The 72,089-nt window shown below is 33.0% G+C and overlaps 4 protein-coding genes across 4 annotated transcripts; 1 reads left to right on the forward strand and 3 right to left on the reverse strand.

The window, feature by feature from the left end:
- The first annotated feature begins 9,917 nt into the window (after positions 1-9,917).
- On the forward strand, positions 9,918-10,495 carry LOC124944001 (heavy metal-associated isoprenylated plant protein 16-like). The gene is made up of 2 exons (XM_047484460.1): positions 9,918-9,999; positions 10,090-10,495. The coding sequence occupies exons 1-2, from the start codon at positions 9,994-9,996 to the stop codon at positions 10,450-10,452; spliced, it is 369 nt and encodes a 122-aa protein (XP_047340416.1). The 5' UTR covers positions 9,918-9,993; the 3' UTR covers positions 10,453-10,495.
- Positions 10,496-22,594: 12,099 nt separating this feature from the next.
- Positions 22,595-23,336, reverse strand: LOC124944014 (heavy metal-associated isoprenylated plant protein 16-like). The gene is made up of 2 exons (XM_047484474.1): positions 23,251-23,336; positions 22,595-23,160 (listed from the first exon to the last, which is right to left on the reverse strand). The coding sequence occupies exons 1-2, from the start codon at positions 23,254-23,256 to the stop codon at positions 22,795-22,797; spliced, it is 372 nt and encodes a 123-aa protein (XP_047340430.1). The 5' UTR covers positions 23,257-23,336; the 3' UTR covers positions 22,595-22,794.
- Positions 23,337-33,053: 9,717 nt separating this feature from the next.
- Positions 33,054-33,728, reverse strand: LOC124941114 (disease resistance protein RGA5-like). The gene has a single exon (XM_047481381.1). The coding sequence runs from the start codon at positions 33,644-33,646 to the stop codon at positions 33,272-33,274; it is 375 nt and encodes a 124-aa protein (XP_047337337.1). The 5' UTR covers positions 33,647-33,728; the 3' UTR covers positions 33,054-33,271.
- Positions 33,729-43,977: 10,249 nt separating this feature from the next.
- LOC124942883 (disease resistance protein Pik-1-like) lies at positions 43,978-44,472 on the reverse strand. The gene has a single exon (XM_047483454.1). It carries the CDS (start codon positions 44,414-44,416, stop codon positions 44,042-44,044), a length of 375 nt encoding a protein of 124 aa, XP_047339410.1. The 5' UTR covers positions 44,417-44,472; the 3' UTR covers positions 43,978-44,041.
- Positions 44,473-72,089: the final 27,617 nt, after the last annotated feature.

Below are 72,089 nucleotides of genomic sequence, written 5' to 3' on the forward strand. Positions count from 1 at the left end.
AAATAAATAAGGTGTACAATAATGTTATTTTAAATGGACAAGAGTTTAAAATAGAGACTATTAGCTGATAGACAAATGAGACATAACGCCAATGTAATTTCTCATATTTAACCAAGTATCGAACTGAGAATAGAATCTATAAAAGGCGTTTGAACACGCAAAATAGTTTTTCCTAATTTCTCGAGGAGTAAATTAGGTGACCACTCTAAAAAATGTCAAAGCTAGTCTAAATCAATAATTTTAAATGCACTCTAGTCGCGCTTATCATTTTTGTTACTCATCTCAAGAGACGTGTAAGTTATGAGGCACGACGATTGAGTTCGAAAACCCTTTTTTAGAAAGAGTGGATTTTTGGCATTATAAATATTAAAATTAAAAATAAAACATATAAATATTTTTAAAACTAATTTTAATAAAAAGTAAATAAATGTGAATAGAGAGAAGAGAAAATGATAATAGTATATAACCGTAAGTTAAATAAACTAATTTTTAATATTAGATAATTATTGAAAATTTTTAAATAAATTTTAAGTGTAAATTGTTAGTAATATAAATATATATGTTTAAATAAACTTTTTTGAATAACACTCCCCGACTTTCACTTTTGTTTAAGTTTTATATTTTGATTTCTAATTTGTCTTAGAGTTTAGTTACTCCTAATTATTGTTCCATATTACATTTAATTTGAAACAACTCATCCATACAAGTTATCAATTCTTTAATTTTGCTTCTCTGGTTGACAGTTTTTCAAGGGACTTGCTCTACTAATTATTGGTTTGAATTGGATCTAATGGTCTATGGGATACATTAAGTTATTTACATTTATGATCTTATGAGCATAAAAAAGGATGGTTATTTAAGATGAAAACATGAATTAAAATGATAGTTTGATTTACTACATAATAACCAATTTTAGTCATTAACTTAAATGAGTAATAAAATAAAAAATAATTTTAGTTAATTAAACAAGTTAAAAATATAAATGGATGATAAGTCCATGACGTAGCTTCTTGTGTGTCATCAATATTTTAAGAGGCTTAGAGCCAATAGTTGACCATGACTTGGTATAGTCTTCTCCAATCAGTTTATTCTTGACTTGTTAGATAACTATTCAAACACGGAAGAACTAAATATTATTTTTAATTATTTGAGTATAAATTAAAAAAAAAGAAAAAAAAAGGAAGACTCTGCCTTGTTTGGAAATGCTTAGATCCATTGTTGCAATTCATTTGGGTTTGTAAAAAATATTTTTTTTTATACATTATTATTTTCAAATGTTTTGTTCGATTTTTTTCTTTAGAAAAAATAAAATAATTATTATTAATTTAAATAAGAAGTTACTTATATAAAATTAATTTGTAAAATGTAATCAACAAATAGTCATATGAGAACCTAGATATTATAATATTACATACAAAAAATTAAATTATAATGAAAAATATTCAACAATCTTATAATTATTTAAGACAATTCTAAAGATCTATAACGATAAGCGATGAAGTATAGCCAACCGAATAAACAAATCAAACGGTATTGGAAAATCTCTACCAAATATTTTGTAACACTGAAAATTTGTCATTGACCAATGGTTGGTAATAACGGTAGAAAAAGTTTTATAAATAACTTTAGATATGGTAATTTCATCTCATTTGTTGTTAAAGAGGAATGAACACAGACTCAATAAATGATTATTAAGACAACTAGCATGCACGAGTAATAATATAAAAAACCGTGAAAAAATATTACGCTAAAAATGTGTTAGAATTTTTAAATTTATTTTTAATCGTTTTAAGTTTATGGACGGGTCAACCCACAATCCGACTCAAGTATCTATTTACTCTCACATTGCAGAACAATCTTTAAAACAATTGATACAGTTTTATTCCTCAACTCAATTAATTTGACCTCTAGAGTCTACTTCTTCCCCATACTACGAGTGAAAGGGAAAACATAAAGACTACCATTAAAGTAGCTCAGACGAGACTTACTATATATATATGAATTATGTCACATATCTCTATAAATATGACGAAATTCTTCTATTATTGCTCAATAATAATAGTGAAATCTATAGCACAAAGTCAAAAGAGAATTATAACCGATTAAAAACTATTGATGAACCACTGTGTTCATCAAATTTGGTGTTGCATTTAAAATATAAAGTGTTATTAGCCTAATTGGTTAAAATATTGTACTTATTTTGTTATGTTGCAAGTTCGAACCATACCTATAGAATTTTTAATTTTATTTTTAACCGTTTTAAGTGTATAGACGGGTCAACCCACAATTCGACCTAAGTATCCATTTACTCTCACATATATATCCAAATTAACCACAGCTCTCGACCTGACAATCCGGACACTTTAAAAATTAAGCATCATTATATATATATATATATATATTAGTTAATTAAAAAGTTGAACTTATATTGTTAAAATATCCCGCGTTCATCAATTTTGGTATTGAATTTAAAATATAAAGTGTTATTAGTCTAGTTGGTTAAAGAGGTTAAATATTGTACTTGTTTTGTTATGTTGCAAGTTCGAACCATATCTATAGCATTTTTAATTTTATTTTTAACCGTTTTAAGTGTATGGACGGGTCAACCCACAATCCGACTCAAGTATCCATTTACTCTCTCATATATATCCAAATTTACCACAGCTCTCGACTCGACAATTCGGACACTTTAAAAATTAAGTATCATTATATATATATATATATATATATATATATATTAGTTAGTTAAAAAGTTGAACTTATATTGTTAAAATGTCTCACGTTCATCAGATTTGGTGTAAAATTTAAAATATAAAGTGTTATTAGTCTAGTTGGTTAAAGAGTTGTACTTGTTTTTGTTAGGTTGCAAGTTTGAACCATACTTATAACATTTTTAATTTTATTTTTAACCATTTTAAGTTTTAGGCGGGGTTAACCCACAATCTGACCCAAGTATCCATTTACTCTCACATATATATCCAAATTAACCACAGTTTTTGACCCGACAATCTAGACACTTTAAAAATTAAGCACGTTATTATTATATATATATATAGATAAGAGAGTATGAGTAGTAATTAATTCATCAACGGTTAAGAATATTATTTGAATTATAAAAATATAAAATGAAAAATTACATCCAACTAACAAGATATACCACATCCAACAAAATAAACACCAATTTAAATTTGATTAGTTGAAAAAGAACGAAACACCTCTCGATATTAAAGAATTCATTGGAAAAGGGGACAAGAATAAATAACTTTTTAACATTATTAATATATTCATTTAAATAAAATAATATTCGGCCATATACATTAATTATATATATTAACAAATTTAAATTTTAAGTTTTAAGTGACAAAAATGGTTGATAAGAGACAAAATATTACGAGTTTAATATTCATTTATAACAATTTAACTTAAAAGTAAAATTTAGAATGGTTTGGATTAGGTTAATTTTGAAAAATAAATAAATAAATATAATTATTAACACTAAATTATAATAAGAATGTATTAAAATAAAGAAAGAAAGGGTGAAACATACATGATTAAATTATTAAAGCTAATTAATCAAATTTGAACTTATTAAAGACTTTTCTAATGTACATTCCAATTTTGGCCTAACTTTTCTTACTCAATGACATATACATATGGTTGCAACTTGCAAAAAATGAAATATTGTGATTGTGATTGTGAAAGTCCCAATACAATTTGTAAGTACAAAAGATGTACTATCTTGTTTGGTTGATTTAAAAAATAATATAATTAAATATTACGTTATTCTTTCTTTATAATTAGGCAATACAATTCATTAATAATTAAAATATATTTTTTTTAAAAGTTATTTATTAATATATAATAATACCTTTTAAAAAAATTATCAGAAATTAATTTTTATCAAAATTAGCAATAGTCTAACATTTTTTTAAATCTTAAATTTATTTAAATAAACACACACCTAACAAGCTCTAAAGAAATTCCTATCACAAACTTAACCATAAGGCCTTGTTCTCCTTAGGTTATTTAAAAAACCCAACCCAAATCAATTTTCCAATTAATTACTTCTCAACAATCACATCACTTATTTCATTAACCAAAATACTAAAATACCCTCTAATTTAAATTATTATTTTATATTTTATTTATATATATCAATACCCTTTAAGTTTTTTTACCAAAAATAATCATTATTTTCTTAAAATCATCACCCATCAATCAATTTTTCTCTCTCTTGGTTTTTAAAATAACCCATAACCAACAAGGCCTAACTAAAGAAAAAGTATTTGTTTTTTTTAAATTTCATTTCACTAGCCCTCTATATTTTTATGTGAGGTCATTGGATAAAAAATGTATATATGTATCAATATTTATGGACATCTGCCTAAGTGCAAGATAAAGATTTAATTAATAAATAATTGAATTAATATTGACAGTCCTCATACGATCAATTATATCTAGATTTGATATTACTCATTAATCAATATTTGTTGATTTATTTAATGTTATAATAAAAGTAAGATTTGTTTAAGCAAATTCATTTAATTTTGGACAAACATGAAATGATGAATTTAAAGGTAAGTGCATAAAATTTAGATATTTTTGTTGGTGCAAAATCTAGTAAGGCTTGTTTGACTAGTGTTTGTGCTTTTATAAAATGTTGTCAATAACTTTTGTTTACCATTAATTGATTTTGGCATTTCATTTTGATTTATTTGAATAGAAAATTTTGGGTATTTTACATATATATATATATATATATATATATATATTGTACTTGTTCATTTTGTAATTACTTAGTTTATGTGTAAACATATCTATTTTTAACTTTTTAAAGATAATAAATCACGTTTTATTTTAATTTTTTTTTATTAAAATCACATCTTTAGTGGTTGGTTTAGCGACCATTTGAAGTGTGAGGTCACAAGATGGAGGTCGAGTGATGGGTGGTTTGTCGGGTGTGAGGTCGGAATTAGTGGTTGGTTTGACGAATATTTGAAAGTGTGGGGTCACGAGATGAAGGTCGGATGGTGGTTAGTGGTTGATTTGACGTTGAATAAGAGGTTTGTGATCAATTGGGATTGGTTGTTGATTTGTTAAAGTGAAATTAAAAGAGAGGTCGACTAAGATTGATGAGTGATTTTTCGAGCGATAAAGAGACATATGAAAAAGTGTTAGTCACAAGATTATGGTCAGTGGTCAATTGGGGGTTAGTGATTGAGTTTGACGATAGATAAGAGATGTGTCATCAATTGAGGTCGACTAAAATTGGTGGATGGTTTACTGAGGGATAAAAAACATATGAAAAAGAGTAACAAGATGACGATTAATTGAGAGGTTAAGTGGGGTGCCGAGAAGATAAAATATATGTTAATATTAAGTTTATGATTAAACTTAATTTTGACAAACTAAAATTAATTTTAAATTTATTAGATTTGAATAATATTATTTTTATTTAATATATTTATAGATAAATAATATTTTATATATATTCTTATCACGAGATTCATTCTAATAAAAGTAATCAATTTGAGGTATCATTTTAATATTATTATAATTTATAATATTAATTTTATAAATTTAGATCTTACACAAATAAGACAATGATTATATATATATATATATATATATATATATATATATATATATAAGCTTTCTATTTTGAATTTTTGTATGTAGTCATTGTTGATAAATGTTTCTTAATAGAAGTAGACATAAAAAAAAGGACCTTTTAAAATAAAAAAATTTACACAAAATGATAAAAGAGGGAGTGAGAGGTGTAAAGTCACACCCTCAAAATAGTTATTAGAGGCATACCTCCAATGCACCCACTATTCCATAGGAATATTGTTTTTTGTTGAGCATTTGGGTCGTGCAGTTCGATTAGTGGACGAACAACTTCAGGTGAGTTTCAGGGGTAAAAAAAGTAGAACATTGTGAAAGGGATATAGTGAGTCGATGGGTCACATCGGCCATCAATCTTCAATTGAATTTCTCAACACCCCTTAAGGGTGCCTCATGCGTCCAGACCCAAGGAGGATACGTGTTTTAATGTGAATGTTATTGGTGATAGAGGGAGGGCTCTGGAAAGAGGTTGATTCTTAACTAGACTCTATTTCCAAAACCAAATAAGGGAGAGGTCTTAGGTTGGCACATAACTTAGGCAACAAACTCGGCCCAACACGATACAACTAATACGTTGTGCGGTTAAAACTCAGACCTTTGCACTAGTGGTAGGTGTCAAGAGGCGGACTGTTAAGGTAGACTAGACTAAGGTGGTTCATGTTGAACCTAAACATTTTGAATTTCAAACGTTGAAGGCGCGCCTTAGAGTTGTAGCCATCTTAAAAATAAAGAACGGAAAAGGAAGATCGATTGAGGTACTTGATCCAATTAAAGTTATTACACTAGACTCTTCAGCCGCCAACTTAGAACAAAGGGCGTCTTTTGGTATGGCTTCAATTCTCGAGGAAGATATGTTGCTCTACGTAACAAATTTAAAATACCATTTATCATACCAATAAATAAGTGTATTAGACTGTTAGTCCATGAAGGAATCCGACAACTCGTTGATGATTGGTGGTTAATATTAAGAATCCACATCTTGTTATGCCCAAAAACATCATAAGACCCCACATAGATAAGGAGGGTGCATGAATTCGATTGTTTGGAAAGTTAAGAAATATGTGGAATCATGATGTTCTTAGTCGGGCTGGTAATGATCTATGGGGATTAATTATTGAGCTCGATGAGAACACCTAATTATTTCTGGAGGCCGATTGTGTTATAATGAGGATGTATCACTCTAATTCACATATTCGTCACATAAAATATATCTCTGTTGATTACGAAACACAAATGTATAAGATGAAGGTATGGCATGAACGTCCTATTATCGTGTCTCCTTCATCGGGAATAAACACACCAAATCCACTTGTGTTAGAGTCATCGATTTCGTTGAGGTAAACGAGAGAGAGTCGATGGTAGCCAATTTTACGTTGATCGGATCCGTATGGCTAGCCTTGCGGATATTGAAAGGCTAATTGTTGAGATGACAAATTCAAAGTGATTTAGTATAGATATGAGGGATGTCGTACATACTAAGAAAATATTAAATGAGCTAACATATTTTTGCGAGGCTAAGATCGAGTATCCATTTTCACATCCCTCGGGTTGCGATACCACCCTAGATTTTAAAAAAAGGGAGTGCGGGCAGGCCGTGAAGTATCAAAAGTTGAGGTCATCTACCCCAAATCTTATTTTGGATTTGTTATCCGAATAAGAAGCAATTGATCTTGTAGTAAAGGGATGCTCGACACATGTAGATGGCATAATTCAAGTCACCCTGTTAGAACCATTTATACTAAAATTAAAATTAATGAATGGTTAGTTTTTATTCATGATATGTTAGATGAGGAATTGATAGATTTTAAGTCAGCTTATGATGTCAATGAGTATATCTTAATATATTTATTGACACATAATATGACATTGAATAAAAACAACTCCCCTTAGAGCGAGTTCCTTGAATTAGAGACTAAAGTGTAGGCCAATGTACGTGATATCTCACCCCTTTTGTATATTTTCCACCCAAACCCTTTTTCATCGAATAACTACCAACATTGTCAACTAAAGTAGCTAAATGGTCTACCATAAGGCTATATGCAAGAGGGAAATCGTGTCTCAATGCCGAGAAAAAGTTATTTAAATTTGATGTCATGAAGAATTATTGCTTAAAACTTTTATTAAATTAATGGTGGTGTGAAGAGAGGGGTCATTAAATCACTATTGGGAACTCTTGGTTGTGGCATATATTATTTTAGTGAGATTAAAATTCGAAGGATTAATCAGTAGATTGTAAGTGAACTATGTAATTGACAATTGTGGATTGAGAGCTTCTTGATTTTATAAGGGCGTATTGTGGGATTTTTATGGCATTATAAAAAAACGTTACATTATGGCAAGTCATTATCGTATGTGTCATAAAGAGGTGAAATCGGGGACTTACTTACTTTTGCATTGTGAATGATGACTAATATTTGGAGTCTTTCGTGGAGTATAATTTAGATTCATTAAGTGATGTACAAGTCTTTGAGTAGTTGTTGTGAAGTTTTAGATTAAGGTGGCTTATATGATAATAATACATATTTGGATTACCATTTCAGTTATTTTTTGGTGGACTATCTAGTTGGAGAGAAATTGTCAAATTTTCAATAATTATAGTCGTCCAATGTGTATCATTCATAATGCTATTATAATGAAGCATTCTGATATTCGTTCTAAAAAGTCGATAGAGTAGGTCGGTGATATTAAGTTTTGTCCTCCTAGTTGGAGCGATCCAACTTGGTATGGGTTTTATTTAGGCCAACATTATATAACGTGAAAAACATTATTTTTTATATAGGTTTTCAGTGAGTTTTACATAACAACAAGAGAAAGAGCATAACAAAAACAAATTTAGGGGTTCTTGTAAAGAAAAAATGATAATTGATCAAATATGATGACAAATATATTGTCATGAAATAAGTTTGAGTTTTGTCGCTCGATTGTCGGGTTGACATTGCCCTCCAACTAACCGGTCGTCGTTTATTGGGTTTTTTTTTCTAGTTGGAGACACCCAACTTGGTATGAGCTTTATTTAGGACCACATTATATAATGTGAAAATACATTATTTTTGCATCTATGTTTTCAGTGAGTTTTACAGAACAACAAGAGAGAGTAAAGAAAAAATAGATTTAAGGTTTGAGATAGCAGTTGAAGGAGATTTCCGTTTGTCAAAGTTTGTACTATTTGATCAACTTCAAACGTTGAAAGCTTGTTGGTTATTTTTGGGCAACGATGAATATATATTTTTTTGAGTCTTCTAAGTCAATTCAAGAGAAACCATAATTGCAGAATTAGTAAGGTTGGTTAATCTTTCTCTTTCTTGTCTTTGTTGTTATTTGTCAAGACTGTTGTATGGTCTTGATGTAATTATTAGACTCTAGTTTTGATATATCTAGAGTGAACCTTATTTATAACTTTGTTGATGATAGTGGATTATTAAGTGATGTATTCGGTCTCGTGTTTTTTTACTCTCGATTTGAAGAGAGATTTTTCCATGCTAAAACTTGTTTTACTTTGTTTTTTCAATTTTATTTTGTTTTGCTCATCTTTTATACTCAATTAATTAGGAGAGTATTCTGTTTTGAAGAATACATTTTCTATAAAGAGTTTTTTATTTTTAAGAATTTATGAACTCGATAATATGTTGGGTAATGTGTTTGTATTTATATTTATATTTATATTTATATTTTTGTCATGTTTTGTTCTTGTATTTAAATACTTTTTTTTTATGGACAATTCATTTATCTGGTGTATAATCACACTAATTTGGTAATCATGGAGTAAATATCATTTTATGATTTATAATAAGTTTAATAACTATTCTCTCATTTAAATATTCACATCAATTCAAGAACAAAATAACACGATCTAGTATTTTAGTTATTTTTCTTAAATTTAAACATAATCAAATATATTTTCATCATTTCAATTATTAATCAAATCACTAAATTATTAATTATAATATTTTTTTATTTATTTATTTTTTAATTTATCACTATTTATTAATACCTTTCAAATATTTTTACCAAAATAAATATCTCTTCAAAATCACCTGTCATCAAATTTTTTTAAATAAATCAAGTTTATTTAACTAACTCAAACCAAACCACCTCAATAATGTCTAATTATCGTCAAACAAATCCCTTGAATAATTAAAATGAAACTAGTCAAACTAGTAATTAATTTAAATAAAATAAATAAATAAAATAATACACCTCAATTATAACCTATTAAATATTTAAAATTACTCCAAAAAATTTGTGACCCTCTATAAATCCAGATACTGCCACCATGAGTTCTATCATTAAAAACTTCATCAAAGCTTCTTTCTCTCTCTCCCTTGTTAGAAACAAATATCCATTCAATCTTCTATCACTGCAAGCAAAATGAAGGTACAAAATTAGAAATTTCTTATTACATATTTATTTATGTTTAAATTGAATACTAAGAGTAAATTGATTAATTTTTTTTAATGATTACAGCAAAAGGTGTTGATAAAGGTGAACATGAACGATGACAAATCCAGGTCCAAAGCTTTGAAAACAGTTGTTGGTCTTTCTGGAGTTGAATCAGCTGCTCTTCAAGGGAAGGAAAGGGATCAGTTAGAGATTGTCGGAGAAGGTGTAGATTCTGTGGTTCTTACAAGGCTTCTTCGGAAATACGTGGGTTATGCCGATTTGATTTCCGTCGGACCGGTGCCGGAGAAGAAGCCTGATCAACCGCCTGCAACAGTAGCAGCAGCTATGGAGGCCACTCCCCAGATGCCGGTTTGGGCATACCCTTATCCAGCTAGTAGTCAAGTTTATCAAGTCAGAGATAGTGAACCCACCTGCTCCATTATGTAAATATATATATATTGAAATATAAGTATCAGTTTTATATGATTGAGATTGGTGGTGTTAATGTCTAATAAAATGTATAAATCAAATCAAATATATATTTTAAACTAAATAATATTGAGTAAATAAGAAAGTATAATCTGAAATGATTAATTTATAATAATGAAATATATTAGATACAAATTATTTTTCTTTTTGGTATTATTTTTTCTATTGATTTATCTTTAGCTTAAATGATTTTTATTTGATGGATAAAGCCAGCTTATAAAAGATCTCCAAGAGAGGGCGGCATAAATTCTTCTGCATCAAGTCCTTGCAATAATATTCAAGGACCACAAGCAAATTCTAAGTACATATTCAAATTAAAATTATTATTATGAATTTATTAATGATCAATTACCATTTGAAGCTCAAAATTAGGGTGTTTTTATCAAATGAGACTTGAACTTTAAGTTGAGTCATTTGAAGTTCGAACTATCAAACATTTGACCATACAAGGCTTTTTCGTTAACGGACATTTATTCGGTCCATTTTAATTGATGGGGCATTATATAATATTAATTTAATTGCCAGCTACATTTTAAAAACAAACAAATCTATAATATTATATAATATATATATTTTATCTCTTTCATCGCATCTCCTATTGTTCTCTTTCTTCCTCTAGATCTCTTAGGTTCTCTCTTCTTCTAACGAATTTATCTTTTCTACTTCCATTATCTTTTTCTTTCTCTTTTTCTTCAACACATCTCCAATGAGTTCTTCATAGACCATCTCAATAATTATTATTTAGATTTTGTTTTTTAACTTATCAATTTAATGTCGTTCGATTTGATATATGGTTCAAGATTGATTTAGGGTTCAATTGATAGTTTGATCCGCAGACGATTGAGGTTTCTCTTCTCATTTATAAATTGTGTTGAAGTAAAATCAATAACTTCAAGAAAAATTGGAACATTTTTAGTATCAACATAGCCATTTCCACAACAGGCAGTCAACTTAATTGAAAAATCCAAGATTGGTACATCTACACTTATGTGTAAAGATTGTAAATGTGGAATGACAACTTGTTATAAACTGAGTGACGTTGTGAGAGGAAAAACTAGAATGTATGGGATCGAACCCACCCTTTGGCGATGAATCGTCTAATAGGATGCATGCATTGTGGAAGTGAGGAAAATTCCCATTTGAGCTGATATTCCTTAGTTTATGGCGGCGGTTGTATCCCTCCACTATTGGTGAATGACACTCTCTTATGATTTCCCTTAGAACATAAAACCTGGTTATTATCACCAAACTGGTTGTTTGTCGTTCTTAGACAATCAAGACCTCGTCACTACAACTCCTTATGTGACTACTATATATGTATTATGTGTATACATGTATAGTCTAAGTGAGTATCTCAAACATGTTCCTTATTTTCAAAACAAACACATTGTTGTAAAGGTTTTAAATTTTCAATCACAAACGATGTCCAAGCTGACAGATGTCGCGCTAGTTCCATGGATTGATAACTATCACGCAAACGAGTGGAACTATCAATCCTTTGGTCTTATTACAATCACGTGATTCATAAACTTCGAGTTAACTCCACATTCATGATGGAAATGAAACGAAGGTAGGACACTATAAAACATACTTACTTCATGGGAGAAAGGTCTGTGTGCCCAACCATAGAGGAGTACGAGCTATCCTCATGACGGATAACAAAAATGTTTTACATTTGAAGCCATTTGTAGAATCAATGTCCTTAAGCAATTTCTTGCAAGAGGAATACATATACTCTAAGGTAACATCCGATGTTATCCTCCTAAGGACATACATATACTTCCAAACATGGACGAAGAAGGAAATAAGAAATGGAGAAATCCCTTTAATTTAGGATCATCCATGATAACAATAACGATCCTACTAGCTCACTTCGTCATAATACCAGTAAATGGTAAACCCTCCTCAAGAATCCTAGAGGTAGCATACCATATTCAAAGGGGAAACAAAGATCCCTTGGGTGTTATTATAGAAGAAACGATGATGGGCTTAAACAACTCATGCCTATCTTCCACCATGAGCAAAATGGGCTCACCCTTAATTCTCTACATCTAGCTGCTCGACAAACTCAAACGTTTACCGCTAGTAATTCCAGATGGCATCATATCCCATTCCCTTCAGTACCGAAGAATGAAGGATGCTTTGCCTGGGCCTCTTGTACGGAGCAATGAAGAAATTAAGGAAATATTGTCATGGTACCCCAACAAGAAAATGACGTTCATGATGGACAACAAGCCGATGATTATACTCTTAGGCTTAGAATGGGTTTACCTGTTATTAAACTAATAACATGTTCAAGTAATTCAGCTACAACTATATCAAGGTCTCCTTCGCTGTAGACAGGCAAATTAATCACATGAATTATGTAGGTTACATGTAAAAATGGCATGACGCCTTCCAAATGAATATCCTGCAAAAGTAAAGGAAGTACATGAATGTTATTCTCCAAGAATACAAGCAGGTATAGGAAAACGAAGAGGAAGAAGTTGCAAGTATGGAAATAGGCTACAATTGGACTTAAAGTCTATGACCTCCGTCAACACTTTTTCCCTTTTAGACTCTCTCTGTAAAATGTCAATAAGAGAGCTCTATGTCACAGATAAAAACTCGGTCACCGAATATTTCCTTGTCACGTGTGGCACTAGACTAGATTGCCACAATCCTATCTAGTCAGCCTTCTAAAGGATGCAAGAAGATGGAATACTTGAGAGAGAAAGAGCTTGGAGAATATCTTGTCTATTGCTTTACAAGAGTCAGGTGTTGTACATGATGCTTGGTTTATGTCCAAGACTTATTTATATATAAGTGGAGAGATCATTCTAGATCCTCCCTGACCTAGATTTTTCAAGACTCTTCTATAACCTAACATAAACCCAATATTTCCTATAGACTTCTAGAGAATTCTACTAACTCCTACTCTTGAAAAATCATAGAGAATTCTAGAGATTTCTCCTATCTATACATACTTTAGGAACTCTTAAAGAATTATAGAGAGTTCCATGATCCTACTTACAAAAAAGAAACTCTTAGAGAAATCTAGAGAGTTCAATGACCTTACATTTAATAAGGGAACTCCTAGAGAAATCTAGAGAGTTCCATGACCTACCTAAAACAAGAAACTCCTAGAGAATTTTAAAGAGTTCCACATGAGGGAAAATCAAACAAAAATCCAAAAACTTCTAGAGATTGCACCTTGTGGGCTTGACATCTTCGCCCCCATCTCAATGGGCCGTGACATGTCTTTAACAAACTAAGCGAGTGTGTTTATATAAGAAAACTCTATGTTTCTTATCGAATCACAAAGGAGATGCTCACTCTCTAGGATTCATTTTATATGTCTATGCATTGCATTTGTACTTTGTTACAAATACAAACTCTCACCTCTTTCTCTTTTCAATAGTCCATGACTGTGATAAGCCAACACAACCCCCATAAAGAGAGACCCAAAAATTGGACGTTTTATACATCACCAGATAGCCGAAGAACCCCCATCACCTAAAACGGTCACTATTACCGAATTCAGGGAAATGAAGAAATCTTTGCAACATGTAACGGAACAACTTCCGTTGATAAAGCTTCTTTAGTTAATCAATAAATTCTGTCTACATCCCAAAACATACATTCTTCTTCTCAATTTCTTAACTATGCAATTTCGGTTATGTTCACCCCCATTAACTCCCGTCTTATGGGTCAACATGCTCAAGAAGAAATCTCTCTCTACGAAGTTTCCGAAGAGGATATCGACCTAACCATATTGGTACAACATGAAAAGGTAATCAACCCCCTAGGACCACAGGAAAAACAAATTTTATCAGCTGGCCAACCACCGCTAACAGAATATGAATGCCAGGTGGATTAGGTTCAAGCCACACACATAGAAATGCAAGCCCAACTAAATAAGATAGTTAAGGGAAAAAGCACTAAGGAACACTATGATTGGAAAGATGCTATGAACGAGTAGTTATTCCATTAGGCGTGAAGCTTCCAGCTATATCCAAGTTCATCGAAAAAGCGACCCATCATTCATTTTCAAAATGTACTCTTCTACAATGACCCCATTGCGACTTGAAGAACCGACTATTCTCCACTTATTCCCCTGGTACCTCGATGACGCTACTCTATGCAGGTATCACCAGCAAAATTTAATCAATCTATAAAGCATAAAGGAACTGGTTGTAGCGTTCATAGAACATTTCTCAATACATATCAACCTCGAACGACTAGTAAAGAGGTTGAAAAACATCATACAAGGAGAAAATATGAAATTCTTCGTGTTTATCAAAAGATGGAAAAAGGTCGCTGAGGAAATTGATTCCCCCCGAGAAAACAAGGTCAAATCGATATGATCTTAGAGAGAATTAACGGATAATATTATGTTGGATACGCCGTCAAAACCTTCCAAAATATGAAGAAATTGCTGAAAATCGGTAATAACCTCGATGACGCTATTGAGAAAGAAGGGAGATAGGGAAAAATAATCAAAGCTACCCCACCTCTAAGTCATTTCCCGAGAAAGAAAAATACATAAGTATACCAGGTAACCACTGCCTAACATGAGCAATCGCCTCAAAGACGAGCCCAAGTAAGCCTCCATAGCCTAAGGTAGGTGCTGTTAGAAATAATGTCTTGAAATAACAGAAAAATATATATACATACGATGTTACAAATAAATAAAAATAAAATAAGATATACGAAGAACAATATCACCGTATTTGATGGTTGATTCGAGGCATGTGTTAGACACATTTCCCTTAAAACAGTTTCACCGTCTCCCCATGTGCTAGAGCTTATCACAGATGGCTGTCTCCCAGGGTACAACGAATCTAGTAGTGATTCAGCACCGAAATCACTACACAACGAGCTTGATAAAGTACCTGAACTATCACCGGGTTTTAACGGAAAAATCGAACAAAGAACTCGAAGAACACTCACAAAACAAGAAGAAGACTCTTGGAATTCTAGAGTGAGAAAGAATGAAAATGAAGAAGTTGTTTTTGATTAGAGATGAGAGGTCTTATATTGTTGAAAGTTAAACCATTAAATAAAATCATCATTTGATCCAACGGTTGGCATTGTCTGCCTCTTCATTACCTTAACGTTTTTCTCTTCATTATAGAGTAATTGTTTGCCAAAACAATTAAGGCATTTACAATTCAATACTAACATTACATGGTTTTCCAATTTGTTAATAATAATATAAATTATCATAACAAATAATAATAATAATAATAACAAACTCATGTAAGTTGTTACACTACAAATTAACAACATTTTGTTAATTGGTCAGCAAGGCATTTTAGACCAATTAATTTAAATTAATTGATTTAAATTATACATTTGGATCAAATTTCACCCTTTAATTCACGTTTGAATTTCATGTGAATTTGATTTGATTTTATTATCCATATTCTAATTTCCATTCATTAATGGAATTTATAGAACTAGTTTAAAAATTCCAACAGGTACAACCACTCATACCAAAAACCACACCTCCAAAGGCACCTAGACCTCATAGAGTGTTTTACGACCTAGGAATTCCTATAAGTCAAGAGTTGAAGATTCTCCAGAAAAAGAATCTTATCAAACCCCTCTCACCAAGAACAAACAAACCATTCTTGGGAAAATATGAGAATACTTGGTTCGACTACCACCAAGCAAAGATCCACTCTACTGACAGCTGTAGCGCCCTCAATCACCTGTTCCAAGACTTAATTGATCAAAATGTAATCGTCAAGCTAGAAATATCATATAATCCGCTACCGGATAATCAAGTCAACATGCTCACTACCGACGAAGCATCCCTTAACTTTAACACGTTACTGAACTTGATCCATGACACCGAACTAGAGATCGACATGATCAAACTCTAGACTAAAAATAAGTCCAAAACATGTTCTGATAAGACTTCTAAATGGTGGACATAAAAAACGAATGCCCACATCTATGCCCCGATAGACATCGCGACAACATGTGGTGGAATGAATTTTCAACCCAGTTTCATGAAAACCACACTGGCCAATGTGCCATCCACATCCCAACTTCTTGTAGGAACTATAAGGTAAAATGAGTCTAGAGCTCTTAATCCAAGAGACAGTCTCTTGAGTTAACTGATAAAGACAAGTGCTAATATTTCCATATAGGAAATCCTGATGTACTCTATTGAACACATGAAAGTAGTCATCAATGAATTGATCAAGGAAAATATCCATGCCAACAACACCCTTGAAGAACTAGTAAGGATCATATCCGTTAGTTCGGAACACAAAATGATCGACTTTAAAGACAAAGGTCTTTCAACAGCCGAACAAACCATGATAAAACCCTTTACATTTCTGTACAAATGGAGGGGAAGACTGTTCCAATGGTCTTAATAGACAATGGATCCTCTCTAAACATATGTCCTTAGAGGACTCTTAAGAAAATAGGTGTATCCCAAGATAAGATCAAACCATCTGACTTGTTTGTTAAAGGCTTCGACAACTCTCACCGTGAGATAATGGTTTGCCTCAAGTGCACTATCTAAGTCGTCGACATACCCTTTCAAGTTGTTTTTTCTATCATCAACATGCAACCTTTCTATAATTTGATCTAAGGAAGACCATGGCTTCATCAGTCCAATAATTTAGCCTCTACCCTACACCAAAAGCTCTAGTTCATCGCCAACGACCAAGTCATCATAGTCAATGGCCCAACTGACACTGCAACTGTCATTGGATCTACCCACATTGACGACCATGAGGTTGAACTAAGCGGGTTCGAGATATGTCCAATCCTCTTAGAAGGTTAAAACTCATCCAAACACCCTAACTTTAGTATGATTGAGATTGATGGTGTTAATGTCTAATAAAATGTATAAATTAAATCAAATATATATTTTAAACCTAATAATCTCGAGTAAATAAGAAAGTATAATCTGAAATGATTAATTTATAAAAATGAAGTATATTAGATAGAAATTATTTTTCTTTTTGGTATTATTTTTTCTTTTGATTATCTATAGCTTAAATGATTTTTATTTGATGGATAAAGGCCAGCCTATAAAAGATCTCCAAGAGAGGGCGGCATAAATTCTTCCACATCAAATACTTCAATAATATTCTACACCACAAGCCAATTCTCAAGTCTATATTCAAATTAAAATTATTATTATGAATTTATTGAATAACCAATTACTAATTGAAGCCCGGATTTGGGATGTTTTAATCAAATGAGGCTCGAGCTTTGAGTTGAGTCATTTGGAGCTCGAACTATCAAACATTTGACCACATGAGGCTTTTTCGTTAAAGAACATTTATTTTATCCATTTTAATTGATGTGGTATTATATAATATTAATTTAATTGCCAACAACATTTTAAAAACAAACAAATCTTATATATTTTTCTCTTTTTCATCGCATCTCCTACTCTTTTCTTTCTTCCTCAAGATCTTCTAGGTTCTCTCTTCTTCTAACGAGTTTATCTTTTCTACTTCCATTATCTTTTTTTTTCTCTTTATTCAACCCATCTCCAATGAGTTCTTCATAGACCATCTCAATAATTCTTATTTAGAGTTTGTTTCTTAACTTATCAATTTAATGTCGTTCGATTTGATATATGCTTTAAGATTGATTTAGGGTTGAATTGATAGTTTGATCCCCAAACGATTAAGGTTTCTCTTCTCATTTATAAATTGTGTTGAAGTAAAATCTATACTTCAAGAAAAATTGGAACATTTTTAGTGTCAACATAGCCATTGCCACAAAAGGCAATTAACTTAATCGAAAAATCCGAGATCGGCACTTCTACACTTATGTGTAAAGATTGTAAATTTGGAATGACAACTTGTTATAAACTGAGTGACATTGCGAGAAGAAAAACTAGAATGTACGGAATCGACCCCACCCTTTGACGATGAATTGTCTAATAGGACGCATACATTGTGGAGATGAGAAAAATTCTCATTTGAGCTGATATTCCCTAGTTTTTGGCGGCAGTTATATCCCTCCACTATTTGTGAATGACACTCTCTTATGATTTCCCTTAGAACAAAAAACCTGGTTATTATCACCAAGCCAATTGTTTTTCGTGCCCAGACAACAAGACATCGTCACTACAACTCCTTATATGACTACTATATATATATATTATGTGTATGTATTTATAGTCTAAGTGAGAATCTCAAACATGTTTCTTATTTTCAAAACAAACACATTGTTGTAAAGGTTTTGAATTCTCAATCACAAACGATGTCCATGCTGACAGATGTCGCGCTAGTTCCATGGATTGATAACTTTCACGCAAACGAGTGGAACTATCAATCCTTTGGTCTTATTACAATCATGGGATTCATAAACTTCGAGGTAAACTCCACATTCATGATGGAAATGAAACGAAGGTAGGACACTATAAAACATACTTACTTCATGGGAGAAAGGTCTATGTGCCCAATCATAGAGGAGTTTCGAGCTATCCTCATGACGGACAACAAGAATGTTCTACATTTGAAGCCATTTATAGAATCAATGTCCTTAAGCAATCTCTTGCAAGAGGAATACAGATACTCTAAGGTAACATCCGATGTTATCCTCCTAAGGACATACATATACTTCCAAACATGGACGAAGAAGGAAATAAGCAATGGAGAAATCCCTTTAACTTTAGGATCATCCATGATAACAATAACGATCCCACTAGATCACTTCGTCATAATACCAGTAAATGGTAAACCCTCCTCAAGAATCCTAGAGGTAGCATACCATATTCAAAGGGGAAACAAAGATCCCTCGGGTGTTATTATAGAAGAAACGTTGATGGGCTTAAACAACTCATGCCTATCTTCCACCATGAGCAAAATGGGCTCACCCTTAATTCTCTACATCTGGCTGCTCGACAAACTCAAACGTTTACCGCTAGTACTTCTAGATGGCATCATATCCCGTTCCCTTCAATACCGAAGAATGAAGGATGCTTTGCCTGGGCCTCTTGTACGGAGCAATGACGAAATTAAGGAAATATTGTCATGGTACCCCATCAAGAAAATGACGTTCATGATGAACGACAAGCCGATGATTATACTCTTAGGCTTGGAATGGGTTTACCTGTTATTAAACCAATAGCATGTTCAAGTAATTCAGCTACAACTATATCAAGGTCGTCTTTGCCAGGCAAATCGATCACATGATTTATGTAGGATACATGTAAAAATTGCATGACGCCTTCCAAATGAATATCCTACAAAAGTAAAGGAAGAATGTTATTCTCCAAGTATACGAGCAGGTCTAGGAAAACGAAGAGGAAGAAGATGCTAGTATGGAAATAGGCTACAAATGGACTTAAAGCCTATGACCTCCGTCAACACTTTTTCCCTTTTAAACTCTCTCTGTAAAATGTCAATAAGAGAGCTCTATGTTACAGATAAAAACTCGGTCACAGAATATTTCTTCATCCCGCGCGGCACTAGGCTTGATGGTCACAATCCTAGCTAATCAGCCTTCTAAAGGATGCAAGAAGATGTAATACTTGAGAGAGAAAGAGCTTGGAGAATATCTTGTCTATTGCTTTACAAGAGTGAGGTGTTGTACATGGTGGTTGGTATATGGCCAAGAATTGTTTATATACAAGTGGAGACATCATTTTAGATCCTCCTTGACCTAGAGAAATCTAGAGAGTTCTATGACCTTACATTCAAAAAGAGAACTCCTAGAGAAATCTAGAGAGTTCCATGACCTACCTAGAACAAGAACTTCTAGAGGATTTTAGAGAGTTCCACATGAGGGAAAATCAAACAAAAATCCAGAAACTTCTAGAGATTGCACCTTGTGGGCTTGACATCTTCACCCCCATCTCAATGGGCCGTGACATCTGTCTTTAACAAATTAAGCAAATATTATGTTTATATAACAAACTCTATGTTTCTTATCGAATCACAAAGGAGATGTTCACTCTCTATGATTCATTTTATATGCATATGCATTGCATATGTACTTTTTACAACTACAAATCTCACCTCTTTCTCTTTGCAACAGTTCATGACTGCGATAAGCCGACACAACCCCCATAAAGAGAGACCCAAAAATTGGACGTTTTATACGTCACTAGAAGACCGAAGAACCCCCATCACCTGAAACGGTCTCTATGACCGAATTCAGGGAAATGAAGACATCTTTGTAACATGTAACGGAGCAACTCGCGTTGATCAAACTTCTTTAGCTAATAAACAAATTTTGTCTACATCCCAAAACATACTTTCTTCTCAATTTCTTAACTATGCAATTTCAGTTATATTCACCCCCCATTAACCCCCGTCATATGGGTCAACATACTCAAGAGGAAATCTCTATCTACGAAGACTCTGAAGAGGATATCGACCTAACCATATGGGTACAACATGAGGAGGTAAACAACTCCCTAAGATCACAGGAAAAACAAATTTCAGCGGCTGACCAACCACCGCTAACAAAATATGAACGCAAGATGACTTAGGTTAAAGCCACACACGCAGAATTGCAAGCCCAACTAAATAAGATAGTTAAGGGCAAAAGCACTAAGGAACACTATGACTGAAAAGACGCTATGAACGAGTAGTTATTCCATTAGGTGTGAAGCTTCCAGCTATATCCAAGTTCATCAAAAAAAGTGACCTGTCAGTCATTTACAAATTTATTTAAATATCTTATAAGAAATTTTAGAATAAATTAGTATTATTATATATATATATATTTAATATAAAATTATAAAAATTATACAAACTAATTTAAATATATCACAAATAAATTTATATATACATATATTTATATAATATATAATTATATAGACTATAAAATAATTAATATGTTTTATTCTTGATTATCTAGTAGGGTTTATTTAAAGGCATAAATGCTTTTATTTGAAGGTATAAATAGTTTTACATGAATGTATAAGTGATTTTACATGTAAATTAAATGCATTATATTTACAGTGATAAAGTGGAGTCAAACTTCACTAAATAACATTTCTTGACGTAAAACGCTTCCTTTCTTTCTTTGAGTTGCGCTTCTCAGACTTAATTTTACATGAATGAAGCGGACTCGGAATTATATCTGAATTCCTGATATAATTTTGTTTTATCCGCGGCTGATTTAATAATAGAATAATAACGCTGCAATCTGATTAGTTCGGAACAAGAAATACGAGAATCAGTATTAGAAAATCCAAATGGTCAAATAAAATATCTAACAATAAAAGATGTTTTCAAATAAATGTATAATATTCTATTTTGTTTAAATTCTAATCAAAATATCAAAATCTTTCCAAACCAAACAAAATTTCTTTTATCCATTTTAGGATTGATCTTTAAAACTGATGTTAACAACATAGTTTTACAAAGTAAATAAATACAAAGAAAGCAACTCAATGTAGATGAAAATAATTTAATTAAAAATAAAAAGTTATATAAAATAATAATTAATATATATATATATATATCATAATATACATAATCATATTTATAAAAATAATAATTTAAATATTTTAATAAAAAAATAATAATCCTATAGGACCAAGTCAACGACCAGACGGAAAGATCAACCGAACTCAGTCCTAGATATAGGCCAAGACCCCAAGCGCTAACTGAAGGGGCCAAACCAAGGAAGATTAAAATTTTAGATGTGAATTTGAAAAGATAAATAAATCTAACCATTAAAAGACTAAAATCAATTTTATTTTAGTGTTTATACCTTGAGATTTTAATGTTATTCTTTTTTTTTCTTCTTTTTTTGCATAACTTTATTTTGATATATTTTATTATTATAGTTTAGTTGGTAACAGTTGACTTCACAATACTCTTGGTCTTTCTAATTAATAAAAAACAAGTCACAATAAAATATAAAAAGTTGAATTGTTTTTTCTTATTTAATAAAACTAATTTGAACGAGCTTATTCATTAATAGTATTCAATTTGCTTAAACTATTAATGTTTAGTGTCTTTATATGTTTAATCATTTTATTTTCTCTTTTCATATTTGGTTAAGATTATTGAGTTTATTCATTAAGTTATTAAATATGTTTGATTTTACTTAAAAGAAAATCTATGAGGCAAACAATCATTCTTATAAATTGAACCATCCTTTGCAATGTGCTAAGTTAAACAAAATTTCTTATTTATTAAAAATATTTTTATTTATGCAAAACTATACTACTTTATCAAAAACAAAATCACTAAATTAATAAAATCAAAATAAAAAACAGTGAAGGATAAACTCAATTTTTCTCTGGTATATATATAGAGAGAGAAAAAAAAGCATCATCTTCTTGATCAATTTCCAGCTTCTTCTTCAATATATTTACATAATGGAGCAACCGGGATCAGTTTCTCTGACTTCGTAAAAGTAGGGTTGACTAATGACCGGATATTGGTATCCCCAAATCGGCATCTGGGGAGTGGACTCAACAGCTGCTGCTTTAGGAGGATCAGCCTTCTTCTCCGGCGCCGGCATCGGCCCAACGGAAATCAAATCGGCATAACCCACGTATTTCCGAAGAAGCCTTGTAAGAACAACACAATCTACTCCTTCTCCGACAACCTCTAACTGATCCTTTTCCTTCCCTTGAAGAGCTGCTGATTCAACTCCAGAAAGACCAACAACTGTTTTCAAAGCTTTGGACCTGGATTTGTCAGTGTTCATGTTCACCTTTATCAACACTTTTTGCTGTAATAGTTAAAAAAAACATCAGTATCAAATCTCAATTATGATCAAATTGCAATATCTATGTATAATGTTAGATTTCTAATGACTTACCTTCATTGTTGCTTGCAGTGATGGAAGATTGATATGTGTATGTAAAACTAGAGAGAATGAAAAAAGAAGTTTGATGATAGAAGTGATAGTGGTGGTTTCTATTTATAGAAGTTAAATAGATTTATGTGAATTTAAAGATAAATTTCATTTGAGGGATTATTTTTGGCTTTTTTTCAAAAAAATATATATGATTAAAATATCTGAAATAATTCAAAATTATTGACACCTTGAAAATGATGAGAAAACGCGTTGTTCTCTAGAGAATTCTGATCTTAAAAGTTAAAATTTAAAAAATGAAAGAAGACGAGATCCAGTCAGGGTCAACAATTGGATCCATTGGTATTCCTTCCAAGTAGTTTACACTAGAAGCTAAGTAAGGAATTTAAGACAGATTATTTTCTATTTTCAAATTGATTAATTGAGTGTAAAAATCATTATTAAATAATATAAATAATCTCTAAAATTTTTAAAGTTAAGAATAATAATAATAAGTTGTATATAAAAAACAGTTTAATTTATTTTTTTTTTTTCATTTTAACCCCCCCCCACCCAAAAGTTATCCTGTTATTATTTATATTTTGTCAAATATTTATTATAGATTAATAGTTAAATAACTTAACCTTCAATTTTGTATATATTTTTTGTTACAAATAAATTATACATATTTTTTTTAATTTTGATCATGATTTGTTAATCATCGGATAGGTTACTAAGGTTGATTGCCTCAATTTGATCGGTTAAGTTTGTACAATTTTATTGATTTTCCTTAGTCCCCTGTATCTTAGACAAAACAATCGGTTACTTGATCAAGTATTGATCTATAGTTGTTGTTCATCTTTAAGGGATATTTGATAAAACAAATTTTGATGATACATATAAGATTAATATGAACTTCTAAGATCTTTTTCAACTCAAACTCAAATTAGGAACTCACCTCAATATTAGGTGTTTGGACTCCTTTTCACCTCAATATTCTCAATTGCATTATGCCTATTTCATCAAATTCTCCCTCCAACGAATGCATATATATGCGTTTGTAATTCAAATTTTGGTCATTTAAATCTAATTGAAGTGAATTTATATAATTTTTTTAAGAAAAAAATGACGTATATACTTGTACAATTAGTTCACATATACTAATAAAATATCATTTCAACCTACGTACTATCAAAAATTAACTTATTTAAACTTTTTTTTAAGTAAATAATAGTTATTTTTTATTTTTTAAATATATATATTTATTAATTAAATATTAATATATATATATTTTTATTAATTAAGGTAATTAAATTTATTTCATTTCTAAATTTTTATTATTTTTATATTAATTTTTCTTTTTTATTTTATATTCTTTTTTTATCAGTTTTTATTTTTCATAATTTTTAAATTCTTATTTTCAAAAAAAATTAATAATTTATTTATGAATTTTGTGTTTTACTTTAATAATTTTTGAAAGATTTATTTCCTATTTAATTTAATATGAACAAAAATATAATTAATAATTTTTTATTTAATTTTTTATTCGTGACTTATAGTAGTAGTGATGAACATTGTTTTGTTTAATATTTGATTATTACTCTTTTTTGTTCTTTAATGAATGAGTTGTTATTATTATCGAATTCTAGATTATTAATTAATTTATTTTTGTGTTAAAAGATTTTTATTATTGAAAGGATAAGTCATTGTTATATCTAACTATTGAGATTAAACAATTTTAAAATAATTAATGTTAATATAAGAAAGAATTATAAAAAAGATGAAGAAATATAAAGTAAAATAATTAATGATGAATGCTCATATATAAAAATATAAAAATAAAATAATTAATAATAAATACTTATATAGAGATAATAAAAAAATTTATGAAAAAGATAAAAATAGAGAGTTTATTAATTAATGAAAAAGAATGAGAGAAAATATATTAATATTTAATTAATAAATGTATAATATAAAAAATAAATATTAACTGTGATTTACTAAAAAAAAGATTAAATTAGTCAATTTTTGATAATATGTATGTTTAAATGACATTTTATTAGCACATACGTCTAAATGAGCTAATTGTACAAGTATATACATCTAAGTGAGTTTTTTTTTTCTATTTTTTTATATTTTTATTTTTGTAATTTTATACTATATATTTTTTTATGTATCATAAATTTATAATATTTTTAAAATTAATAAAAAAACTAAAAAATAAAAAAAATAATTTTATTAAAATAAAACACAAATATGAAAAATAAAAAAACAATAATCCATTACTGTAACTCCAAGAATCGCTCCCCTCGTAGCTTAGCACATGTCCTGGACAAGTGGAAATATGGGGAATATCGCGAGGAGACTCGAAGATCGATGCGTTTCAACCTTGTTTTTCATGTTAGGCGTCTTTTAAAAAAAAAAAATATTTTAAAAGATTTTTAAAATAATACTTGGGAGCCTTTAAAATTAATCATGTAAAAATAATTAATTTTGTTCAAATATTTTAATAATCTAGGGGCCAAATATTAATATGGAAACAAACATGTTTAAATTAATTAAACATAACTAATTTAAAAGATGATTTATTTGAAATCAGAATCGCCAAATGATTGTATAAAATCATTAATGATACGTGTATAAACGTATTTATACCAGAATTTTAATAAAAATGTTCGATTTTGGTTACGCCCGGAAAAGAACTTTCGCGCTATGTCTTCCGTGCCCGTCAAATGATGGTTTTAATTTTTTAAAATAAACAAAGTCTAGCTATTTAAAATTTATTTATAAGATTTATTTTATTTAATTAGTAGTTTGGGGGTCCTAAACAATGATATGTTTAAATTACATAAATAATTGTACAAAAATATTTAGAATGACGTACCTGCGATTGCGTTGATATAATACTAAGTAAAAACCCTAAAAGTATCATAAAAGTGTTAGAATTTAAAAATAAATTCCAAACAGGTCCTTAGCCAAAATATTAGTTTAGGAAATATCCTAAAAATATTTAAAAAATCATTTTATGACCTTTCGAGATTATTTGAAAATGAAATGTAGTCCAAAATTATTTTTATTTGAAAAGTGGAACCAAACAGGATTTAGGACCGTGGTCCTAGGATTTGGGTTCGATTTAGCTGATCTGGGCTCGATTTAGACTGATGTGGTCTAGACCAGGGCTCGGGTCAATTGGTTGAGGAACCGGAGAGCTCGGTCCTAAGTTCAGGAGGCTCGACCCAAACTTATGTTGCTCGGTACTAAGCCTAGGAGGCTCGGTCCCAGGTCCATTTTATCGATCTATGTCCTCGGTCTTAGGGTTAGGTGGTACTTAGTCCTAGGCTAGGAGGAGGCTCGGTCCTAGTTTAGAAAAATCGATCATAGGCTAAAGGGAGTGCTTGGTCTTAGGTTAGAAAACTAGGTTGGGTTTTTCAGCCCTAGGTCTTGGGTATCGGTCTTGGGTTTGGTCCTTCCTCAAGAACATTAGTCTTAATTCTCGGTCCTAACTTAAGAACATCGATCCTCAGTCTCAGTCCTAACTCAAGAACACCAGTCCTTGGTCTTCGTCTGGACCGAAGATTCTCGTCCTAGTCCTACAGGACTCGGTTCTAGGATCGAGTGTTCTTCATTTAGTATGAAGAAATTGAAAGTCTCATAACTTTTGATACAGATCATGGAATCATGATCGGTAAGTTGTATATGATTCATATGATCATGAAATCATCTCAACATGTTGACAATCATGTTTAACTGCTATTTGAATAAAAAAAATAAAGATTAAAACTCAAGAACATGAATTTTCAAAACTCCTGATTTTCAATTCAAATTTTCGAAAATTTTGAGTTAGGTTGATTTGATCAATTCTCTTTCAAAATAAAGTTCAAACATGATATAAGGAGTGATTCTAAACAAAGAACACACATAAATAAGCCCTAGAACAGATTAAACCGATCAAACTTGAAAATTTTGAAAAAATTCAAATCTTTAATCACAAATCGATATACAAAAGTTCTGGATTCATACCAACAGTTGGATAACACTTCTTGGATGTGTTGCAAGCTTTCTAGAAGCCTAGATCGAAGTTGGCATTACCGAAAAAAGTTTTTTTTTATAAAAATTGTTCTTGGCTGGAATTTAGATTCTTCGATTTGTAGTGTAATATGATGTGAGTGTTTGATGATCTGATTAAGAAACCCTTAGATACTATTTATACTAGCTATAGGTCGGTCGAGGAAACTCAATTCAAGTCCAATTGGCCATCTTTATTCTTATCCCTAATCTTATCTCAATCCGTGACAACTTAGCTAGGGAATATGATAAGATTTTTAGTTTTATGGGTATTGCTGGCAGGGATAAGGCGAGCACGTGGAAGAAAAATAGAGGGATAAGGATGGCTGTAAGTAGAGATAAGCCTTTAAGAAGAATCACCGTCAATCAGTCGCGATTCCGACGAGTGTCCTGCATTGGCGAAGAAGACAGGTTGAAACATCGTCGTTTAGTGGCGTTGTTAGGCGTTCTGTCCATGTCCGTTAGTGTCTGTGCGATCTGGGCTAACGAGTTTAGTCCATTCCGTTAGTTGATCTAATGGAGCGGGCATGCGTTGGCTTCGTTATAGCGGGCTGTGTAGCGCGTTCCTGAGCGCTAGATGAAAATCCAGCGTTGATCCGATGACTGAGAATTTAGCTGCATTAATTAAAAATAATTTCGGTTGCACCCGATTATCAGTTTTGTTTTTAATAAAAGGGTTATTTGAAATCTAATTTTTATCAATTTCTTACATTTTTTTCACCAAAAATTCAACAAAAATAATTTCTAGAAAAAAAATTATGTTCATATTTTATTTTTTTGGTTATTTTTTGAATTTTGGGGTATTTATTTAATTGTTTTTAAGCCATAAACTACACATAAATACCAAAACCCTTTTATTGGGCATAAACTCTATAAAATTCGCGAAGCTCCTTTTCGGAATGATCATATTCGAGACTATTTCTTCCCGAACATGATCATGTTCGGGAATATTGGTCCCGAACATGATCATGTTCAGGAATATTGGTCCCGAACATGGCAATGTTGGGGGAGAAAAAAGTCCAAAACATGTCCATGTTGAGTACGAATTGGTCCCCAACATGTCCATGTTTTAGACCATTTATACCCAATATAGAAATGTTCGGGAGCATTTCGTCCCAAACTGACCAATCTTACCCAAAAAAATCATTACATTTTAATTTGGTGGCCGTATTCTTCATTGTCGTCTTGTTCGTGGTGGTCTTCTTCTCGATGGTCTTCTCTGTATTATTCGTCTTCTAGGTCGTCGTCTACTTCGATTTGAATTTCTCAATGAGAGAGAAATCTAAACCTCGTACTTTTGAGCTTTTTTATAGGAGAAGGCTATGATTTGATCATAGTCTGGCTATGATTTGATCAAAATGAAGGAAAAGCACGCCATATTTTTTGTCTCTCATCCACCATGGATTTTTTTCACGGTGGGAAGTCACTCAGGAGTCGTTGCTCCAGCGTCGCTCTTTCTATCATTCATCTTACTTAAATGCTGTTACTTGTTGCTGATGATAACTTAGAGAGGAAAATAAATGAAGAACATTAGTTTAAAAGACATTATGGTTTAAAAATAAATCATAAACTTGCCTTTGTCAAAATACTTTTTGTAGAAATATCCCAAAATTATTTTGAAATCATTTTCTATTTTTTTTTTAAGATTTTTAAAAATTATTTAAGGTTCCAAAATTATCAAAATAATATTGGAATTTGAAAATATGAACCAAAAAGGCCTTATGACCGGTGTACTAGGTCATGGGTTCATTTATCGGTCGAGGGCTAAGAGCCCTCAATTATAGGTTAGGAGCCTCTCGGTCGAGGCTTAGGATCCTCGGTCAAACCTCTTGCTCCTGGCTGAAAATCTTTAGTCTGGGTGTTAAGAACTCTCGGTCATGGGCTAGAATTATTGGTCAGGTACCAAAATTCTTAGTTAGACCTCTTGGTCCTTGGTGGAAGTCATCGGTCCTAGGTTTGGGAGTTCTCGGTCGGGTGGGAGACTCATCGTTCCTAGGTCTAACTTCTCGGTCTTGGGTGGAAGTCATCGATATTGGGTTCGGGTGTTCTTGGTCAGGTGCGAGACTCCTCAGTGTTAGGTCTGACTTCTCGATCGGATGTAAAAATCCTCGGTCGAAACTCTCGGTCTTAGCTGAAGAACATCGATCGATCTCTCAGACCTCGATCGAGATCATCGATCGAACATCTCGGTCTTGGGTTAGATTTCTTGATCGGACCTCTCGGTCCTCAAGAACATCAAAATTACAAGTTTTGCAATTTTGATGAAGGCTTGGATGTTTTGATCCAAGGGCCTAGGTAACTTCATAAAGTTCCTAAGAACATTTAGAATATCATCCCAAAGTATCAATCAACATAGGTGATGATCAATTCGCTTAAAACAATTTATATTAGAAAATTAGGTTTTTGGTTTTAAAGTTGTTTTGAAGTCTAAGGAGCTAACAATTAGCTTTGATATACTTGATATACTTGATTGGTACCATAACAAGAATCAATCCTAAAATCCAACAACCAGACAATATACAAACTTATGAATATTTAAATATAAAAAATTCAAATTCAATGGAAATGTGAATTAAAGGGTGATTGGAAGCATACAAAGGATTGAAGAACACTCCTTAGACCTTACAGAAGCTTTTGGGACGCCTTGATCCAAGCTTTAAGGCCTTATGCAAAGACTTCGAAAAATCCGAAAGCTTGAAGCTTTAATGGCGAATTTCTGATTTTCTTTGATTTGAAGTTGGAGATTGATTCTTTTGGCTTCAGAATTATTGAGGGAGGCTATTTATAGCCTCATGAAGTTGATTGAACCATCAAAGTGGATTGAATCAGCTAAAAGTCATTAATGGTTGGTTGTTCTTGGATCAACTTGTCGAAATAGGCAGTGATTACGCCTAAATGTGTAGGGGAAATGATCAACAAAGTAAGGTGATCATTTCACCTTTCGAATCAACCGAAAAGGTTGAGAAACAGTTGAGTTCCATCTTTGATTCAAATATGGCGTCTATTATTATCCTTCCGGAAATTGCGACGAATGAGATAATCGGAGTTCAAAATGTCATTGTTTTGGGAGAGAACACATACATGTAGCGGACCGTTTACGTTCCGTCGCAATTCCATCACGTTCCATGAACTTCGTTGCATTTCAGTTAATGGGCGTTAGCTGGTCGCCTACTTTGCGGACGCGCCTTCTTTCAGCTACAGTGGGCGACGCGACGTGACCATGGGCGTTGGACGACAATCCAATGCTCATTCGATGATGGTAATTCTAGTTGCAGCGAATATTTCGGGTTTTGGCTGCACTAGATTACTGATTTATTTTTATTTTAAAACCTTAAGTGTTTTTTTTAATTCATTTTTCTTTCACCCTTTTAGTTTTTTTTTTAAATACACAAGATAATAAAAATAAATATGACAAATATTTTGAATTTTTTTATTTATATTTTTGGGTTAAATAAATAATTTTTGGGGTGAGTACATCATTTCATCTTAAATTATTTTTTTTAATCTTTTGATTTTTCTAAAATTATTTTATAATAAAATGAGTACAACATTTATTTCAAATAATTTTATTTATTTTATTTGGTCATTTTCTTTAATTAAATGTATTTTAATTATCATAATAATTAATTTAATTAATTGTTTTAATTATGTTTCGTAATAGGGTTAATTATTTTGATTTTATTTATACAAAAATAAATTAAAATAATTATTTTAATTTTATAAATTGAGTATGTAGATTTTTTTAGTGTTTGCGAGTGTTAATATATATATATATTACAAATTTAATTATCATCAGCACCATTATTTCATACTTTATTTTGCAACTTTTAAATCTTTATTTATATATTATTAGTTATAATAGATAATGAAAATATAGTTTGTTGTTAAATAATTTGTAAACACTTACTTAAATAAATCTTAGTGATATTATTTGTATCATTATTTAATTTTAAAAAAAACTATTATTTTTCAAATTTTTAATGATATATTTTACGTAAAAGAAGTGTTTTTGTGGAAAAGTTAGTGGGAAAATTTGTAATATTTTGTTATTTTATTGTGACGTGGTTTGCCGTTCTTATAACTTGGATTAAAATATATTTCGTTGCATCAATACGATGCGAATTAGATTTTTTATTTTATTTTTTTTATTTTATGATACTATACTATTTATCTAATAAAATAGTAATTAATTTAAAACTACTCACTTTTAAAAAAAATAATAAAGTGGAAGGAAATAAGCGTTATTGTTTCAATAGTGATCACACAAGTCAAAAATAAACTGTTTGGAGGAGACTTGATAATTGAGCTTGTCAACCATTGACACATTCCTTCCAAGTTCCAAGTTGGGGTATAGTAATAAAAGCTTCTCAAGGACTTGTGTCATATTCTTTGAATTTATAGTACACATTTTAATAAATTATTGAATTATTCATTCTTAATTTGATATGATTTTTAAATAATTTTATTCTATTTAATTATAAATACATGAGTTATTTATTCCTCAATTAGATTGGATGACATTAAAGATTATAAAATAACATATTTTAATATCTTAATTGATAATAAGGTTTAATTGTGACATGCTTATTGAATAATATAAATAACTCAAATTAATAAATTAAAAAGAAAAAAAATCTTTAAAATACTTATTATGGAGTAAAATCACAATTATTATTTTAATATCTTATTTTTCATCTCAAATCACTATAATCAGTATTTTTTTATTTTTTTTTAAATAAATCATTTAATTTAAAACACAAAATTTAAAAATAAAAATTGAAAAAGTTAAATATGTGACATAAATGATTCTGATCTCCTATCGGACATTCCACATTAATAAACAACCTACCTAAAAATATGCTCTAAATCAAATAGTTTTAAATCATCCAAATTCAACTAATAATCATAAAAAATAAATAAATAAATAAATAAAAATAAATTTACACCCCAAAGTCAAGTCTTTATCCTCAAGAGAACACAACACTAATTATAACAGTTGTAATTCATTCTTTCGTATCTTTGTCATATATATCTTTATCAGCTATAGCTACAAGACTATTCACAGCAGGGTATCAAATTTTTTTATTTAATATCCTGTCACGTCAGTTTAACACCTATTTTAACACCCACTTTTTAGTATATATCCTATAACAGAGTGTTATTCAAGGTTGCAAAATTATTTTTTCACTTTCTCTCACTTCCACATCTTTTATACATAATTTCATTTTTTTTAACCATGGGTAATTCATCATGTTTTGGTTCGAAGGTTGTATATTTGGGTTTTGAGCTTGATTTGGGAAGTAATTTAGAAAAAAGTTGTAGTTTTGTGAAGTATCCATGAAAGAGTTTGAAGATTTCAAAAGAAAGGTGATACAAACAAAGATAATAATATGATGGAAAGTTTCAGAATTTTTTTGGTGTTCAAATGACACAAACCAAGTCTCTATTTATAGATCTCGAAAAATAAAAAATAATGATATATATATATATATATATATATATATTTGATCAATTATTATGCAAAAGTGTATTTAAAAAAGAAAACAAAAACAAAAAAGTAACCACCAGTGCTGGCACGCTGTGATTGGGCCATATCAAATTTGATCACGTATCAAAATTGGATACCCATATTTTAACATTTAATTTTGATACTCTGTTGCACCATTTGATATTATTTTAACACTCATTTAATACTTTATTTGACATCCTGCTATGATTGTCAAAAATATATAATTCCTATTTTTAAAAGTGCTAAGTTATACAAATTTAATTATTTATTAATAATATTTATAATTATACAAAACTGTTATAGACTATAAAAAACCACTCTGATTTTCTTTTTCTAAATAAACCAATCTAATTAGCTAAGAAAGCAAAATAGAAATCAGAGGATAAAAATGATCATTATTGATCATTTGCTCTAGGTAGAGAGAGTCATCATCTTCAATTTCCCCGTTCTTGAATTTCTTCTTCAATATATTTACATGATGGAACAGGTGGAGTATGTACTGTCTCTGACATCGTAAACATAGGGCTGATTAATGGGTGGATATTGATATACCCAGACCGGCATCTCGGGAGTGGCCTGCATAGCTGCTACTACTGCTGCAGGCGGTTCAGGCTTCTTCTCCGGCACCGGACCGACGGAAATCAAGTCGGCATAACCCACATATTTCCGAAGAAGCCTTGTAAGAACAACACAATCTACACCTTCTCCGACAACCTCTAACTGATCCTTGTCATTCCCCTGAAGAGCTGCTGATTCAACCCCATAAAGCCCAACCACGGTTTTCAACGCTTTGGATCGGGACTTGTCAGTGTTCATGTTCACCTTAATCAACATCTTTTGCTTCATTTTTGCTTGCGGTTGCAGAAATAGAGGAAGATCGAGTTCGAGTGTATATGTTTGTGTTAAAGGTCGAGACTCGAGAGAGAGAAGTTTTGATGATACAAATGGAGAAGTGGTCTCTGGATTTATAGATCTATGGTGGAGGGACCTAGTTTGGTGTGAATTGTTTTTTAATTAATTTTAATTATTCAAAGGTTTGTTGTCTTGTTGATGTGAACATTTTTTTTATTCTTATTATTAAATTTAATTATTCAATTTGGGCTTGTTTAACAACTTTTATTTGGATTGGTGTATGTGAATTAATTAACATCTTTTGAAAAAAAAAATACTCCTTTTAGGATATTATTCATAAACGTATAACCAATATATTTTTTCATCGTTAACTTAAAAAAATAAGGAATTAAATTAAAAAAATATATAAAAGAAACTTTCTTTCTAATATATTTTTTTGTTACACTGATATTTTTCTAAATTTGTAACGAATTATTTGAATAATATATAAAAATTAAATATTTAAAATAAATTAATAAATATAAAAATAATATACATATAAAAAATAAAATCAAAATGTATAATTAAGTGAATTCTTTTTTTAAGTATATTTACAATCACATTCGAAAATTAGAAAACATATATTTATCAATATATTATCCAACTAAACTTTACTTACAAACATAATACAAAATATAAATATTATTTTGATTAACTAACCTAAAAATTCAAATAATTCAAATTTTCAATAATTTAAAAAAACATATTAATTTTACAACTACTAACCCTAAAAAGGAAAAAAAGAAAAGGTTTCTATACGCGTTCTTGTTTTATTAGGTGATCATCATACCAAGTCAAAAATAAACTGATCGGGGAAGACTTGATCAACTCATGGTCAAAAACTAAACATGTCACATTTTCTTTCCAAGGTTCCAAGTTGGAAGTTGGGGGTTTTCTAGAAGCTTCGTCAAGGACTTATGTCATGATCACATTCTTTAATTTCTTGATAAACTATTCATCTAGTCATTCTTTATTTGTTATAATTTTTAAATAATTTTATTCTATTTAACTATAAGCCCTTTTTTGAATAAGTGGTTATTGGTTTTTATCCTCAACTCAATATATTACATCAACCATCCAATAAATTTCTTTATTTATTAAAATATTAAAATTATCCTTTACTTTTTTTTAATATAAATTAATTATTAAATAAAAATATAAAGACATAATAATTTGTTAAAAGAAAATTTATTATTTTTTTTAGTTTTAATTTTGGAGAAAATCCAAATAAAACCAAAAAAAATATATTCCCAACCGAGTAATAAATATACGAGTTATTTGTCCTCAACTAGATTGAATGAGATTAAACAATCAAAAATAAAAATATTTTAATAAATAATAGAATAAAAATATTTTAATAACTTAGTTGATAAAGTTTAAATGATAGGTGCTTGTTGAATTGTGAAAATAGTTTAAATTAATCCATCCAAAAGAAAAACCCAAATACAAGCTTATTATGGAGTAAAATCACAATTGACAATATTTTATTTCTTATTTTGTAATTCAAATCAATAAAATTTCAAATGAATTTCTTTCTTAAAAAGAAGTAAATATTTAAACGACAAAATAAAAAATAAAAGATGTAAAAGTTAAACAAACAAACAAAAAAAGGAGAAAAAAAATACACATAACAAAGCAAATTGAAATGGGAGAGATTTGATAGTTAGACAAACTAGTACTATCATATTATAACTACTAAAAATCTACAATATAATTTATAATATTAAAATAATTATTTTGAATTATTTTAAGTAAATAAAATCAAAATAATTAACTTAACGATCAAAACATATTTATTATAAACCATTAATTATGATTAATTATTGTAATAATTAATCAAATTAATTAAGAGTTAAAACTAAAATAAAAAATATATTTGGGATAAATGTTTTGCCCGTATTATCTCAAAATAATTTTAAAAAAATTAAAGGACATAAATAAATAATTTCTACGAATTGTTGTATCCATTTTATCTAAAGAGAGTTATTTATTTAAATCCTAAAAATATGAAAATAAAAATAAATAAATTAAAAATAATTATTTTATTGTTTTTGTGTATTTTAAAATAACAAAATTAAAGCCAAAAAAGTGGAAAAAAATCAATTTCAAATAATACTTTAAGGTTTTAAATAAAAACAAATATCTCATCAAGTTAGAAAATAAGAAAGAGAGAGAAAAACTAAAGATTTGAAAGAAAGCATGATCGGTACATGCGGCACGACACAATCGGGACAGGCGCCTCGACACGACGACACGATAGACACAGGAAAAAAGGAACGATCGGCACGAGCGACGCAATATTGTCCTGTGTCATAAGTCATCAAATTGGCACCAAAATCACCATTAATCAAAAGAAGTGCGATCGGCACGGGCGACACAATCGATACGGGCGACACGATATGAACAAGCGACACGACACGATCGACACATACGACCCGATAATGTCTTGCGATGTTCATTAAGTGTCGCTAAACTAGAGTTTCTTGTGCATGTAAGCGCTGCTGGAATTTTCCCTCAATTGCGGTTTATCTGTGATCATTTCTTAGAGTTTCTACAATTACTATGTTCTATTACTATGTTTCGGCCGTTATGGGGAAGAGAAAGGGGAAGATTACAAGTAATAGATCTAAATAAGTTAGAGAGTTTGTGCTAGAAGGAATTAAGGAAGCAACCGTCAAAAAAATGAAAGAATTGATGAAGTCAACAAAGAATAGCAGGATAACAACACAAATAAGCAATCTGCTCCAACTGCTTCTAGAAAAATTCCTGTATAAAATAATACAAGAAAATAAGGGATAATGAAGGAGTTTAGAAGATATGGTATAATAAAAGAGTTAATTTGTTTAGGCTCAAGATTGAGATTACAAAGCTCTTTATGCATGCCTAAAGGAAGAAATTGTCATTAATAAGGAGAAAGCACCGCATATTATAATTCAACTCAACATCCACTATTTTCAAGACTGAATCTACTAAAAAATAAGAATATGAAGACATTGTTCAATGACCAGTTGTTACAATGAAGGAGCTAATGAAGGCTCCCAAATCTAAGTCATATACTACTAGGAGTAACTCGACATGAAAAACTAATGAAGTCTGGAAGAACAACAATGCAAAAAAGTAGGAAGATAATGCCTATAAAGGGAAAATCTACTTGGGCAATATACAAACAAAATTTGAGGTATTGAATTCACTATTTGAATTTAAATTGCCTAGTGAAGTAGATGAAAACTATATAAAGGAATAGAAAAATGTAGTTGTGGGAAACTACATAGAGAAAAATAGAGTATCCTTCCCAATTACTAAAGAGACACTATTAGAGCAATGAGAAGGAAAATGTCTGGAGAAGATTTCAGTTAATGTTCATGATCTATATTTCCTTAAATTAATGAAGGAATCTAATCTAGAGGAAATTTTAGGAAATGGGCATACATGTATAGGATCCAACTATATGAATTAAAAAAATGGTCTGAAGACTTGAACTTATTGAGTAAGTGAAAAGAAACTGCACAAATATGGTTCAAACTTTAGAATATACCTACACATATGTACAATTTCGAAGCCCTTAGTCATTTTGAAGATTTATTGGGCAGACCATTATACATGGACACAATTATTAAAGGAGGAGAACACTTATCATTTGCTAGAATTAGCATTGAAGTGCATCCTAAAAGTACATTGCTGAAAAGTATGATAGTAGTAGACAGAAAAGGAAAACCTATTGTCATGGAAATCACTTATGAATGGAGGCCAGATATATGTTATTTCTGCAATACCTTCCAACATGCAAACCCAAAATGTGATTTGGCTAAGGAAGAAGATCAGAAAATTCATAAAGGTCAAAAAGTAAAGATACATGAAAATGAAATAGATGTGCTTATAATCAAAGATCAAAATATGGTTAAAGAACAGTAAACAAAAGATAAAGCAAATTATGTACAAGAAGAAAGCAGTACGAAGAAAGAGATGTAACCTGAATCTAATCATGTTGAAGAGATAGTAGAGAAATCACAGTCAAATCAAATTGAAGTGATTGCTGATAAAAACAAAGAGGAAGATACTCAGACTAATCAAGAGGAATAAGAGAATTTCATGGTTGATACAGAGAAATCTAAAGTTGCTGAGGATTCCAAAACTAAAGCTGAAGGAAATGAAGATAATGATCTAGAAATTCAAGTTGAGAACAACAAGTTGAAGAGCCCGGACATCCTAAAAATTAATTTTTTCTATCAAATCAGAACGGGTTCCTATAAAGGAAAAAGAAATTAAAATGATAATATGCAGTATTCATCAACCTCTTTAGTCCATCCCCTTTTCATTGCAAGAGGAAAGGGAAGAGGAAGGATACAGGGAAAAGGAAGACAACTTGTTGATACAACATGGCGGTATGAAAATAAAATCCTAATTGTGATAATTAGTATTTGATACAGTTTATAATTTTTGTTTGTAATATATGTTTGGATGTTTTATTGCTACAAATCAGGTTCTTAAGGGTCATTTGATTGTCATCCTTTAATCATAACTAGAGATTGTCTAGTTTTGATCCTTAACCCTCCCACTTTTGGGTTTTAATGAAATGATTTTAACCATTTTCCAAAAATAAATAAATATCTGTAATCGGATTTAGCCGAAAACAAATAAAATGGCTGCAATAGTAATTGCATCCATTGGATGAACTCCCGGTCTTCATCCAACGTGCCAAAGCGCTTTGCGTAGCCCGTTGTAGCCGAGGAGACGCGTGCCTGGGTCGTAGCAGATTTGGAGATGGTCGTTAGTTGGAACGCTAACGGAGCATCCAAACGCCAACGACGTCAAAACAGAATGCCAAGACGCCATCAAAACGATGCCATTTTTACCTCTAATCGCCTTCTTCATCGCAACGCCGTCTAGATAAGCGTGAAGAGCCCGTGATGATCTTGGCTTTTTGGAACTCAGCCATTGGTCCACAAAATGAGCTGATTCAAAGATCAGAATAATCACCATATGATGGTGATCATTCTCCCTACAAGAGTGAGCTTCGTCATTGCCTATTTTGGCGACTATAAGCCAATAAAAGTTAAAAGCCATTGGCTTTTGACTAATTCAGCCCACTTGTCTTCCCAAACTAACTTAGAATGAGTATGAATATCCCCTTCAAGTCATTCTGAAGCTAAGGAACCAACACACAACCCTTAAATCGAAGAAAATCAAATTCCGCCATGAAAGCTTCAAAGCTTCAAATTTTTTTCGAATTTTCTGTTTAAGGCCTTAAACCTTGGATTTAAGCATCAAGAAAGTTTCCCTAAGGATTAAGGAGTGTTTTTCAACCCTTGGTAAGGTTCCAATCAACCTCTAATTCATATATACAGTTTGAATTTGAAAATTTTATATTTCAAATGGTATAAACTTGTATGCTTGTTGTTTATGGTGTTTTATGATTGAGAATTATCCCTAGATGATTTATAAACTATTTGGATAGGATAGAACCGATCAATCGATCTAAATAACAAAACCCCAAATTTAAATTTAAAAAAAAAACAGGTTTGTTGTTCTTGGGTTAATTTAGTTGAATCACAGCCCATAAAGCTTCCAACATGATTGTAATGATGTTGAAAAACTATGTATATCATGTTTGATCAAAATCAAAATTTTCAAAATATAATAAAAATTTTGAGTTCTTGAATTGGTCAAAACGAACAACTAGTGTTCTTGTTTTGGTACCAATAAAATATATGTAATATAAGTATGTTATTGGATAACTCATTTCACTTCAAAACATCTTTAAAATCAAAAACCCAATTTTAATCACAAACTATTTTTAATAAATTGATCATCATTCACGTCGATCCATACATTGAGATGATGATCAACATGATCTTGGGAGCTTTGTGAAGCTACCCAAACTATTATACCAAAGAATTAGAGCTGAAAAAATAATTTTAAAAAGTAAACCTTTGTTATTCTTGAGGACCGAGACTCTTAACCTAGGACTAAGAGATCCAACCGAGGATTCTCGGTCTGGACTGAACCCTAGAACCGAGAAAATCGACCTAGGACCGAGTGGCCCAACCGTTATTCTTGAGCTAGGATCGAGAAATATGACCGATTATTTTCACCTAGGACTAAGAGGTCCGACCAAAGATCAAGAGTAACCCTAAAACCAAGACTACTAGACTTAGGACCGAGAGTTCTAACATTTAGACCGAGGAACCCGACCAAAAGTTATCACCTAGGAAGAGATTATAAAGGCTTACGACCGAGAAATCCAAACCTGGGACTTAGAATCACAGGATCTAGGACCGAGAGGTCTGAGTCCAGGACCAAGACTCTAGAGACCAAGGACCAATAGGCCTAACCTTGGGACCGAGTATCTCAAGCTTCAGACCGTGAGCTCCCGAGCCCTAGACTAAGAGGTTATACTCCTCGACCAAGAAACCTAGCCTCAGGCTAGTCCAGGACCGATAGGTTTTTACACCTAAATCGGTAAGATCAACCAAGGACCGAGAGTCCTTAACACCTTGACCGAGAGACTCCGGTACTCATGCCGAGAGCTCCCAAGCCTAGACTGAGGGTCTCCGGACCCCGACCGATAAAGACAAACCCTAGACCTATGACTCTGGTCCTAAGGCCTATTTGGTTCCACTTTTAAAAATCCAAAATATTTTTTTTTTAATTTTGGGACTTTAAATAATTTTTTAAAAATCTCAAAAAATTAGAAAATGCATTTTAAATATTTTTGGAGTGTTTTTACAAAAATATTTCGACAAACACTTGTTTGATGTTTATTTCTAAACTCTAATTTCTTTAAAAATGATTGATATTCTTCAGGTATTTCCCCCTAGTTATCATCCGCAACAGGTACTAACATTATAAATATTGTTGTTTCAATATTTTAAATAACACTAAAATCTAGAAGCTTGACGAGGACCGAAAGAATAACCGGTTATAACTCAAACGTTATACAACCAATTTTCAAAAAGTCAACTTTATAAGTTGAGACCTTTTTAAAACGGATACGAAGGATAAAGTGCGAAAGCCCTTTTTCTGAGTATCACCAAACTAAGAACTAAAAGAAAACTCTAGTTAAAATGTTTGTATACGTATGCCAACTTTTATTAATTTTCAAAAAATCATTTGACTAAAGGCTAGTTTGATCAAGTTATTTTTGGGTTTTTTCTAGTTTTATCTCAAAACTTATCAATCATTTAATCTATCATTTCAACATTTAATCACTCTTTTTATCTATTTAAATACAAAATATCCTTTATTTAATTATATAAAATTATATATATTTAAAAAATAAGTACATTTTTTACTTTTAACCATAAAAAACTAATTTTTTTAGAAATTTTATCAAATATAGGTTTAAGAAAAAAAAACTCAAATAATCAAATATCAAACCAGCCCTAAGAGATGAGAAATAAAGGTTCGAAAAAGTCCTCAAAATCATAGTAAAAAATTATTTCTTATTCATTTTTATAATTAAATCACTTAATTCAATAACTAAAATATTAAAATAATTTTTCTATTTTTATAAAAATATATATATTAATAATTTCTTAAATAAACTCATCTACTGAAAATAGGGGTGTTCAATATTCGGTATAAACTAAATATCCGACCGAATTCATATTCACCGAATTCGAATAAACCGAATTAGAATTACATTTTTTGTTTTAAAATCGAATTCTAAACCAATTCAAATTCTAAACTGACGGGATCGGGATCCTCGAAGGAGACGGAGTCTCGCAATGTTGAACGCTTACACACACCATTCGATCATAACCCTGTTAGAGGTTGTTTATCTTGTTTCTACTCTATACAAACCGTCATACACTCTTGAACCGAGTTCAAGTGTGGAACTGTTTATTTCGATTTGAAGCAATACGAAATGATTAGGATAATGCAAAAAAAAACACAAGACACAAGATTTATGGATGCTCGGAGATAAAGCTATTACATCACCCCTTGTTCTCAAACCTTTGAGAAGGATATTCACTACAATGTTCAGTCTGTTTACAACACGTATACAAACATAGTCGAACAATCAGGGCTTAGTTACTGCCCGTTTTCGACCTTTCAGTACATACACTTTGTTGAGCAGAAACGAATTCTGTCAACTTACAATACTCACCACTCACACAAAATAACTAGTATTGTAATACAAGGTTGGAACTCTAACACACTTTGAAAACTTGTGAAACTTTGAGAGCTTGATAGCTTAGAACATTGCTCGTAATGAGGTGTAGGTTGCAAAAAGATGCTGAAGTAGGTTAACTTTTGTCTTCTTAAGTAGTAAAAATATCAACGGATATATTTGCAACTTCAATGGCTATATCTGCTTCATAAGATCACTGTCTTCATTTTGATTGGTTGAAGTCCAGAGAGGTACATCATATGGAATATCCTTTGACCGTGTTTGTACTTTGATGCTAGTAAGACAAATTTACATTCATATGATTTCAATCTCCAATGGATGTATGATTTAGACTATTCTGATGATGATTCTACTACTGCAGGAAGATCTTCATTAGTCTTTGCACTTCAATGGAATTTCTCATATGGGAAGTGTAAAGCTGACGTCTGAATTTGCCAAAAAAAGTCCATAAATTTGTTCCCGAGGTTGATAAAGCACAGGGTTTGTGAAATGCCGGATGCACATCATGGAATGCCGAAATATAGAAAACCGGAAGCCGGAAGCGCTTTCTAGAAAGACGATGTCGAAAGGTCGGGCGCGCTTTTTCCAGAAAGCCAATATGTGAAAAGCCGATACCTCCAAAAGCCGATTTCTACCAAACACTGATATGCATCAAAAGCCGATGTTTTTCAAAAGTGATGTTTACCAATAGCTGATTTGGTCCAACTGTCAATATCTCCAAAAGCAGATGTCCTTGAAAAGTCGATATCCGCCAAATGTCGATATCCTTGAAAAGTCGATATCTGTCAAATGCCGATATCTCCAAAAGCCGATATCTGCCAAAAGTCGATATCCGCCAAATGCCGATATCCTTGAAAACCTGATATCTGCCAAATATCGATATCCTTGAAAAGCCGATATCTGCCAAATGCCGATAACTCCAAAATCCATTATCTCCAAAAGCCGATATCCGTCAAAAGCCGATATGCTTAGGATGCCAATTTTTGACAACAACAACTTTAATTTGAATATCGATCTGGTTTAATCTGCACATGAATATTTTGACACAGTTAGATTCTTATTTAAATAGTTAATTAATACTACTACTTAATTAACTATTTTTACTTATAAATTTCTCCTTTTTTGATTATTTAAACTAAATATTAAAAACCTAATAATTTTATAATTGTTAGCTAATTTTCTTAAGCTAATTTAATTTAACAATTTCTCCTTCTTTGATTGTTTAGAATAAATTATCAAAGTTTGCTGTCTATTTCTTATCATAAACCAATTCGAACTCTAATACGGTTTTCGAGTTTAAGTTTCAACTCGAAAAGAAAATCGAAAACCGAATTCAATTTTTATTATTTATTTTTATTATATATTATATAATTTATTACATATTACATATATAATAATTATGGGTCTCCTACTATATCTCTAATATTCAGCCCAATAATTCAATAAATTTATAATCCCTTATTCTTTTCCCCTATTCTAGTCGTTCACCTTCCTCGCATTTGTGGTCCTACTAGTTCCCACTTCATCTTTAACTATCCAGCTATTTCACTAGTAATATCATCACTGTCATCAACACTTGTCCACCGCCATATATTGTCGTCGTCAACACTATTTTACTTATGTCGTTCAATTGTCGAATATTGACGGTGAGTCACTAAACTTAGTTTGCTTGATTTATATATTTTTTTATAATTTAAATAAATAAAATTTCTTTAACAACTTATTTATTTTATTAACTATTTTAAGAAAAAAATTTTTATCTTACGGGTAGGTGTTGTTCAATATATGGTCTAAACCTAATATTCGACCGAATTCGAAACGAATTCGAATAAACTAAATTTGAATTTATTCACTTATGTTTAATTTTTGAATTTGATTAAAAAAAATTAAATAATCAAAACTGAAAAATCGAAAACCGAATCGATGAACCCCTAACTGAAACACTCCATCAACCTCCTTAAATAAATCAAAATTTATAATTTTATTATTGATTAATAATATTTATAATTATACTGTCAGGACTTGTAAAACAAAAACCACTCTCCTGATTTTCCTTTTTTGAATAAACCAATCCAACTTTAGCTAAGAAAACAAAAGAGAAAACAGAGAATGGATAAAGAGGATCCTAATTGATCATTTGTTCTAGGTAGAGAGAGAGAGAAAAAAATCATCATCTTCTTCAATTTCCCTGATCTTGAATTTCTTCTGGAATATATTTACATGATGGAACAGATGGAGTCAGTACTGTCTCTGACATCGTAAACATAGGGCTGATTAATGGTCGGATATTGATATACCCAAACCGGCATCTCGGGAGTGGCCTGCATAGCTGCTACTACGGCTGCAGGCGGTTCAGGCTTCTTCTCCGGCACCGGACCGAGGGAAATCAAATCGGCATAGCCAACGTACTTACGAAGAAGTGTTGTAAGAACCACGGAATCTACACCTTCTCCGACAACCTCTAACTGATCCTTTTCATTCCCCTGAAGAGCTGCTGATTCAACTCCATAAAGCCCAACCACGGTTTTCAACGCTTTGGATCGGGACTTGTCAGTGTTCATGTTCACCTTTATCAACATCTTTTGCTTCATTTTTTCTTGCCGTTGCAGAAATAGAGGAAGATCGAGTTCGAGTGTATATGTTTGTGCTAAAGGTCGAGACTCGAGAGAGAGAAGTTTTGATGATACAATTGGAGAAGTGGTCTCTGGATTTATAGAGCTATGGTGGAGGGACCTAGTTTGGTTTGAATTGTTTTTGAATTAATTTTAATTATTCAAAGGGTTGTTGTCTTGTTGATGTGAACCTTTTTTTTATTCTTATTATTAATATTAATTATTCAATTTGGGCTTGTTTAACAACTTTTATTTGGATTGGTTTATGTGAATTAATTAACATCTTTTATATCCAAATAACTTAGTGTCTCAATTTATTATTATTAATTTTTTATTTAGATTTTATATAAAGATATCTTTGGTGTGTTCCCTACTGTCACAAAGGCAATTATGCAGCGGAATTTTTCTAACTTTCTGCCCTTGTGCGGCCTGTTTTGCGCACCAAAACAGTCAGCCCAACTCCAACACCGAGATTAGTTTTTCGCACAGAAACTAACCAGCAAGTTCACAACACAATCAAGAAGTATGCAGAAACTTAAAGACACAGAATTTACGGGCAAACGCCCAACTTTGAAATATATTCACTCACAAATATGATTACAAAGATGGCTATAAATCTCAAGGCTGCACACAAAAAGACGCTCACTAGTTGTGGGTATTTCTCTCTACCAAAACTTAACTATTTCGTCTTGTGCAGCTCATGATACATTTATAGCCCTTAAGAATAACAGTAAGAAACTTGGAGACGGAGAAAGCCCTTGGCTAGGTCTTGGCTGACAAAGTCATCCAAGACTTGGCCTTCCGAGATTTTAGGTTCTTGACCGGACCCTCCCGAAATACTCGGTCGTGGCTGAGACTAATTCCTTCTTTGACCTGGCGCGGCGCTTCTCTTCGGTCGCCCAGTGGGTCGGGGCGGGTACCGGTTCAAACCCGGCCCACGGTCCGACCCATGGTCGAGGCCTAACCCATGCACAATGATCCGCCCCCCTGTCTGGAATGTTCGGTCCTCAGTCATCGGTCCTCAGTCTGATGCTTACGCTTAGTCAGCTTTCCCCCTCGGTCAGATGCTTCCGCAAGGCTGACCTTTACTCGGTCTGATGCTTCCTTCTCCACACTTTTCCCACCTTCTGCGCGCACACTCAATGCGCCGGCTGTTGTTACTCTTTCGGTCCTAGGTCGCACGCAAACGACCCTTTCCGCTCGGTCTCGACACTCCTCATCATGCCGAGACAAACCCGAATGCTAGCATCCATCTCTCGGTCCTTGTCTTTTAAAACTCGCGCCCCGACAGAATCTTTCGACACTTCGCATTTCGCCACCCCGGTGCCCATGCCGCACACCCGCGACATTCTTTTTAGGCACCACTCGGTCCTGGCCTTCCGCAATCAAGCCAAGACCGAGGCCAGCAAGTTACGCTTGTAACACACCACCCCCACCAGACGAAGCCAACGTCCTCGTTGGGGCCTGCACTAACCCTGCCTTGCTCAAACACACAAAAATAATTTTCTCGGTCTTGCTAGCCGAACGCACCTTCAGCTTTCTCATCAGGACCGTGTACTTGTATAATCGGTCCCCTCCTGGGACCGAGGTCTTCCTGCTCGCCTTCAGGAATTTCCCCGCACCCAAGTATCTGGAAAAACACTCCTCGGTCCTCTCTGCTGGAAACACCTTTAGCACCCCCATTGAGACCGTATACTTGGCTGCTCTACCCACACACGGAGTAGAGATCTTCCCACTTACCCTTGAGAATTTGAGAACGAAGCCCTTTGAGAGATATCTTCCCATTCTCCCCGGAATATGTGATGGTCGCTGCAGCAGACCCACTTCCATCTTCTTCTCGGTCTTGCCCAGTTTGCATACTGAACAAGCCATCACCTTCACCCGCGGCTGATGTTTAGGGCCCTTCTTGGTTACCTTTTTAGCAACTTTAGAAAATCTGGACCCCGCAAGCGTCGGGACCTTAGAACAGGCCGACCCTTGACCCTTTCTGGCTTTCTTCTCCAACCCAGTCGACGCTTCTGCCTCCTCTTCTCCAACACAACTTTCAACTAGCTGCATGGCTGCAAGGCATCCCGACTTACTTTTCTTTAGAGATTCATAAGTTCCTTTTATAAATGAGGGATTCTTGGGATCACCAACGAAAATCCCTCCCAAATGAGGCATCACCACCACCATCGCTTGGATCAAAAACTCAAGTCCTAAAATGACTTCATAATCATCTAAAGGGACAGCCATCAACTCGACCTGCCCCTGCCAACTTCCCACCTGGAGCTCGGCCTTGGCCATGCCTTTATTTGGCGTGGCTTCAGAATTCACGGCCTTCAATCGGCCCTTGTGTGGGGACATCACCAATCCCAGCTTCTGAATTACTCGGTCTGCAACAAAGTTATGTGTGGCCCCTGAATCAACTAGCGCCATCACCTCTCTTCCATTTATACAAACTTTCACAAACATCAATCCCAACCCTGGTACTGATTTCTCCGCATGCAAGGCACTCAATAGTTGTATCGGATTTACCCTGGCTGGAACTTCTTCACTAAGTTCCTCATCTTCCTCGGCCAAGAGTGCTGCTACTCTTGCACGCTTTGGACAGTCCTTCATACGGTGGTCGCCATCACAAAGGAAGCACCCCTGGTTGGCCCTGTCCTTGAAAACAAAACTTCCTTTCGTCTCTTTCTTGCTGTAGGATCCCTCAGACTTGGCTGCCTCTTTTTCAAAAGATTTGGCCTTTCCCTTGTCTCTTTGCGTGTGCTTCTTGGCATCAGGGTTCGCACCCCCGATTGCTTTAAAGTCCACTAGGCGATCAGCTGCAGCAACAGCCGAAGGCAAGTTCTTCACATCCTGCCTTCTTAGCTCGGTTTGCGCCCACGGTTGCAAACCAGATAAGAAATTAAACAACTTATCCTCTTCAGACATGTCTTTTACATCCAGCATTAAAGAAGTAAAATCCCTAACATACTCCCTGGTCGAGGCACCATGTTTCAAGTTTCGAAGTGCCTCTCTCGCCCTCCAAGATGAGTTTTGAGGCAGAAATTGTTCCTTCAGCTCACCCTTGATGCTTTCCCACGAGTCAATCTTAGCACGATTTGCACTCGTATCATCTGCTAAGCGAGCTCTCCACCACAACTTTGCATCCCCCGCAAGGTACATGCTTGTGATGGAAACTTTCTCCTCTTCCGGGATCTTCGCTGCTGCGAAGTAAGTTTCCATGTCCCATAAAAAGTTCTCCAACTCTTTGGCGCTTCTCACACCACCAAAGGGCTTTGGCTCCGGCACTTTAAATCTAGATGCAGAAACAGGGGCTGTGGCATGGCTGTTGCCAACAGCTTTCTTCAAGAGCCTGATTTCTACGTCGAAGTACTCCAATCTGGACAACAAGTCACCTTCGGTTACCAGCGCTCCCTGGCCAGCCGATTTTGAAGCATCAACCACTCTCTTCAAGAGTTTTATCTCATTCTCGAAATGTTTCAATCTCGAATCTAAATCTTCTTGAGTTACCAGCTGTTCCAACCTGGAATCCAGTTCCTCATCCGTCACCAATTCTTCCAGTCGGGCCTCTAGATCCTCTTCAGTCACTAGAGCCTTCTGACCAACAAACTCTGAAACAGCAGCAATGGAATTCCGCGTGGACAACCATTCTGTATTCAGGTCGCTGATCTGCGCAAATATGGAGGCCTCCTCTCCATTATTAGGGACTCCGACCAGCGCTTCCAAGCGCCTTAGCCTTGACTCCATCTCTAAGGTCAGGCCTCGAGTTTCCCTCCTCTCTGTCATGCTTGATAGAACTCGGAAACATAGCTCTGATACCACCTGTCACAAAGGCAATTATGCAGCGGAATTTTTCTAACTTTCTGCCCTTGTGCGGCCTGTTTTGCGCACCAAAACAGTCAGCCCAACTTCAACACCGAGGTTAGTTTTTCGCACAGAAACTAACCAGCAAGTTCACAACACAATCAAGAAGTATGCAGAAACTTAAAGACACAGAATTTACGGGCAAACGCCCAACTTTGAAATATATTCACTCACAAATATGATTACAAAGATGGCTATAAATCTCAAGGCTGCACACAAAAAGATGCTCACTAGTTGTGGGTATTTCTCTCTACCAAAACTTAACTATTTCGTCTTGTGCAGCTCATGATACATTTATAGCCCTTAAGAATAACAGTAAGAAACTTGGAGACGGAGAAAGCCCTTGGCTAGGTCTTGGATGACAAAGTCATCCAAGACTTGGCCTTCTGAGATTTTAGGTTCTTGACCGGGCCCTCCCGAAATACTCGGTCGTGGCTGAGACTAATTCCTTCTTTGACCTGGCGCGGCGCTTCTCTTCGGTCGCCCAGTGGGTCGGGGCGGGTACCGGTTCAAACCCGGCCCACGGTCCGACCCATGGTCGAGGCCTGACCCATGCACAATGATCCGGCCCCCTGTCTGGAATGTTCGGTCCTCAGTCATCGGTCCTCAGTCTGATGCTTACGCTTAGTCAGCTTTCCCCCTCGGTCAGATGCTTCCGCAAGGCTGACCTTTACTCGGTCTGATGCTTCCTTATCCACACTTTTCCCACCTTCTGCGCGCACACTCAATGCGCCGACTGTTGTTACTCTTTCGGTCCTAGGTCGCACGCAAACGACCCTTTCCGCTCGGTCTCGACACTCCTCATCATGCCGAGACAAACCCGAATGCTAGCATCCATCTCTCGGTCCTTGTCTTTTAAAACTCGCGCCCCGACAGAATCTTTCGACACTTCGCATTTCGCCACCCCGGTGCCCATGCCGCACACCCGCGACATTCTTTTTAGGCACCACTCGGTCCTGGCCTTCCGCAATCAAGCCAAGATCAAGGCCAGCAAGTTACGCTTGTAACACACCACCCCCACCAGACGAAGCCAACGTCCTCGTTGGGGCCTGCACTAACCCTGCCTTGCTCAAACACACAAAAATAATTTTCTCGGTCTTGCTAGCCGAACGCACCTTCAGCTTTCTCATCAGGACCGTGTACTTGTATAATCGGTCCCCTCCTGGGACCGAGGTCTTCCTGCTCGCCTTCAGGAATTTCCCCGCACCCAAGTATCTGGAAAAACACTCCTCGGTCCTCTCTGCTGGAAACACCTTTAGCACCCCCATTGAGACCGTATACTTGGCTGCTCTACCCACACACGGAGTAGAGATCTTCCCACTTACCCTTGAGAATTCGAGAACGAAGCCCTTTGAGAGATATCTTCCCATTCTCCCCGGAATATGTGATGGTCGCTGCAGCAGACCCACTTCCATCTTCTTCTCGGTCTTGCCCAGTTTGCATACTGAACAAGCCATCACCTTCACCCGCGGCTGATGTTTAGGGCCCTTATTGGTTACCTTTTTAGCAACTTTAGAAAATCTGGACCCCGCAAGCGTCGGGACCTTAGAACAGGCCGACCCTTGACCCTTTCTGGCTTTCTTCTCCAACCCAGTCGACGCTTCTACCTCCTCTTCTCCAACACAACTTTCAACTAGCTGCATGGCTGCAAGGCATCCCGACTTACTTTTCTTTAGAGATTCATAAGTTCCTTTTATAAATGAGGGATTCTTGGGATCACCAACGAAAATCCCTCCCAAATGAGGCATCACCACCACCATCGCTTGGATCAAAAACTCAAGTCCTAAAATGACTTCATAATCATCTAAAGGGACAGCCATCAACTCGACCTGCCCCTGCCAACTTCCCACCTGGAGCTCGGCCTTGGCCATGCCTTTATTTGGCGTGGCTTCAGAATTCACGGCCTTCAATCGGCCCTTGTGTGGGGACATCACCAATCCCAGCTTCTGAATTACTCGGTCTGCAACAAAGTTATGTGTGGCCCCTGAATCAACTAGCGCCATCACCTCTCTTCCATTTATACAGACTTTCACAAACATCAATCCCAACCCTGGTACTGATTTCTCCGCATGCAAGGCACTCAATAGTTGTATCGGATTTACCCTGGCTGGAACTTCTTCACTAAGTTCCTCATCTTCCTCGGCCAAGAGTGCTGCTACTCTTGCACGCTTTGGACAGTCCTTCATACGGTGGTCGCCATCACAAAGGAAGCACCCCTGGTTGGCCCTGTCCTTGAAAACAAAACTTCCTTTCGTCTCTTTCTTGCTGTAGGATCCCTCAGACTTGGCTGCCTCTTTTTCAAAAGATTTGGCCTTTCCCTTGTCTCTTTGCGTGTGCTTCTTGGCATCAGGGTTCGCACCCCCGATTGCTTTAAAGTCCACTAGGCGATCAGCTGCAGCAACAGCCGAAGGCAAGTTCTTCACATCCTGCCTTCTTAGCTCGGTTTGCGCCCACGGTTGCAAACCAGATAAGAAATTAAACAACTTATCCTCTTCAGACATGTCTTTTACATCCAGCATTAAAGAAGTAAAATCCCTAACATACTCCCTGGTCGAGGCACCATGTTTCAAGTTTCGAAGTGCCTCTCTCGCCCTCCAAGATGAGTTTCGAGGCAGAAATTGTTCCTTCAGCTCACCCTTGATGCTTTCCCACGAGTCAATCTTAGCACGATTTGCACTCGTATCATCTGCTAAGCGAGCTCTCCACCACAACTTTGCATCCCCGCAAGGTACATGCTTGTGATGGAAACTTTCTCCTCTTCCGGGATCTTCGCTGCTGCGAAGTAAGTTTCCATGTCCCATAAAAAGCTCTCCAACTCTTTGGCGCTTCTCACACCACCAAAGGGCTTTGGCTCCGGCACTTTAAATCTAGATGCAGAAACAGGGGCTGTGTTCCCTACCGCGTATAGGTGTGCCCATACTCTTCTTTATATTCTTCACTTTAGTTATATGATTAATACATAACTTAGTTTCATACCCTTATATAAGAGGTTCAATTTTAGCTACATGTTTAGGTTTGTGAAAAAAAAATAAATGTATGATATAGGATTGGAGAGTTGAACAAAGTGTAAATATTATTTTATAAATAACCTATAGTTTTTAATAGAGAACATCTATTTGGATTTGCACGTGAGACATTGCATTGAGACATTGCATCGATGCTTTTTCACATGTGTAACCAAACATCAAACCAAAAAATAAAGTCTTTCACAAATATTTTTTTTTTGAATTTCTCGAGAAGTGAATTAGGTGATGACTTTAAAATTGTACAAATAGTCTAATCGACAATTAAAATGAACTCTATGTTATTTCCTTATTTGGTTTATTATCTTTTCCACGAAATTCAAGAGAAAAGTAAACATTAAATATAAATCTATTGAATTTTTATGCATGTAAACAATATATAATTAAGTATAAAATTAGTTAAAAATAATAATAAATGAATTATACAAAAACAAAAGTTATATTTAAAAAATTATTTACATTTGTTCATTTGAATAATTTTTTATTATTTATATATATAAATTTACTTTTTTCCTAAATTTTTTACCCAAATTAAGATTAGTTAATTTCACTAAAGATTTTAATCCTTTATCATGATATCATGAGCTTCTTTGATTCGTTCGATTTATTTGAACATTTTCAATAATTATTCTTTATAGTGCAATTATTAAATATTTAATGATATAAAATACATAAAATATGAAAAATGCCCATCGCATTTAGGAATGACAAGCATTACCTCAATATTTCACTAATAATGTTTGGATAGAAAACAAACTCTATAGATAATCATTTAATGGTCAAAACATACTCTATATCTATATAGTCCTGAATCGGAAATGATAATAGAAGAAGTAGGTCCACACATGAACTAAATGAATTTATGAAAAAAAAAATATATATATATATATATATATATACTCAGGATATTATTCATAAACGTATAACCAATATATTTTTTCTATCATTAACTTAAAAAAATAAGAAATTAAATTAAAAAAATATATAAAAGAAACTTTCTTTCCAATATATTTTTTGTTACATTGTCTGTTATTTTTCTAAATTTGTAACGAATTATTTGAATAATATATAAAAATTAATTACTTAAAATAAATTAATAAATGTAAAAATAATATATATATAAAAAAATAAAATCAAAATGTATAATTAAGTGAAATTCTTTTTAAGTGTATTCACAATTACATTCAAAAATTAGAAAACATATATTTATTAATATATTATCCAACTAAACTTTACTTAAAAACATAATACAAAATATAAATATTATTTTGATTAACTAATCTAAAATTCAAATAATACAAATTTTAAATAATTTAAAAAAATATGTTAATTTTAAAAACTACTAAACCTAAAAAGAGACAAAAAAAAAAAGTTTCTATACGCGTTATTGTTTTATTAGGTGATCATACCGAGTGAAAAATAAATTGATCGGGGAAGACTTGATCAACTCATGGTCAACTATTGACTCTAGACATGTCACATTCTTCGTCAAGGACTTATAATTATTCATCTAGTCATTCTTTATTTGTTATAATTTTTAAATAATTTTATTCTATTCCACTATAAGGATTTGTTTGAATAAGTGGTTATTGATTTTTTATTTTTTATTTATCCTAAACTCAATATATTACATCAACCATCTAATACATCTCTTTATTTATTAAAATATCAAAATTATACTTTACTTTTTTTTAATATAAATTAATTATTAAATAATAATATAAAGATATAATAATTTGTTAAAAGAAAAATAATTATTTTTTTAGTTTTAGTTTTGGAGAAAATTCAAATAAAACAAAAAAAAAAGAAAACATATTCCCAACCGAGGAATAAATATATGAGTTATTTGTCCTCAACTAGATTGAATGAGATTAAACAATGAAGAATACAAATATTTTAATAAATAATAGAATAAAAATATTTTAATAACTTAGTTGATAAAGTTTAAATGAGAGGTGCTTATTGAATTGTGAAAATAATTTAAATTAATTCATCCAAAAGAAAAAACCAAAGACAGGCTTATTATGGAGGCGTGTTATGGAGTAAACACCGGTGAAAAAGGGGTAAAGAACAAGAGTAAAAACTCTCAGTTTTGACCCTATAACTTTCGGTATAGACCCAATACCGAAAGTTTAGGTAACTCTCGCCATCCCTCGGTATTGACTCTTTCGTTAAAAACAATTGAGAGTTTATCGAGAGACATCGTAGAGTTTTCGGTTTAGATACCCGAGAGTAAAACCGAGAGTTAATTAGAAAACTTTCGATTTTTCCCTTTTGAGTAAAACCGAAAGTTAATTAGAAAACTTTCGGTTTTTCCATTTAAAGAAAAAACCGAGAGCTAACTGTAAAACTTTCGGTTTTTCCCTTTGGAGTAAAAACGAGAGTTAATTGTAAAACTTCCGGTTTTACTCCAAAGGGAAAAACCGAAAGTTTTACAGTTAGCTCTAGGTTTTTTCTTTAAATGGAAAAATCGAAAGTTTTCTAATTAACTTTCGGTTTTACTCCAACGGGAAAAACCGAAAGTTTTACAATTAACTCTCGGTTTTTGCCTTTAATACAAAACCGAAAATAAAATGGAAATCTTTCGGTTTTTCTTCAATGTAAAACTCGAAAGCTTTTCATATAACTCTCGGTTTTCCTTTGTAGAAAAACCGAAAGATTTCCATTTTACTTTCGGTTTTTTGTTACAAAAATGTACAAAATAGGCCGATTGTTTTGTTCGCAACCAAAACCTGTTCATCCAAACTAATATATCAATAATAAAACAAATGACACAAAAATGAAATGATCATTATCTTTACAAAATTCGCAACCAAACTAATCATCCAAACAATCTGTTTTAAATTCAAATCGGAACAACCAATCAAGACTTGTTTTCAATCGAAACAACCAATCAAAACGTACTAGAATTAGCTGGCGGGGGAGGAGGTGGTGGTTGTTGTTGATGTTGCCTCATAAACAATTCGAAGCTCTCCATTCTTGCATTCATTTCTAACTTCTCCCTCTCCATTCTTGTCGCAATTTCTTGCTTTTCCGCTTGCATTTCATTAATTGTGCGCATTCTTTCTTCATCCCTCTTCTCCAATTCCTCTAGTTTGAGCGTCATTCTTTGATTCTCTTCATACAATCGATCATTGTTTCGTTGTGAATTGTTTCCACTTCGACGATCCTCACGAAAGTGTGTGGGCCGGACGCCTAATCCCATTCCGAACACTCCCCCGTGTTTTTGTTGTCCGAACACCCTCTCCGTCAATTCAAAATCAGATATTTCAGGTTCGTTACTAAGTACTTCCTCCATCTTCACCTGCACAATTGAAATAAAGTATCATTTCTATAATAAAAAACTAGCCATATTCAATTCACTTACAATTTTCTCTTGCACGTGTTCGTCCGGGACGGGGGTTGGGTTTTCTTTTGTCGGTTTTGGGGTACGGGTCTTCTTGAATACTTCAATGACAGACGTTGCCCGTCCCATTTCAAGCGCCTGTTGAAAGAAATGATTTATATAATTAATAACAATCTTTGTATTATTAAGTTATTACAAATAACTTACCAACTCTTCTTCAACTTGAGAAAACAGTCTACTTCCCGCATGATGTTGGAATTTGAGCTTCTTCCTGTTAACAATATTTGTACTATTGTTTTTCTGAAATTTAAATAAAAAATGAAGTTAGAATAATTAATATCAACTTTTATTTGAATTATGAAATAGTACCTTAAATTTTTCCGTAAAGAAATGGTTGCGACACACAAACTCCCAATCATCTCGATCGTAGTCTAGTGGAGGATTGGCCAGTGCCGCCGCCTCGTCTCCTTTATGAACGCGGATATATCTCGTGTTCAAATCCGAGCGCCATCTATCCCATATCTGTTTGGCGTGTCCCAATCCGGTCTTTCGATAAGTATCAATAGAACCATTAGTAGCCTCGAACGGATCCTAAAAATAAAACATTCAAATGTTATAAACAATTATTTAATGATTAATGTATAATTAAGTAATAATTATTACCGTCATAGCAGTCTAAATGTAATCTAATTGGTCAGCACTTAATGCCTTCCACTTCAGAAGACGGTGTGAGACAGTTGAAGGGTCCCGCACAAGCGACCCCACATGTCTAGACCACCGTGTTCTTCCCACGTCAGCACCGCCAGGCCTCCCATCTACCTCTCTAAAAGTCAGAGGAATCCTTGTCCCCGCTGGCCTCTTAGATAGTGCAATATTCTTGTTCTTCCCCCGTCTCTTGCAGGCAGAAGATTTTTCAAAATTATCAAATTCATAATTAGATATGTGAATCAATTCAAACAATAACTAATTGTAAACAAGTTACCCGTCGATGATGGGTCGGGAGTGGAACCGTGCTCCTCCTCGTCATCCTCCTTGTGAGGCTCCTCGTGACCCTCGTCGTCAGCCTCATCGTCATCCCCCATATCAGCAAACGTACTCTCTACAAACTCTTCAGCCTCAGCAGCATCAACATCCTCGTCTGCTGGGGGAGCAGTAGCTATCGGGATCACAACAATAGGTGGTTGATCTCTAAAAGACGATTCTTGGAGCCTTAAGTTTTCTGATTGTGCAATGAGGTTTTAGTACGGCTTAGACAGTTTGCTGGGAGTTTTCCTCATACTCCACCAAAGTATTTTACTACCTTTAGACATTCTTAATGTATACCATAGTTTCAGACCCGTTGTGAGAAAAGTATTGTACTTCGATTATATCCGTTAAAACTCCGTAGTATGACATTATTTCAGACCCGTTGTACCCTTCAACAACCACCCCACTATTTTGAGTGGTCAAACCTTCGTCGTGTTTTTTTTGTACAAAATTTGTATCCGTTTACTTTACACCAAACATACATAGACGAGTAAATACTTGGACCTTCTCCTAAGATATTGAGGTCTCTTGATATATCGTTAAATTCTGCTAATTGAGAGACCTATATATATACCCGAAATGTAGTCGTTAAAATAAATATAAAGAGTTAGGATATATATGGTTTATAATTTACTCACTCGATGCTTGAAATAGGCGGCAAACGTTTCTCCACGGGACTCGTTGTTTTTGCAATACTGCATATAATCTCTACAAATAGATCAAATATTAAATAGCTTACTCTTTAATGCTAATTAATAACAGCAACAGAGAATCTTACATGTAAAAAGGTTCTGCTTCGGGGGAATTTTTCAAAATGTATGAATGAGCTGTCACTCGATCGATATAATCCAAGTTGTATATTTTCCCCTTAGATAGGTCTTCCAACGATGAAAATATTGAAATGCCCGAGATTTCAGTTTGTGCATTTTCTTGCTCTTCTTCCTCCATATATCTGGCACATAAACTAATACTTTCATTTACAAGATAGCTCTCGCTTATAGAGGCTTCGGGGTGGTTATTATTCAGCAAATATCTTTTCATTATACCCATGTAATGTTCAAACGGATACATCCATCGATACTGAACAGATCCCCCAAGCAAATCCTCAAATGACAAGTGAACCGGGAGATGCATCATGATGTTGAAGATTGACGGCGGAAAAATCATTTCAAATTTACAATGTGTCAATGTAATATCCATGTACAATTGTTCGAGGTCCGCTTAAATCAACTCTTTGAAACACAACAACCGAAAGAACCGAGACAAATTTACTAACGCATCATACACATTATCTGGAAGTAATCCACGTGTTGTTAAAGGAATAAGATATTCCAACAAAATATGACAATCATGACTCTTTAATCCCGAAATCTTTTTCTCTTCAAAATTTACACAACCCCCGATATTTTAGCAAAAACAATCAGGCAACTTGAGATCTTTCAAAAATTTATAAAGACGTTTTTTATTATCGGATGTCAAAGTGAAAGGCGTTTCTGGATAATGAACCACTCTTTCATCATTTATAGGATGTAACCATGATTTTATGCCTAAGAGTTGTAAGTCTTTACGGGCTGTAGGATCATCCTTAGTCTTCTTTTTTATATTCATTATTGTTCCCAACACGCCATCACAAATATTTTTCTCAATATGCATCACATCCAAATTATGTCTCAATAATAGTGATTTCCAATAAGGTAAACGGAAGAAAATGCTAAGTTTGTTCCAATTGTCTCCCCGCGTTTCATGATATACCTTGGTTTTCTTGCTCAGATCCGTACTAAGAATTATGTCTTCTAGGTCTCGTGCTTGCTCGTAACTTTCTTGCCCTGTTAACAATTTAGGGGGCTCTCCATAATCTGCTCGACCATTAAACGACTCTTTATCTCTTCTGTATTTGTGCTTTGGTGGAAGGAAGCGTATATGACCCATGTAACATTGTTTGGAACCATGAACCAATTGAAGAGATATTGTGTCGTTGTTACAACAAGAACAAGAAAATTTACCTTACGTACTCCAGCCTGATAAATTCGCGTAGGCGGGAAAGTCGTTAATGGTCCACAACAACGTCGCTTGCATGTTAAAGTATTGCGAAGTGTGTGCATCAAACGTTCTCACACCAGTTTGCCACTGTTCAGTCAACTCGTCGATCAATGGTTGGAGAAATATGTCAATTGCATCTCCTAGACTCTTTGGACCCGGAATTAACATAGATAAAATAAAATTGATGGAATCCATGCAAGTAGTGGGTGACACATTATAAGGAACGAGAATAACCGGCCAAACACTGTATGACTTTTTCCCATTCGCAAATGGTTAAAACCCATCGCTTGATAAACCGAGTCTTACGTTTCGAGATTCCGACGCAAAATCTTTATAATTTTCATCAAACGTTTTCCAAGTTAAGGAATCAGCGGGATGTTTCAATGTATCACTATCAAGTCTTCCTTCCTTATGCCATCTCATCATTAGAGCCGTTTTTTAGGACATGTATAGTCTTTGCATTCTTGGTATTAGAGGGAAATATCTCAACACCTTTTTTGGAATGAATTTTCCATTTTCTTCTCTCGAATTGCCCCACTTGTTCTGTCGACTTTCCATCTTGAAAGACCGCAAACTCTACAAATATCTTCATTTTTTTCGTCCTTCCAAAATAGCATACAGTTGTTCTTACATGCGTCTATCTTGTCATATTTAAGCCCGATATCAGTAATGAATTTTTTACTTTCGTTGTAAAGTTTGGCAATTGAGCATCAATCGGTAATATGTAGTCTTTAAGCAGACGCAGCAACATATCGAACGAAGAATTTGTCTATTGACATACATTTTTTATGTGAAGTAGTTTCAGTAGTGCTGATGATTTCGTTATTCGAGCACCTTCATACAATGGCCGTTTGCAATCATCAAGCAATTTATAAAATTTATGCGCATCTTCGACTGGTTCATGGTTGTTTGAGACATCATTAACTTTGGAGAACATATCGTTTATAAAATCGTCCATATAACGTTCTTCATTGACTTCTTCATTAACTGTATTATTCATCTCCAGTCTCTCATTGTTGAATTCCGGCACGGCATCCTCCGACTAATCATCGTCATCATCATCATCATCGAAGTCATCGACATCTTCATCGACATCGTCATTAACCACTTGAGTAGTACGTCTCTTTTCTCCATGACAATACCAGTACTCATAATGAACATTTATTCCATAAATGATGAGGTGAGTCTTCACTTTGTCTATTTTTATAAACGGTGTGTTCAAGTATTTCACGCAAGGCCATTTCACTGTTTGTCAGGATGTACTCCTAACAGCAAACTCGAGGAATTTGTCAACTCCTTCCTCGTAATCTGGATGATCTCGACGTAAGGTCATCCAACTTTTATTAGGTACTTCCATATTTATAATAAAATGGAAAACAACGCGCATTATTATTTACATAAATTAGACTTCCATTTATCTTACATAATTCTAACATAAATACATACATCTAACCAAAATATAACTTAAATCAACATCAATTAAAACAAATATTCATAAATCTAACCAAATATCCATTAATCTAACCAATTTTTTACACTAATCAAACCTAATCAAACCATAAATCTAACCTAAAATCAAATCTAATCCAACACTATTTCAATCATACATAATTCAAACAATTCAATTCTAACCTAAAATATAATTTATTCATACATAAACCAAATCTAACATAAAATCAAATCCAATCAAACACTATTTCAATCATAAATAATTCAAATAATTCAATTCATGCCTAAAATCCAATCTAATCCAAACAATTCAATTCTAACATAAAATCTAATTCATTCATACATAAACAAAATCTAATGTAATCAAATCTAATTCAACATAATTCAATTCATAATGAAAATCCAGTATAATCCTAACAACATAATAATATAATTCTAATATTATTAAAAACATTAAAAACTGACCTTATTTAGCAGTTGTGGCGGCGACGGTTGAGGAGGTCGCTGAAGGTGGAGGAAGCTCAGCGATCTTCAATAGACGGAGGGTCGGTGCCGATTTAGGTCTTCAGACGACGGTAGATGAAAATCATAATCCAAACCTAATAACAATAAATATAATCAAACTCAATATATAGCATATTATCCATAAATCAAACTCAATATAACCAAATATGGATCATTTATGGAATATCAAAACAACCTAATATATAACATATAACTTAATTTAACCAACACTTCAAACATATTCATCAAATCTAACCTAAATCAAACCCCAATCAAACCAAAAACAAAGCACAATCAAACCTATTAATCAAACAATAAACTATTTATCAAAAAACCAAATCCAACAAAATCAACATAAACACATATGCCTATTAATCAAACTTAATTCCAACCTAATTTAACCAAAATCAAACATAATCTAACCTAAATCAATCAAAATTATCATCATATATCCAAAAATAATATCAATCAAAATCATACATATGTCAAACTTAATTCCAACATAATCAAACCTAAATCAAACATAGTTCCAACTTAATCTAACCTAAATCAATCCAAATAACCAAATTAAAATCCAAATCATACATATATCAAATTAAAAAACCTAAACTAACCAAAATCAAACATAGTTTCAACCTAATCTAACAATATCTAACCAAATCATACAACCAAACCCATTATAACCTAAAATCAAACTACAAAATCATTAATCAAACTAATATAACATGATATAACCTAAAATCAATATACAAAATTATCAATCAAACTAATATAACATGATAAAACCTAAAATCAAACTACAAAATCATCAATCAAACTTAAAACAAACTAATATAACCTAAAATCAAACAAATAACCTAAAATCAAACAAATAACCTAAAATAAAAAAACTAACCTTCAAATCGGCGGCAATGGCGGCAATGGCGTCTTCAATCCAAACGGAGGCAGCAGCGGCAGGGCGAGTCTCCAAGCGTCGGCGGCGGAGGAACTTCAATCGGGTGCGGCAGGGCGAGTCGCAGTTCTTCAAACGGTTGCAGTTCTTGGCGGCGGCGTCTTCTGATGAGTGGCGTCGTCTTCGGGGGGTGAAGGACGAAGAGAGAAATCGAGAGGCGGCAAGGCGGAAGGGAAAGGAAAAAACGGGGAAAGAAAGAGAATAAAGGGAAAAGAAAGCGTTTTTTATTTATTTATTTGGTCATTACCGAAAGTTATATGATTAACTTCGGTTTTGATCAATTGATCAATTCCGAAAGTTAATCATATAACTTTCGGTTTTGATTATTCATATTTCCGAGAGATATGGACATATCTCTCAGTTTTGATCAATTAAATTCCGAGAGATGTGTCTAAATCTCTCGGTTTTGAAATATGTAAAATTTAATTTAATTAGATAAAACCGAAAGTTTTATATATAACTTTCGGTTTTGATAGCTATTTCCGAAAGTTATAACATTAACCTTCGGAATTACCATTTCACAAATTGTTAAATTTATTGGTTTTTAATCTTTTAATGACCTTGAACAACATTAATTTAACACATTTGATAACTTTAAAACATTACACAATTCATATGATCAAACTTTATACACATGTGATCATCAAACACAAACATACATATACACTTCTTTATATAATCAAACACAATCTTAATTTTTAAAAAACAACACACACTTGATTATATTAGTTAGGAGTCTAGATTGGAAAGTAAAAAAACCAAAGAATTTTACAAATTATGAAATGGTAAAACCAACAGTTTTATATATAACTTTCGGTTTTGATTATTATTTCCGAAAGTTATACATAAAACTCTCGGTCCTGACCTTAAACAGAATGTTTTTAGGAAGGGTCAAAATCGAAGATTTATTTGAAAACCTTCATTTTTACACTTCCCAACACTTAGAATTTTTTATACTTTTTTTTAAACAAGGGACAAAACCGAAGGTTATTTGAAAGCATTCGGTTTTTACCTTTCCCAACACTTAGAATTTTTTCTGCTTTTTTAAACAATGGTCAAAACCGAAGGTTTATTTGAAAACCTTCGTTTTTTACCTTCCCAACACTTATAATTTTTTCTGCTTTTTTTTAAACAAGGGACAAAACCGAAGGTTTATTTGAAAACCTTCGGTTTTTACCCTTTCCAACACTTAGAATTTTTTCTGCTTTTTTTAAACAAGGGTCAAAACCGAAGGTTTATTTGAAAACCTTCGGTTTTGACCCTTGCAAAACATAGATTTTTTTTGCTTTTTTTAAACAAGGGTCAAAACCGAAGTTTTATTTGAAAACCTTCGGTTTTTAACCTTCCCAACACTTAAATTTTTTTCTGCTTTTTTTAAACAAGGGTCAAAACCGAAGGTTTATTTGAAAACCTTCGGTTTTTACCCTTCCCAACACTTAGAATTGTTTTTACTTTTTTAAACAAGGGTCAAAACTGAAGATTTATTTGAAAACCTTCGGTTTTTACCCTTCCCAACACTTGGAAATTTTTCTACTTTTTTTAAACAAGGGTTAAAACCGAAGGTTTATTTGAAAACTTTCGGTTTTTACCCTTGCCAACACTTAGAATTTTTTCTAATTTTTTAAAACAATGGTCAAAACCGAAGGTTTATTTGAAAACCTCCGGTTTTCACCTTTCACGGCACTTAGAATTTTTTCTGTTTTTTTTAAACAAGGGTCAAAACCGAAGGTTTATTTGAAAACTTTCGGTTTTACCATTCCCCACAATTAGAATTTGGGTCAAAAAACGAAGGTTTTCTAATAAACCTTCGCAATTACCCTATTTTTTTGGAAAATAAAGGAAAAGAATTCATAAACAACATTAATAAACCAAAACCAAAGGACAATAATAATAATTCTTAATTATGAAAACAAAACACACCAAAATGTCATCATTCGTACGGAAAAGATAACACATAATTAATCAAACAATATAATCTAGAAATTAGTAGATGTGGAGGGAGGAGGGGGTGGTTAATTTTGCCTCTTCAACAATTCAATTTTCTGTTCGAGATTTTCCAATTTTTGCGTCATTTCAGTCTTGTCCGCTTTAATTTTAGTAACCAATTGGCCTCTTTCTGCATCACTCAATCGAATTTCCTCCAATTCCAGCGTCATTTTTCTCACCTCTTCCTCACGTGCCGTAGTTTTTGATGCTGCTAGCAAATTCTAGTATGACCGGGACAGTTTCTCTAGTGTACGTCGAATACTTTGCCATGACTCACCCATCCTAAATGCATTTCATATATATATATATATATATTTATATATTAATCAAACAAAATAACTGTAATCTAAATCTAACATAACTTAAATCAAACACAATAACCAAAATATATCATTCATTTAACAAAATCTAACAAAATCATATATATTTAACAAACTAACCTAAATCTAATCTAAACAATAACAAATCTAAATCAAACTACCAAACAAATAATCTAAACTAGCATAAATCTAGATAATATAAACTAAATGGTAACAAATCTAAATCTAATAATTAACAAAAAAAATACAAATAAATCACTGCGAAGAAGAACAAAAAGATAAATAAATAACCTGGAACGGATAAGAAGAAGAGAAACGGTGGAGGCGACTGCAGCGCGGGAGAGAGAGAAATGAGATAGGCGAATGAAAAAGAGAAGGGTTAGGGTTTGTATTTATAAAAGTATTTACCGAATGTTTTAATATTATTTTCGGTTTTGACCCTTCTTAAAACCGAAGGTTTTCCAATAAACCTTTGGTAATAAGAATCACGGGATTTCATTTTTTTGTCTTTTTTTGGATGAGTCAAAACTGAAGGTTTATAGGATAAACCTTCGCAATTAACAATTTCAGGAAAAAGGTAAAAACGAAGGTTGTTTGAATAACTTTCGCAATTAATCATTCTTACACTTAGAATATTTTTCATTTTTATTGGGATAAGTTAAAACTGGAGGTTTAATGAAAAACCTTCGTATTTAAACATTTCAGGAAAGGTAAAACTGAAGGTTCTTTGAATAACTTTTGCAATTACCCAACTCCCAACACTTTGAATTATTTTGGTTTTTTTGGGAAGGTCAAAACCGAAAGTTCTTTGTAGAACTTTCAGTACTAATTAGTAAACCCGAAATTTTTACACCCCTCTCGGAATCTATTTTCAATACCGAAAGATTTGTTCCTCTCGGGATCATTTAGGAGAGTTTTATAAAACCTCCGGTAATATCTGTCGGTAAAAGTCAATTTTTTACTAGTAAAAATCACAATTTACATTTTATTTCTTATTTTGTAATTCAAATCAATAAAATTTCAAATGAATTTCTTTCTTAAAAAGAAGTAAATATTTAAACGACAAAATAAAAAATAAAAGGTGTAAAAGTTAAACAACCAATAAAAAAGGGAGAAGAAAAAAAAAATACACATAACAAAACAAATTGAAATGGAAGAGAATTGATAGCTAGATAAACTAGTCATATAAAATTATAACCACTAAAAATCTACACTCCAATTTATAATATTTAAATAATAATTTTGAATCATTTTAAATAAATTAGATCAAAATAATTAACCGCTCACGATCAAAACCTATTATAAAACTATTAATTATGATTATTTATTGTGATAATTAATCAAATTAATTTAGAGTTAAAGCTAAAATTAAAAAATAATTATTTGGGATAAATGATTTACCCATATTATCTCAAAATAATTAAAAAAAACTTAAAGGACATAAATAAATAATTTCTATGAATTGTTGTATCCATTTTATCTAAAGAGAATTATTTATTAAAATCCTAAAAATATGAAAATAAAAATAAATAAATTGATAAAATATTTAAAATAATTATTTTATTGTTTTTGTGTATTTAAAAATAACAAAATTAAAACCAAAAAGGTGGGAAAAAAATCAGTTTCAAATAATATTTTAAGGTTAAAAAAAAAACAAATATCTCATCAAGTTAGAAAATAAGGAAGAGAGAAAATTTCTCTAAAGATTTGAAAGAGAGCGCGGCGATCGGTACAGGCGGCAGGCACAATCGGCACAGGCGCCACGACACGATCGACACGATAAACATGGAAAAAAAGCACGATCGGCACGAGCGACGCGATATTGTCATGCGTCATAAGTCATCAAATTAGTACCAGAATCACCATTAATCAAATGAACTGCAATCGGTACGGGTGACACGATCGACATGAGCGACACGATATGCACAGGCGACACGACACGATCGACACATTCAACCCGATATTGTCTTGCGATGTTCATTAAGTGTCGCTAAACTAAAGTTTCTGTTGAGTTATGGAGCTTACACTTATAATAGACTCTACAATTGTTAATTAGAGTTTATTGGGTTTGTATTTGGTTTTGGGCTTGGGCCTGACCAAGAGTTATTTAGGTTTTATTACCTAATGTTTACTCAATAAAGATGTGATTATTAAGAGTTAACAATAATTAGATAGAATTCTAGAGAGATAAAGTGTGAGACAAAAACTCTATATTCATTATTCTTCTTCATAGTGAAATCTAGTGGCGACTGAATTGAACGTAGCTCATTTTGAGTGAACCACTATAAATATGTGTCTTCTTGTGTTTTCTGTCTTGCATTTATATAGATTGTTTCAAGAAGGTCGTATTAAGAAGATAAAAATCCTAACAACTGCTATCAGAGTAGCTAGGCTAGATCTGAGCATTGAAAACGATGGCAAGTGAGAACAATATAAGACATGGGATTGGAAGATTCGATGGGACATATTATGCCTTCTAGAGAATGTAGATTGAAGATTATGTCTATGGAAAGAAGCTTCATGTTCCTTTGAGTGCGAAACTAGAGAAGATGGATGAAGCTGAATAGAAACTCCTTGATAGACAGGTTTGGGGATTTGTCCGATTGACGCTAGCCAAGACGGTTGCTCACAATGTAGCAAAGGAGAAGACCACCATGAGTCTGATAAAAGCTCTTTTTGATATGTATGAGAAATAATCTGCTAGCAATAAGGTACACTTAATGAAAAGACTCTTTTACTTAAGAGTGGTATATGGTACTTCTGTCACTACTCATTTGAATGAATTTAATACAATTGTGAATCAATTTTTATCTATTGAGATTGATTTTGGGGATGAAGTTAGTGCCTTGATTTTGTTAGCATCTCTACCAAATAGCTGGTAACCTATGAGGGCAACAATTAGTAATTCAGTTGAAAATGCTAAACTAAAATTTGTTAAAGTTAGATATTATATTGTTGCTGAAGAGGTTTGTAAAATTGATTCTGGTAAAACGTTCAAAAATCTGCTCTGAATGTGGAAAATAGGGGCAGAGGTAATGATAGAAATTGCAACTGATGTAAGAGCAGATATATATCGAGGAACAAGAGAAGTCAGTCCAAGTCTGGGCGGACATTTAAGTGCTGGAATTGTGGTAAACATGGTCATTTGAAGAGGAACTGCAAAGCAACGAAGAGAAACGGTAATGATAAAAATGTAGAAGTCAACGTTGTTACAGAAACTGTCAATGATGCGTTACTTCTGTCTGTTGATAGCCCGATAGATTCATGGGTCTTGGACTCGGAAGCGTCTTTCCACACCACTTCCCACAAAAAATTAATAGAGAATTATGTGGCTAGAAACTATGGGAAAGTTTATCTCGTAGATGGTGAGCCACTGGATATTTTTGGCATGGGGGATATCAAATTGAACATGGAAAATAGTTCTGTTTGGAAGATTAATAAGGTGAGACACATTACAGGTTTAATGCGCAATCTGATTTCTGTTACACAACTTGGTGAAGAAGGTCACAATTTCAGTTGTGGAAATGGTGCGTGGAAGATGACTAAAGGAGAAATAGTTGTTGCTCTAGGTCACAAAACATGAACTTTATACACGACTTCAACTTGCAGAAAAATAGTTGTTGTTGTAGTTGATGTCTCGAAGAACAGTGAGCTGTGACATTGTAGGTTGGGCCATATGAGCGAAAAAGGGATGAAATTCTTTTTAAGAATGGACAGATTCCAGAACTGAAGTCTGTTGAATATCAGTTATGTGAAAATTGCATTCTTGGAAAACAGAAACAGGTGAGTTTCTTAAAGATTGGGAATGAACTCAAGAAAGAAAGGTTAGAGTTAGTACACACTGATGTGTGGGGACTTGCACCTGTTTCTTCTATTGGCGAATCATACTACTATGTGACTTTTATAGATGATTCAACAAGAAAAGTATGGGTTTACTTTATGAAGCACAAGTCTGAAATATTTGTTATTTTCAAGAAGTGGAAGACTTTAATTGAAAATGAAACAAATCAGAAGGTTAAATGTTTGACATATGAAAATGGAGGAGATTACATCAGTTTAAATTTCAAAAAATATTGTGATATAAATGGAATCAGTATGGTGAAGACTGTTCCCCGAACACCTCAAGAGAATGGAGTAGCTGAACGGATGAATCGAACATTGAACGAACGTGCTAGGAGCATGAGATTACATGCAGGGATACCTAAAACTTTCTAGGGAAAAAATATCAATATTGTTGCCTACTTGATAAACAGGAGACCCTCTGTTCCTCTTGAATTCAGAATACTTGAAGAATTTTGGAGCAATAAAAAGGTAAACATTTCTAATTTGAAAGTGTTTGGTTGTTTATCATATATTCATATTAATGAATGTGATAGGAGCAAACTTGATCCAAAGTCTAATAAATGTTTTTCATTGATTATGGTCATAGCGAATTTGGTTATCGTTTTTGGGATAATCAAAATCGGAAGATCATTCGTAACAGAAATGTTATCTTAAATGAACAAGTTCTCTACAAAGATTGTTTAGGAAAGGCATTAGATGGTGATTCCAAGTTGAAAGAGACTGGTATGGTCGATTTGAGAGAATTTCCAGCTGAATATATATCGACTGTCGAAGAAGAAAATTGTGTTGTTGAACATGAAATCGTTGAGAACGTGGCCCCAAAGTTAAATCAACAAGCACCGGTTATACAGTTGAGAAGATTGTCAAGGAATCGAAAACTAGTTGAGAGGTGGTTTCCATCTTTGAACTATATCTTGTTGACAGATAGAGGTAGACCTGAATGCTGTGAGGAAGTAATACAATCTGATGAATCGGTTAAGTGGGAGTCTGTAATGAAAGATGAGATGGACTCTTTGATGTTGAATCATACTTGGGAGCTCACTAAGCTACTAAAGGGAAAGAAATCACTTCACAATAAATGAATCTTCAAGAATAAAAGAACATGATAAAACCATGAGGTACAAGGCAAGATTGGTTGTGAAAGGATTTCAACATAAAGAAGGTATTGACTACAATGAGATCTTCTCTAGTAGTTAAATTGATGACAATTAGAACTATTTTGAGTTTTGTTGTGAAAAAAGACCTACATTTTCAACAAATGGATGTCAAAACTGTTTTTTTTCATTGTGATTTAGATGAAGAGATTTATATGCGACAACCAGAAGGATTTGAAATCAAAGGAAAAGATGAGCTTGTATGTAAGCTTCAAAATAGTATATATAGTTTGAAACAAGCTCCAAGGAAATTGTACAAGAAGTTCGATAGCTTCATGAAAAGAAACAATTTTATGAGGTGTGAAGCTGATCATTACTACTATATCAAGAGGTTTAATAAATTGTACATTATTATACTCCTCTACGTTGATGACATGTTGATTGTTGGAGCAAGCTTGTATGAGATAAATAAGATCAAGAAAGAGTTGTCTAAAAAGTTTCCAATGAAGAATTTGGGTACTGCAAAACAAATCATTGGGATGAGAAATTTCAGGGATGAAGAAGTTCTCAAACTTTCATAAGAAGAATATGTGAAGAAAGTTCTTAGCAGGTTCAACTTGTATGATGCAAAACCAATTACTACACCCTTAGCTAGTCACTTCAGACTATCTAAAGATCAGTCACCTTCAACAGAGGAGGAGAAAAATTACATGACCATTACTTTGTATGCCTCTGTCATTGGTTGTATTATGTATGCAATAGTTTGCACAAGACCAAACATAATACATGCAGTGAAAGTTATTAGCAAATTCATGAGCAACCCGGGTAGACAACATTGAGAAGAAGTAAAGTGGATACTACGATACTTAAGACATTGTGTGCAACTTCAGTTGGTCTTCTTCGTTAAGACACCAGATGGAAAGCCGCTACCAATCGATAGATGATGAAGTTAGTCTCCAAGTTGGAGATTGTTAAGTTATGGAGCCTAGACGTATAATAAACTCTACAATTGTTAATTAGAATTTATTGGGTTTGTATTTAGTTTTAGGCTTGGGCCTGACCTAGAGTTATTTATGTTTTATTACCTGAATATTTACCCAATAAATATGTGATTATTAAGGGTTAACAGTAATTAGATAGAATTTTTGAGATATAAAGTATGAGACAAAAACTTTGTATTCCTTCTTCTTTTTCATAGTGAAATCTGGTGGTGGCTGAAGTGGATGTAGCTCATTTTGAGTGAACCACTAGAAATCTTTGTCTTCTTGTGTTCTTTTTTCTTGTATTTTTACAGATTGTTTCAAGCAGGTCGGATTTAGGATATACAAATCCTAACAATTTCTTGTGCATTTGTAAGCGTCACTAGAATTTTCTCTCGATTGCGGTTTATCTGTGATCATTTCTTAGAGTCTCTACAATTACTATGTTCTATTACTATGTTTCTACCATTATGAGGAAGAGAAAGGGGAAGAGAAAGGGGAAGGTTAAAAATAATAAATCTAAATAAGTTAGAGAGTTTGTGCTAGAAGGAATTAAGGAAGCAACAGTCAAAAAAATGAAAGAATTGATGAAGAATTCAACAAAGAATAACAGAATAACAACACAAATAAGCAATCTACTCCAACTGCTTCTAGAAAAATTCTTGTATAAAATAATGCAAGAAAACAAGGGATAATGAAGGAGTTTGGAATATACGGTATAATAAAAAGAGTTAATTTGTTTAGGCTCAAGATTGAGATTACAAAGCTCCTTATTCATGCCTATAGGGAGAAATTGTCATTAATAAGGAGAAAGCACAACATATTATAATTCAACACAACATCCACTATTTTTAAGACTAGAATCTACTAAAAAAATATGAATAAATTGTTCAATGGTCAGTTGCTACAATGAAAGAGCTAATGAAGACTCCCAAATTTAAGTCATATACTACCAGGAGTAACTCGACATGGAAAATTAATGAAGTCTGGAAGAACAACAATGCAAAAATGTCAAAAGATCATACCTATAAAGGGAAAATCTACTTGGGAAATACACAGACAAAAGTTGAAGTATTAAATTCACCATTTGAATTTAAATTTCCTAGTGAAGTAGATGAAAATTATATAAAGGAATGGTAAAATATAGTTGTGGGAAAACTACATAGGGAAAAACAGAGTATCCTTCCCAATTACTAAAGAGACATTGTTAAAGCAATGAGAAGGAAAATGGCTGCAGGAGATTTTACTAAATTTCCATGATCTATATTTCCTTAAATTCATGAAGGAATCTAATCTAGAGGAAATTATAGGAAATTGGCATACATATATAGGATCCAACTGTATGAATTAAAAAAATGGTCTGAAGACTTGAACTTATTGAGTAAACGAAAAGAAAACTGTACAAATATGGATCAAACTCTGGAATATACATGCACATATATACAATTTTGAAGCCCTTAGTCATTTTGCAAATTTATTGGGTAGACCATTATACATGGACACAATTACTGAAAGAGGAGAACACTTATCATTTACTAGAATTAGAATTGAAGTGCATCCTAGAAGCACACTGCCGAAAAGTATGACAGTAGTAGATAGAAAAAGAAATTATACTGTCATGGAAATCACTTATGAGTGGAGGCCAGATATATGTTATTTCTGCAATACCTACATGCAAGCCCAAAATGTGATTTGGCTAAGGAAAAAGATTAGAAAATTCATAAAGGTCAAAAAGTAAAGATACATGAAAATGAAACAGATGTGCTTATAATCAAAGAGAAAAATATGGTTAAAAAACAGTAAATAAAAGATAAATAAAATTATGTACAAGAAGAAAGCAATACGAAGAAGGAGATAGAACCTCAACCTAATCATGTTGAAGAGATAGTTGAGGAATCACAATCAAATCAAGTTGAAGTGGTTGCTGATGAAAACAAAGAGGAAGATACTCAGACTAATCAAGAGGTATAAGAGAATTTCATGGTTGATACAGAGGAATCTAAAGTTGCTGAGGATTTCAAAACTAAAGTTGAAGGAAATGAAGACAATGATCTAGAAATTCAAGTTTTGAACAACAAGTTGAAGATCCCAGACATCCTGAAAAAAAATATTTCTATCAAATCAAAACAGGTTCCTATAAATAAAAATGAAATTAAAATGATAATATGAAGTATTCATCAACCTCTTTAGTTCATCCCCTTTTCATTGCAAGAGAAAGGACACGGGGTAGAGGAAGACAACCTTTTGATAGAACAAATCGGTATGGAAATAAAATCCTAATTGGGATAATTAGTATTTGATACAGCTTATAATCTTTATTTATAATATATGTTTGGATGTTTTATTGCTAAAAATCAGGTTCTTAAGGGTCGTTTGATTGTCGTCCTTTAATCATAACTAGGGTTTGTCTAGTTTTGATCTTTAACCCTCCCACTTTTGGGTTTTTAACGAAATGATTTTAACCATATTCCAAAAAAACAAATATATGTAATCGGATGTTTCCGAAAATAGATAAAAAGGCTGCAATAGTAATTGCATCAATTGGAAGAACTTTTGGTCTTCATCCAACGTGCTAGAGCGTTCCGCGTAGCTCGTTGTAGCCGAGGAGACGCGTGCCTGGGTCGCAGCAGATTTGGAGACGGTCGTTAGTTGGAACACTAACAGACCATCCAAACGCCAACGACGTCAAAACGAAATGCCAAGACGCAATCAAAATGATGCCATTTTGACCTTTAATCGCCTTCTTCATTGCAACGCTGTCTAGATAAGCGTGAAGAGCCCGTGATGATCTTGGATTTTTGGAACTCATCCATTGGGCCACCAAATGAGCTTATTCAAAGGTCAGAATAATCACCCTATGTTGGTGATTATTCTCCCTACAAGAGTGAGCTTCGTCATTGCCTATTTCGGCGACTACAAGCCAAGAAAAGTCAAAAGCCATTAATGACTTTTGACTGATTCAGCCCACTTGTCTTCCCCAACTAACTTAGAATTAGTATGAATACCCCCTTCAAGTCATTCTCAAGCTAAGGCACCAACACACAACCCTTAAATCGAAGAAAATCAAAATCCTCCATGAATGCTTCAAAGCTTCATATTTTTTCGAATTTTCTGTTTAAGGCCTTAAAGTTTGGATCTAAGCATCTAGAAAGTTTTCCTAAGGGTCAAGAAGTGTTCTTCTACACTTGGTAATGTTCCAATCAACCTCTAATTCATATATACAGTTTGAATTTGAAA

This window comes from Impatiens glandulifera, chromosome 6, assembly GCF_907164915.1.
Source record: "Impatiens glandulifera chromosome 6, dImpGla2.1, whole genome shotgun sequence".
Taxonomy (NCBI): domain Eukaryota; kingdom Viridiplantae; phylum Streptophyta; class Magnoliopsida; order Ericales; family Balsaminaceae; genus Impatiens; species Impatiens glandulifera.

Coding starts and splice junctions, on each gene's coding strand:
- LOC124941114 (XM_047481381.1), bottom strand. CDS start 33,646: ATGAAGCAAAAGATGTTGATTAAGGTGAACATGAACACTGACAAGTCC.
- LOC124942883 (XM_047483454.1), bottom strand. CDS start 44,416: ATGAAGCAAAAGATGTTGATAAAGGTGAACATGAACACTGACAAGTCC.